Source organism: Giraffa tippelskirchi, chromosome 9 (genome assembly GCF_054371585.1).
Source record: "Giraffa tippelskirchi isolate mGirTip1 chromosome 9, T2T-mGirTip1v1.2.pri, whole genome shotgun sequence".
Lineage (NCBI taxonomy): Eukaryota > Metazoa > Chordata > Mammalia > Artiodactyla > Giraffidae > Giraffa > Giraffa tippelskirchi.
The window spans coordinates 19,826,424-19,898,512 of NC_137283.1; the positions used below are offsets into that span (position 1 = coordinate 19,826,424).

General features: G+C 40.6%; 1 long non-coding RNA gene across 1 annotated transcript; it reads right to left on the minus strand.

Annotated features, from left to right (window-relative positions):
* Nucleotides 1–4,294: 4,294 nt before the first annotated feature.
* Nucleotides 4,295–60,471, minus strand: LOC145520767 (uncharacterized). The gene is made up of 3 exons (XR_014064802.1): nt 60,406–60,471; nt 34,332–34,379; nt 4,295–5,681 (listed from the first exon to the last, which is right to left on the minus strand). It is a non-coding gene; the product is annotated as an uncharacterized LOC145520767 (long non-coding RNA).
* Between the last annotated feature and the right edge of the window lie 11,618 nt (nt 60,472–72,089).

The window sequence follows — 72,089 nt, forward strand, 5'->3', positions numbered from 1 at the left end:
GGCTCTTTACTTCTTCTTCACTTTCTGCCATAAGGGTGGTGTCATCTGCGTATCTGAGGTTATTGATATTTCTCCTGGCAATCTTGATTCCAACTTGTGCTTCATCCAGCCCAGTGTTTCTGATAATGTTTAAGCTCTGTGTTTAAGCTAAATAAGCAGGGTGACAATACACTGCCTTGATGTACTCCTTTCCCTATTTGGAACCAGTCCATTGTTCCATCTACAGTTCTAACTGTTGCTTCTTGATCTGCATACAGATTTCTTGGGAGGCAGGTAAGGTGATTTGGTATTCCCATCTCTTGAAAAATTTTCCAGTTTTTTGTGATCCACACAGTCAAAGGCTTTGGCGTAGTCAATAAAGCAGAAGTAGATGTTTTTTTCTGGAACTCTCTTGCTTTTTTGATGATCCAACAGATGTTGGCAATTTGATCTCTGGTTCCTCTGCCTTTTCTAAATTCAACTTGAACATCTAGAAGTTCATGGTTCATGTACTGTTGAAGCCTGGCTTGGAGAATTTTGAGCATTACTTTGCTAGCCTGTGAGTTGAGTGCAATTGTGCAGTAGTTTGAACATTCTTTGGGATTGCCTTTTTTTGGGATTGGAATGAAAACTGACCTTTTCCAGTCCTGTGGCCACTGCTGAGTTTTCCAAATTTGCTAACATATTGAGTGCAACACTTTCACAGCATCATCTTTTAGGATTTGAACTAGCTCAACTGGAATTCCATCACCTCCACTAGCTTTGTTCGTAGTGATGCTTCCTAAGGCCCACTTGACTTCACATTCCAGGAAATCTGGCTCTAGGCAGGTGATCACACCATTGTCATTATCTGGGTCATGAAGATCTTTTTTGTACAGTTCTTCTGTGTATTCTTGCCACCTCTTCTTAATACCTTCTGCTTCTGTTAGGTCCATACCATTTCTGTCCTTTATTGTGCCCATCTTTGCATGAAATGTTCCGTTAGTATCTCTAATTTTCTCGAAGAGATCTCTAGGCTTTCCCATTCTATTGTTTTCCTGTATTTTTTTTTTTTTTTTTTGCATTGTTCACTTAAGAAGGTTTTCGTATCTCTCCTTGCTATTCTCTGGAACTCTGCTTTCAGATAGGTATATCTTTCCATTCCTCCTTTGCCTTTCACTTCTCTTTTTTCAGCTATTTGTATGACCTCCTCAGACAATCAATTTGCCTTTTTGTATTTCTTTTTCTTGGGGATGGTCTTGATCACAGCCTCCTGTACAATGTCACAAACCTCTGTCCATAGTTCTTCAGGCACTCTCTCTATCAGATCTAATCCGTTGAATCTATTTGTCACTCTCACTGTATAGCTGTAAGGGATTTGATTTAGGTCATACCTGAATGTCTAGTGGCTTTGCCTACTTTCTTCAACGTAAGTCTGATTGTGACAATAAGGAGTTCATGATCTGAGCCACAGTCAGCTCCCAGTCTTATTTTTGCTGATTATATATAGAGCTTCTCCATCTTTGGCTGCAAAGAATATAATCAATCTGATTTTGGTATTGACCATCTGGTGATGTCATATGTAGAGTCTTCTCTTGTGTTATTGGAAGAGGGTTTTTGCTATGACCAGTGAGTTCTCTTGGCAAAACTGTGTTAGCCTTTGCCCTGTTGCATTTTGTACTTCAAGGCCAAATTTTCCTATTACTTCAGGTATCTCTTGACTTCCTACTTTTGCATTCCAGTCCCCTATGATGAAAAGGACATCTTGGGGAGTTAATTCTAGTAGGTCTTGTAGGTCTTCATAGAACCGTTCAGCTTCTTCAGCATTACTGGTTGGGGCATAGACTCGGAATTCTGTGATACTGAATGTATACAGCTTAGATTTTCACAGAGAAGCATCTTTATTGTGGAGAGGCCCAAAGACTCATAGCCACATATATATGACTGTATATGTGTTTATATATATACATATATATATATATATATATATATATACACATATATATATATATATACACACATACACATCTCTACCCCAAGCTGCTATATTCTCAATACATAACAGTAAGAAAAATCAAGTTGGGACCATATTTGAAGTATAGAAGTTTAGAGTGGGAAAGAACTTTACATCTTATTTTTTGGTGTTGTTGTCATTTAGTTGCCAAGTCATGCCCGACTCTTATGCAGCCCCATGGACTGTAGTCTCTCAGGCTCTTCTGACCATGGGATTTCCCAGGCAACAGTACTGGCGTGGGTTGCCATTTCCTTCTCCAGGGACTCTTCCTGACCCAGAAGTTGAACCATCGTATCCTGCATTGCAGGTGGATTCTTTACCACTGAGTCACCTGGGAAGCCCCTTTATTATTTTTACATTCGTAAAATCACTAATTCTAATTCATAAAATTAGAAATCACTAATTCTCCCGTGTTATTTCTCTGGTCCCTCTTCTAATTACTTCCCCTGTCATTTGACCCTCTGCGCATGTCTACCTTAGACAGAAGGTGTAGACAGCAGGTGGGGAACTACCGTGAAAGGCCAGGCTGAGGGATGGAGACACAGGCCGGTGGGAACTGGAAGTGTTGAGGATGCTGGCAGGAATGTATCAGCTGTGGAGCAGGGAGATTATTCTGAAAACATGCAAGGTACGCTTTAAAAAACATTAAAAAAAAAAAAAGAAGATTAAAGCAGCTAGGGTTGGAGGGGATGGTAAGCAACAAAAACTGACTAGGAGCAATGCAATTTTTTTAAAAATGGAAAGGGGATAAATCACTGGAAGGATATTTGGTAGGTCAAAGAATCCAAGAGAAAGTTGAAAGATCAAGCTTTGGAAAGTCCATGATCCAGAGCAACTGAGGAAATTCAGGTAAGTGAGAATTCATAGGTATTTTCTTCGAGGACAGGTCAGTGGGAAGAATCAGGATCAGTTACGTTCCTTCTTTGAGTCACTTTTCAGGGATTCAACTCTCACGAAGGCTTCTTGTACCTGTCAACACCATGGCCAGGAGAGGGAATCCATCCTGATTTGTAGTCCCTTCAAGACTTAACTGTTTTCCTCTCAGCTTTATAAAGAAGATTGGATACTGCCCTTTAAGTTAAAAAGGAGGGCTTCCCTGGTGGTCCAGTGGTTAAGAATCTGCCTTGTAATGCAGGGGACACCAGTTCGATCCCTGGGCCAGGAAAATTCCACATGCTGAGAGGCAACAAACCCCATGCACCACAACTACTGAGCCAGCCCTCCAGAACCTGTGAGCCTCAACTACTGAAGCCCGAGCGCCCTGGAGCACGTGCCCCACAACAAAGAGGCGCCACCGCAATAAGGAGCCCCTAGTCAACTAGAAAGTAGCTCCCATTCCCTGCAACTGGAGAAAGCCCACATAGCAATGAAGACCCAAGGCAACCAAAAATAAAAATAAATTAAAAAAAAATTTTTAAGCTAAAAATGATACCAGGCAGACAAGCACAATGGCTGTCGATATGCAGTCCAGCAAGGCAGCTACTGTCCTAACTCAGCCCTAAAAGAATGAGAAATGGTAGGGTACAGACCAAGCTCAGGGTTACTGTCGAGTCTATTTCCTATTGTCTAAAGTTAAGACCAGCTTTGATGCACCTTTGGATGGAAGGACTGTCCTCCGCACTGGGGACAGGCAGGTACCGTACTTGCTCCTTAATTCCCACCTCGGATGTGTAGATGACACGTGAACTGTTGAGTCAAACACATCCAGGTCCACATGTCAGGTGCCAAGGGGTAGGATGTTGCGTGCTGGCAGTTGCCATGTTGCCTCTCTTCCTTATCTCCTCCAAGGGGTGGGACGTGACACTGTTGCGTGTTCCATCTTGTTAGGAATGAGCCTGTCCAGTAACAAGAAAGCAGACACTGCAGAGTTGTCCCTCGATCCTGTTTTCTCCAGGAACTTTGTAGTGCAGACCTGGGAAAATGCCAAAATTACCATTTCCTGGTATTTGTGGAAGAGTGATCATCAGTGGATGAGAAAAGAGACAAAAGGTCTCAAACACAGGCAGCAACACTTCCATAGTCTTAGAACCACAGATCCCCAAAGACCTCAAACACATTTGCCAACCGTGCCATCGCTGTGTCTTTGCAGCCCTTGGGAAAGTGATTTCAAAAGATCAGGAGAGAAAGCTGAAACTTTGCCTCAGAGAGACTATTATAAAAGAGAATTTCACAGCAAAGCTTCCTTAGTACCTAAAATGACGCTTATTATAAAAAAGAATAAATAAAAAGTGTTCGTGTGCAAGGAGAATAAAAAGAAACAACAGGGTTTAGGTAAACCTTTTATTTTTTTTTCTTCCAGAGAAAGAGAGACACCATGTGGAATTCAGGGAGAGTCAACTTAGCTCTGTTGCCTTTAATATGCTATGAAGGAAAAAGATTTTTGCTTGAGGATCCGGTAGCAAAATAAATCACAGAGCTAGATAACAAGAAAGCTAAAGTGACCAGTTCAGATGAATAAAAGTCTAGAGCTTTGTGCTATAGAACAAAAATTCCTCAAGGACTGTTCTCCCTTACAATGTGGCAAAATGGGAATGTTGCAGGCATATGCAATTTGAAAGCAAAAAAATGACAAAGGTCATTGTTCTGGGTGAGACCCACGATCCTGCTCTTAACATTGAGATGTTCCTACCAATCAACCTGGAAACAGAAACATTCCTCCTGGAGGGACTATCCTGGTGGTCCAGTGGTTAAAAATCCACTTTGCGATTCAGGCGACATGGGTTTGATCCCTGGCCAGAGAGTTAAGATCCCACATGCTGCAGGGTAACAAAGCCCTGGAGCTCTACAGCCTACAGACCACAACTAGAGAAAGGCCTGCGTGCCACAACTAAGACCCGATGCAGGCAAATAAACAAATAAGTAAATATTAAACACACACACACATTAAAACCCAAAGATTCCTCCTGGAAAGCAATTCTGATGCATCAGCTCTCCTTGTCTCCCTGCCTCGGGACTGGATGGTAGGACTATCAAGGGACGCAGCAAAGTAAATCTACTCCCAGTCACCTCCCACAGAACAAGTATTGTGATTTGATTTGAATGGGCTCTGCAAAGAAGAGAACCTAGTTTGAATCTGATCTCACCAGACTTGTAAGAAGATGCTCAGGAGAAAGCAGTTTGGTCTGCAGCTCCCTCTACTGCGCCTGGGAAAGAGCTGCAATGGGGGTGGGGGTTGGGGAGGGGAGCTCAGAGCCCCAAAGTGGAGCTGGGGTGGGCGGGGAAGGGAAACAGATTGTCTTCATCACAGAGTACTGCTGAAAATGAGCCACATGCTTCCAATGGAACCCATTTTTGTACCTCAACTGCAGCTATCAGAGGCACTGAATGCTTTGTGATTTAAACACTGCCCCCAAAGACTTGCAAATAAGGAAATGTGCATATTCACTCCGTGTTCCCTGCCTCTATTTTCCCAGAGCATTCACAGATAGGCTGGTCAGTTTCTCCTTTGCTCCCTGCTTGAGACTTGCTTTCGTGACCTAGACGCCAGTTTGTAAATATAAGCATGATTGTGTGCGCTCAGTCGTGTTAGAGTCTTTGCGACCCCATGGACTTTTGCCTTCCAGGCTCCTCTGTCCACAGGATTCTCCAGGCAGGAATACTGGAGTAGGTTGCCATGCCCTTTTCCAGGGGATCTTCCCGACCCAGGGATCAAACCCAGGTCTCCCGCACTGCAGGCAGATTCTTTACCTTCTGAGCCACCAGGAAAGCCCTAGAGATAAATGTGGTGTCACAGAAATTAGATATCTGATTTAGACAGCCCAATGACTCCTAAAACCAATTTAAACAAAGGAAACTGAAGTGGATCAGAGCTGATATGGCTGTGCTAAAGTCGAAATGCAATGCAACAAAGAAATGCAAAACAGCAAGAAATGCAATGCAAGTCTCCTTCCTGACTCTAATACAGTTTCCATTACAAAGTATGACACACCATTCCATACTCAGATACAGAAAGGCATTTTCTAAGGCAAAAATTAGACAAAACCCCTAGATGTCTTTAACTGTGCTTGCTGCATGTGAAAAACTGTGCCAATTTATTTATTTTTTTTTAGCTTTCTCAGATGGATAAGAATTTATAGATCTTACATATCTAAAGAGGCTCACTCTTTCAGTGATTCTTCTAGAAAGTCGGTAGAGTTGCTCTAATTCACCAACATTTTGGAAATTTCACTCCAGATAGAGTAGGGTCTGGTAAAGAATTCTACCCCGATGGTTCAAGATTTTAGGATGAGATTATAAGGATGATTATAGGAAAAGATTTAGGGATGAGATAACTTAGGTGAGGGCAGGTCTCAGCACGATGAGGTTCCCAGGACTAGAGACATTTCCAGTGCTGATTCAGAGAAGCCATCGGGTAACAGTACGGGGTGGGGGTGGGGGAGTGGGGGGTGGGGAAGAGGTGTTCCTCAAGGCCAGGGAGACTCCATACCAGAGAGACACTGCAGCCTTGGAAGGTCTTGTCCCCTGACAGAGATGTCCTGCAAAACCACACACCCCAGCCTCTCTCTTCCTGCCCTCTATCTAGTCTTCTGCCAGCACCTCACACTGGAAGCCAACTGGCAAGGAAGCTCTAAAAATGCATTAAAAAGTGAGTTGATTATCTACTTTTCCTACCATCCAAAATTACTGCTGCTTCCAAAAACTATACCCACTCAAATTTGTAGAGATCAAATATCCATGAGTTTAGCTGTTCTGGTTTTAATTCTTCATGTACATTAAGCCATATTGTGCATAAACTGAAAATATTCTGTTGACTTGTGGTTGCAGTTCCAAGTAAATGATCCATTTCTCTAGTTCTAAATGCATTCACTGTAAGTACTGTATATAAGGTGCATGTATAATAATTCATAAGTGCTCTTCTACTTGGGTTTTTACCACAGATCATTGTTCTTAACATTCAAAAAACTAAGATCATTGCATCCGGTCCCATCGCTTTATGGAAAATGGATGAGGAAACAATGGAAACAGTGACAGACTTTATTTTCTTGGGCTCCAAAATAACTGCGGATGGTGACTGCAGCCATGAAGTTAAAAGATGCTTGCTCCTTGGAAGGAAAGCTATGACAAACCTAGACAGCATATTAAAAAGCAGAGACATTACTTTGCCAACAAAAGTCCATATGATCAAAGCTATGGTTTTTCCAGTAGTCATGTATGGATATGAGAGTAGGACCATAAAGAAGTCTGAGCACCAAAGAACTGATGCTTTTGAAGTGTGGTGTTGGAGAAGACTCTTGAGAGTCCCTTGGACTGCAAGGAGATCAAACCAGTCCATCCTAAAGGAAATCAGTCCTGAGTGTTCATTGGAAGGACTGATGCTGAAGCTGAAACTCCATCACTTTGGCCACCTGATGCGAAGAGCCGACTCACTAGAAAAGACCCTGATGCTGGGGAAGATAGAAGGCAGGAGGAGAAGGGGACGACAGAGGATAAGGTGGTTGGATGGCATCACTGACTCGATGGACGTGAGTTTGAGCAAGCTCCAGGAGATGGTAAAGGACAGGGAAGTGTGGCATGCTGCTGTCCATGGGGTTTCAGAGTCCGACATGACTGAGTAACTGAATAACAACAACAAATTGTTCTTAAATAAATCATTTCAAGCGAAATGAATTAGCACAGCCTGGTCTCCAGGGCCCTTTCCAACCTATCCAGGGATCAGCTCTGGCAAGTCATCGCTGCTGGTCTGTCTGGTATCTGGGAATTACACCGTATCACCAGTTTGCAGTGCTGAAGAAGTCCACCATGTTGGGTAAAGCCCTTCCAGGTGTTCATCATCACAGACAAGGCATGTTCTTGCCACATCCATGTGTGATGGAGCAAGCAGCAATGGCATACCAAGGAGTCAGGGCCTCATTCTAGCTCAACTGGATCTTAGTCAAGGCACTTAAATTCTCAAGGCCTCAGACTCCTCATCTCAAAAGCAAGCAAACTGGAAAGACTTGTGAATTTCAAACTTTGTTGTTGCACTAGAAGCATGTTTTTATATAAAATATTATAGGGACACTTTTGCACTGTTGGTGGGAATGCAAACTGATACAGCCACTATGGACTATAGTATGGAGGTTCCTTAAAAAACTAAAAATAGAGCTACCATATTACCCAGCAATCCCACCACCGGGCAAATACAAATACCCTGAGAAAACCATAATTCAAAGTAACCTGTGTACTCCAGTGTTCACTGTAGCACTATTCACAATAGTCAGGACATGGAAGCAACCTAAATGTCTATAGACAGAGGAATGGATCAAGAAGATGAGGTCCATATCTACCATAGAGTAATACTCAGACATAAAAGAGAACAAAACTGGGTCATTTGTGGTGATGTGGATGGATCTTCACTCTGTCATACAGAGTAAAGTAAGTCAGACAGAGAAAAACAAATATCATATACTAATGCATATATGTAGAATCTAGAAAAATGGTACAGATGAACCTATTTGCAAGGCAGGAATACAGACACAGATGTAGAAAATGGATATGTGGACAGGGGGAGGAAGGAGAGAGTGGGATAAACGGGGAGATTAGGATTAACATATATACACTACCATGTGTCAAGTAGATAGCTAGTGGGACTCTGCTGTATAGCACAGGGAGCTCAGCTCAGTGCTCTGTGATGACCTAGAGGGGGAGCATAGGGGTGGGAGGGGGGCTCAAGAGGGAGGGAATATGTGTATCATATAGCTGATTCATGTTGTTATATAGCAGAAACCGACACAACATTGTAAAGCTATTATCCTCCAATTAAAAAAATAATAATAAATATTACAGGACAGCCTATTTACAAAAGAAATAGAGGTAGCATTACTCTGGGTTGAAGAAGGCTGAAGGGGCCTGGAATAGTCCTCACCTCCCCATACACACCTCACTCAAAATCTCCAAGGAACACAACAGAAAATTCCCAAAAGGGGATGACCACTGAAGGCCCATTTCTAGTCCAATTTCTTCAAATATTAGTTTCCCCCAATTTTATGGGATATAAGAGGGGAAATGCTTCATTTTGTTCTCATAAATGCATAAAATGCAGCAGCAAACTTTTATAGACTACTGTGCCAATGGTATAACAAGTTCATTGTCCCGTAGTGGCTGCTACATAATTGTGTTCATTCCCTTTGTGTATTTTAGTAACGAGAGTATAATTGTCAGTGCTTATAATACATATAATCTCATTACTGTCACTCCCATTAGTATGCTTTCACCTCAGCCTATCCATGGTATGTTCCACTTTCTCGCTCATTGAAAGACATAAAGAAATCTCCTTTCCTGCATCCAGATTTCAGTTTAATTCCTGGCAGTTGCCATGGCTAATCACTGAGACAATGCTGTCTCCTTGTTTTCAATATGTTTAATCTACCATTTTGACACAATGCCAAGAAGTCAGCATCGTACTGGCGTGGAATTTCCATGACCACATCCTTGCCTTCCTACTAGAATTGTTCAGACTTGTATTTGGAGTAGAAGCTAATTTAGACATGCAGATGACTGAATTCCTGACGGTGACTGTGTTTGGAGAACTGCAAGATTAGACACAAGTATGTCATGCCTCCATTTTCTCATCTGTCAGCGGACAGATCTGACCTCGGTTATCCTCCTGCATGCCTTCCATTTTTAATAGTTCTTATTATCTTTAAAAGATTCACATCAAGAAAACTTATCATAAACTCTTTAACTTAATTATTTTTTTAAAATAATGTGTGCACAGAATTTTAAAAATCAGACAGTGTGTGGTTTAGTCACTAAGTCATGTCCAACCCTTTTGTGACCCCACGGACTATAGCCCACCAGGCTCCTCTGTCCATGGGATTCTCTAGGCAAGAATACTCGAGTGGGTTGCCATTTCCTTCTCCAGGGGATCTTCCCAACCCAGGGGTTGAACCTGTGTCTCCTGCATTGCAGGTGGATTCTTTGCCACTTGAGCCATTGGGGAAGCCCCATCAGACAGTATAGACTTATACGAAGTACCCCTCCTCAGATGCAGTGAATTTAGATTTCCTTAGTTCTTCTGAAACTTTTACATCTTATTTCTATTTGTCAATAAATGAATACTTGACATCTATGCATTTTAGGCATCATCTCTGGATGTCCTTCCTGCTTGGTAGTGAAACAAGAGCTCTCTTCTGTCACCCTTCTGCTTATCCTTCCCCCAATTCCAATTATTGTGATATTTCAACTTTCATTGAACCGGGAGGCTGCTACCCATGTAATAGTGCTCTCAGTTTTCCCTTCCTGATATTAGCATCTTACTTTCTCAAGTCCATTTAGTCAATTACTTCTTTCCAGTCAGTCTGCCTTCCACTTTCCAAAATATCATGGATTTACAATTTATTTTTAAAATATCTTTATGATAGCTTTTACTGTATTTTATGGAGTAAAATTAGATATGTATGTTCAATTTGCCATCTTCACATGGAAATTCTCTAAATTTCCTTGTTTGTTCATACTACCATAACACACATCAGTCATTGCATGTGGTTGATGTACCTCTTAAGTGCCTCTCAAATCCATCCTCTCTTCCCAATACCTCAACTGACTCTATAGTTCAGTTTTTTGCCCCTAGAAAGTTAAAACACTTCAGTGGTATGAGAACATGGGGAGCTTCCAAGGTGGCTCCATGATAAAGAATCTGCCTGCCATCACAGGAGACCCTGGTTCGATCCCTGCATTCGGATGATCTCCTGGAGGAAGAAATGGCAACCTACTTCAGTATTCTTCCCAAAATTCCCTGGACAGAGGAGACTGGTGTGTGGGCTATGGCCCATGAGGTCACAAAGAGCTGGACATAACTGAGTGACTGAGCACACACAAAAGCTTAGAGACCTGAACTGTGTATTAGTTTCACCCAAATAGAAGTGAAATAAGCCACCATCCCCTGTCTGGGATAGGTAGGGTGTAAGAGCACCCTGGGTGTCATTCACAGGGAGTAAATCACATCAAAAGTGAACTAGATCTAGCATTCACAAGACAATCAATAAACTGTATGTGTGTGTATGTGTATTTATACATAAATAATGGTCTCAAAGACTATTTTTTATGTTTCCCAATTAAATATCTGAAGGAAACTCACTACTTCCTGTGCCATTTATAAATATATAAATTTATATTTATAAATATCCAAATGCATTATATAATTTTTAAGTATATATATTTATTAAATACATTAATATACTTATAAATGGCACAGGGAGTAGCAAGTTTCTCATACCTAGAGATATTTAATTGGGAAAGATAAACAATAGTCTTTCACATGGCATCTTTTTACTATATGGAGGGCTGAATTAAAGAGGCCTTAAATATCTATGATTTTTAAGATCTCTTGCGACCCCATGCTTCTACTAGAATAACTATTCAAAGGTTAGGTTCTTCTAATATTTTGTCATCTTAATTTGATTCTGTTCATTCTGAAAGAAGAAAACCATTTCCAAAGATAGATTTAGACTATCTAAGAGTCTTTCATTTGCAAGATCAGGAGAGGTAAGGACAAGTTCCTGAAATAGGTATTTAAGACAAGAGAAATGCTTGATGGTAAAGAAAAGAGAAAAGAAGTGCTATAAGAGGAAACAGCTGGAATAATGATCAAGGGAGTCCAAGAGATTAAAGCAGGTGGATGGGAAGGGAACGCGATGGGGAGAATGACATCAGCTGGGAACCTTGGGTAGATTGTTTACTCAAAGACGTTACAAAAAATGGAGAAGATGAAATTGAATAACAAATAGGAGAACATCAACATAGACTATTCAGTGCAATAGTAACTACGCCAAACTGTGCTTAAGAAATGTCATTCTAAATTACCTGAAAATTGTATGGAACATGTGACAAAAGAAAAAGAGTTCAGCGTGAGTTCTGTGCACTAATATGTTTGCGTTTTAATGAAGGACTATTTGAGAGGCACTGAGGTGGAAAGCCAAAATCTTGAGAGTAATTGTAGACTCCATTCTCCTATATCAACCTGCAAATTTGTTCTCTTGTTCTTCTCTTTTACTTGCTAAATATCTCTCCTGAATTAATTCCTTTCTTTCTAAACCCACCACCAATACTGTGATCCTTTTGAAATTCATTTCCAGTCTGAATGAGCCAAATAAACTCCTTACAGCTCTTCCTAAACTTATCTTCATAATTTATTTAAGATTGTTTAATGTCCCTCAACTATAAACACTCCTTGAGGACAGAAACTTTCTCTTCATCACTGTTGTCCTCCCATTATCAAGAGTCAGTCTCTGGGATGTGGCAAGTATGCAATAATTATTTTTTTGATTGAGACCAACTTAAATGTTCTTCCTTCCTCTCTTTCACCTAACTAATCCTTCTATTTTTCTATCAAAGCATCATGTTCATCTCATTCTCAGAACTTAACTGCATTTGTGATTTTTATTCTTTTGTGTAGACTTTTATTTGAAAGCAATTTCATAAGGACATAAAAGCAGCAAAATAACTGAAACATCTCCCATATAACCCTCGCAGACTGTTCACTTGTTAAAGCTCTCCACACCTGCTTATAATTTTCTCTATGCATATATGCATATTATTTTTTCTTGTTATAAGCCGTTTAAGTTGCAAACATAATATCACTTTCCCCCTAAATACTTGTGAGCTTCCTACCAAGATATGTTCTTCTCTAACACAGTTAAAAGTTAGTTGCGATGTTGACGTTAACGTAATACCATTGTTGTTCAGTCGCTAAGTCCTGTCTGACTCTTTACAACCCCATGGACTGTAGCCCAACAGGCGCCTTTGTCCATGAGATTTCCCAGGCAAGAATACTGGAGTGGGTTGCCATTTCCTTCTCCAATAATATCATTATCTATAAACTATTCATACATCACCAATCCATTTTCCCCAAAATTTCCTCTCCTGAAAAAAAAAAATTCTGCTTCAAGGTCCAACACAGGAACACACATTGTACTTAGTTGTTACGTGTCTTTGTCTCCTTTGATTTGGAATAATCCCTCAATTTGTCTTTGTCTATTGTGACCTTGATTTTTTTTAACCAACAAGGACCTGCTGTACAGCACAGGGAACTCTGCTGAATATTATGTGGCAGCCTGGATGAGAGGAGAGTTTGAAGAATAATGGATACATGTATATATACGACTGAGTCCCCTTGCTATTCATCTGAAACTATCTGTGTGAAACTATCACTGTGAATTGGCTACACCCCAATAAAAAATAAAATGTTAAGAAAAGAATAAAAAAAGTTATTTTGTAAAATAACCCTTGGTTTGAGTTTGTCTGATGTTCCTTATGGTCACATTTCAGTTACTTAATTTGCTGAAATATCAAAGAACTGATGTTTTTCCATCTTTAATGTACTGTATCAGGAGACATATGATATTGACTTCTTCAATTATTAGTGACACTAACTTTGATCATTTGGTTAAGATGGTAGAGATGCAATTGGTAATTTATTTCTGTGATTAATCTGCTAATATATGTGTCGCCCACTAGACTGTGCCCGGTGAGTCACAGACAATAACTGTTTGTGCTTACCACTCCATAGTCAAAGCTATGGTTTTTCCAATAGTCATGTATGGGTGTGAGAGTTGGACCATAAAGAAAACTGAAGTGAAATGAAGTGAAGTCGCTCAGTCTTGTCCGACTCTTTGCGACCCCATGGACTGTAGCCTACCAGGCTCCTCCGTCCATGGGATTCTCCAGGCAAGAACACTGGAGTGGGTTGCCATTTCCTTCTCCAGGGATCTTCCCCACCCAGGGATCAAACCTGGGTCTCCCACATTGTAGGCAGATGCTTTTACTGTCTGAGCCACCAGGGAAGCCTGAGCACTGAAGAACTGATGCTTTTGAACTGTGGTGTTGGAGAAGACTCTTTAGAGAATTCGTTAGATTGCAAGGAAATCAAACCAGTCCATTCTAAAGGAAATCAGTCCTGAATATTCACTGAAGGGGCAGATACTGAAGCTAAACTCCCAATACTTTGGCCACCTAATTAGAAGAACTGACTCACTGGAAAAGACCCTGATGTAAGATTGAAGGCAGGAGAAGGGGACGACAGAGGATAAGATGGTTGGGTTGTGTCATGGACTCGATGGACATGAGTTTGAGCAAGCTCCAGGAGTTGGTGATGGACAGGGAAGCCTGGCATGCTGCAGTCCATGGGGTCGCAAAGAGTCAGACACAACTGAGAGACTGAACTGACTTTATGCCATAACTGAGAATAGTATCCTCTCATATTAACAATTTAACACTCAGAAAATAAAAAGGAAAATTAGCAAGTTTGCCAGAAGGTGGATATTGGATATATGAGAGAAAAGGAAGTGCTATTTGCCTAAATGATGTGAAAACTTAAGTCCACGAAGATCCTGCACACAATTGCTTAGAAAACCTTATTCACAATCACCACAAACTGTAAATAAGCAAGATGTCCTTAAACAGGTGAATGGATAAACAAACTCGGGTACATTGATACAATGTAATATTATTAAGCAATAAAAAGGAATGAGCTATCAAGCCATGAAAAGAAGATCAATCTTAAATGCATAAGTGAAACAAGGCAGTCCATAAAGGCTGTATGATTTCCACACATGACATTCCCAAAAAGGCAAAGCTATGGAGAAAATATAAAGACTAACGGTTGCCAAGATGTTGGATGGAGGACAGGAAGGGTTAAATAGGTTAAGTACAGGTGATCTTTTAGAGCAATAAGGATTTGATACTCTAATTGTATATACATGACATCTTGCATTTGTCAACACCTATAGAATTTCACAACACAAAGCACGACTTTTAATATCTGCCAATTTTTAAATGTCATTTAGGAGATGGGGGGACTCCTAAGGTGGAATGCAAATGTGAAAAGCAAACTAATAGTATTCCAAATATACGAAACAACTTTGATGAAAGACGTGGAAGAAAAAGTGATGGCCTAATTAACTTTAAAAATGAGTAAGCTCTGTAAAACTTAAATGCACAAGAAACTCTTCAGAAGCGCTGTACTCTAGATATAAATTGATAGCACAAGTGGGTATGAGGTTACAATTCTGAAACTTCTATATATGTAAATTGGAATTAAACTATTAAGTAAATGCGTGGCAGATGGTGGGAGACAGGCTTATCGCTACCGGGGTGGGGATTTAAAGATAAGTACGGGAAGAGACAAGAATGATTCATGTGGTAATAGATTAGAATTGGAGATAGCAGTATGAATTCGTATTTAGCTTCATATAGATAGAGATGGTTACAAGAAGATATATAGATATAGATATAGATAGATATAGATATAAGCACATGGGGCTTCTCAGAGGTTAACACACCTGCCTGCAATGTGGGAGACCCAGGTTCGATCCCTGGGTCGGGACGATCCCCTTGAGAAGGAAATGGCAACCCACTCCAGTATTCTCGCCTGGAGAATCCCATGGACAGAGGAGCCTGGTAGGCTACATCCCACGGGGTCACAAAGAGTTGGACATGACTGAGCGACTGATCAAATAAATATATGTGTGTGTAGATGGATACACACACGTATATATTTCCTAGAGCCTACAAGTAACGTCAGACCAGTAGCAATAATATATAGAACTGAGATGTCTACTTCAAAGTGTTCTCCACTTGATGGAACCACGGATTCATGAAGAAACATTTGATGCCCGGGCCACCACCACAAAGGTAAAAAAATGGATACATGTTGAAAGGATAGAGAAGCCAGCCTGAATAAACTCAAGCTACCTAACCAGGGAAAATTTGATACTAAAAAAAAAAAAAAAAAAAAGTAGTAACTAAACAAAAAATTTCATTACAGAATAATGCCAGTTTAGAAATAAATAAGGGAAGAAAGAGGAGAAAAGTCATCATTTTACAACCACCAGTGTTATAAAACTTTGAGGTAGGAACTGTCAGTGGATAAGCATCCACCGGGTGGAAGATGGGGGTGGAGGAAGTTTCTGTACATTATCACCTATACGGACCAACGATCACCTCACACAAGTTTACAAAAATGACTATCAAGTCTCAACTCATCACAGATGCTGAGAGAATGAAAGTGTCATCTACTCTATCTGATCAGTACAAACGAGACAAATCTTTCCTGTAACAATTTTTCATATGGAGCCTTCACAACTGCTTTTGATAAAATGAAAAGCATTTAATCAAAAGTTACTATGCACGTCAAAATATTTAAAAAAGTAAAATTGTGGGAAGTTACATAATGTGATAGAAAATTAAACCAAGGGAATGCAGTTTTAAAAATAAAATTCCAGACTTAAAAAAATATATGTCGAAAATTATTATTTCGACAACCTAGTGGCAGATTCAGATGTTGAAGAGGAAATTATCTACAGAATGTAGAAATGTTAGTAGAATATATATAAGTGGAAGAAAGAGAAACACGATATGGAAAATACAGATAATGCAAGAGGAATCAGTGACAGGGAGAAAATGACAAACATGTTTAAGTGGAGAGGAGACAGAAAAGAGGACAGAAGTAAAATCTGAAGATATAACTGGCTGGCTATGAATTTTCCAAAACCTATAAGAGATAAAAAGCCTACAAACTCAAGATATTCTAGAAAACCCAAGCAAGTAAAATAAAAATAAAAACAAATATAACCACATCACAGTTAAACTACTGAAAATCTGTAACAAGGAGAAAATCTTAAAAACAGGAAATAGAACACACTACCTTCAAAGGATGCACTAGAATATCTGAGAGTTTACTTCTCAAAAGAAACAGAAGCGTCGAGGAGATTACTAAGGGAATATTCAATGTGCTAAAAGATAATAAATTCCAACCTGAAGTTCTAGACCTGACTACATATACCTCAACAATTTTTAAATACATTTTCAAAAAATAAGAATAAAGAATTCACGATCACACCTTCATTAAATTAATACTAAAATTAGTTCCTCAGATTAAATGGGTCCAGATAAAAACACATAGTTCCAGGAAACACAAAATAGCAGGAAAAAAAAAGCAAAACAAATGGGTGAACATTCATGAAAATTGATTACACAAACAATAATGGTAATGTTTTGTGGAATTTCTATATATATATATAATTTAATTGCATGTCCTCCATAATCCAAAACTTTAGAGTTGGCAAGCCTCAGAAAATAAAGAATTGAGATTTGTCAGAATCTCTCCTCTAAGCACAGTGAAATTAAGCTAGAAATCAATAAGAAAAATATAACTAGAAAATCTCCAATTGCTTGGCAATTAAGCAATATGCTTCTAAATTAACCCATGGATTAAAGAAATCAAAATGAAAACTGGAAAATGCTTTTTGCTGAATGATAATAAAATATAAAAACATCAACCTAAATTAATAGCTTTAAATTAATTCTAAATCATCTAAATTAATAGCTTTAAATGCATATATTAGAATAGAAAAATCCACACAACCCCCCACCCAAAGAATAAGTCAAGCTTTAATCTCAAGAAGCTAGAGAGGAATAAAGCAAATGAAAAATATCCCACTGATTGTCTTAATCCGTTTCTGCTACTACAACAAAATACCAAGACTGTTTAGCTTATAAACAACATAAATTTCTTTGTCACAGTTCTGGAGGCTGAAAAGTCCAAGATCATGGTGCCTTCAGGTTTGGTGTCTGGTAAGAGGTTCTCAGTTCATAGAGAGCAGTCTTTTCACTGTGTTTTTACCTGGTGAAGGGACAAGGGAGCTCTGCCTTCTTTTATGCGGGCACCTAATCACCTCCCAAAGGCTTCTAACTTCTAACACCATCACCTTCGGGATTAGGCTCTCAACATATAAATTTGAGAGTACACAACTTTCCCATGACACTAACTATTATTTACAAAGATAAAAGTTTCCTTCATGATGGAAACACTTGGCAGATAATAGCTGAAGCAAATGACAAAACTAGAATCACTATTAATAGGAAAAACCGATACTGTATGACCCTAATGTGATCAGAGGAAAATGTACATCACCAATTTCAATTCTTGCCGAAATGTTTGATTTGAATCTCTAAATGAGAAAACAGTTCCAGACTGTAGGGGATTCAGCTACAAAGCTAGATTGAATTCTTTAAAATATCTAAGGCATGAAAATATTTCTTTCAGGTGAGTGGAATGCTCTATGTCAGGGTCAAAAACTTCTGTAGAAGCCCAAGTAGTAGTAAATATTTCAGGCTTTGCCACATGATCTCTGTCATGGCTACTCAGTTTTGCTCTTGTAGCCCTAGAAGTATTCATGTACAATACATAAACGTATAAATGTAGCCGTATCATTACCACTTTATTGACAGACACTGAAATTTGATTTTCAGTAATTCACAGAGTATTATTTCAATTTTTTTCCTGCCATGTAAAATTGTAAATTCCATTCTTTCCTTGCATATCACAGACAACCAATAGTAAAACAGATGAGGACTATGGGCTGTAGTTTGCTAACCTGTATTCCTGAGTAATGGAGACTGAAGAATCATGAAAATCAAATGGAATGTATAATTTTTAGCTGAATCTTGAGTTTTTTTAAAAAAAGCAATAAGGTGTATTTTTGAAACAGTTGGAGAAATTTATAAATGGACAATAGGTAATACACAAAATAAGTATATTATTTATCAGTATTAGATATGTTGGGTCTAAAAATGATATTGTGGTTATGGAGGAGAATATCCTTCTTTTAGTTAAGAGCACGTTGCAGATTCAAGAGTGAAATGATTTGGAGGACTTGCCTGGTGATCCAGTAGCTAAGACTCTATGCTCCCAATGCAGGAGGCCCAGGTTTGATCCTTTGTTGGGGAACTAAATCCCACACACTGCAACCAAGAGTTAGCAAGCCACAACTAAAGATCCTCTGTGCCATAACTAAGAGCTGGTGCAGCTAAATAAATAAATTTAAAACAAAAAAGCAAAGTTACATGATGTTTATCATTTACTTTCAAAGGAACTAGGGAAATAAAAGAGATAAATAAGTGTATGTTTATGTGTGTATATATATATGGAAGAGAGATGATGGAAGGCAGTTAGGAATGGAGATTAAGTAAATAAGGCAAAATATTAATAATTGAGAGCTTTAGGCAAAGGGAAGGGTGTTTATTGTGCTATGGTTTCACAATGACTGCGGGTTTGAAATTTTCATAATAAAAAACTAGGGAAAAATAAAATAAAGATATCATATCCAGACCCCACCCCAGAATCCCAGATCAACAGGTTTATTTTGAGACTGCAAGCCATGGTGTTTTCAACAGTTTCTAGTATGCAGCATGGGTTGAGAACCACTAAAACAAGAGAAAGAGAAGGCCTATTAAGGTCAGAGAGATTCAAGTTTTGTCTGTCATCCACCTTCTGCAACTTCTTTCAAGTTATTTATTTCACTAAGCCTTAGTTTCCATGTCTATAAAATATGAACAATACTACCAATAGCACAGAGTTGTTATTATTGTGAAGCTAGATAGTTACCGTAGAGTGCAAGACATTGCTTCATTATTTTGGCCATGCCTTGTGGCATGTGGGATCTTAGTTCCCTGACCGGGGATCAAACCCCCTGACCACCCCTCACAGTGGAAGTGTGGAGTCCTAACCACTGGATTGCCAGGGAAGTCTCAAGATACTGCTTTTTCTGACACTGCACCTACTTAACTGAGTAGCTGCTGAGAAGATAGGACATGAAACAGGAGTGCGCAATGGACCGAGAGCAATGCAATGACCAAGGATGAAACACAACTTGTGTTGCAACAAGAAGGAAAGACCTGGCAACTCAGAATGGCAACAACTTCTGTTGTCAGCACACTGCAGCAGCAGTCAGAACTGTGGGTAACAAAAGTGTAGGACCATTGCATTTTTTTTTTTTTTGCCTTATCCACGTAGCCTATGTACTATCAATTTCCAATTTCTTTTCTTTAATTTGTAGTTTCAAACCTTACTCATTCTGACATATGCTCTAGTTTAATCCTGATAAAATTAAAATGTTTAACACTTAAAACTAAAAACATTCCATGTATCTAAACACATCTCAGAAACTCTAGCAAAGAATGTGTAATATCTTGGGAAACATGATTATTCGTATCCTGTCAAGAAACTTAAAGGGCTTCCCTGGTAGCTCAGATGGTAAATAATCCACTTGCAATGCAGGAGACCCCAGTTCGATTCCTGGGTTGGGGAGATCCTCTAGAGAAGGGAGAGGCTACCCACTCCAGTGTTCTTGGGCTTAGATGGTAAAGAATCCACCTGTAATGCAGGAGACCTGAGTTCTATCCCTGGTTGGGAAGATCCCCTGGAGGAGGGCATAGCAACCAACTCTAGTATTTTTGCCTGGAGAATCCTCATGGACAGAGAAGCCTAGCAGGCTACAGTCCATAGGGTTGCAAAGAGTTGGGCATGATTCAACAACTAAGCACAAGAAACTAAAAAATAAATACATAAAGCAAAAAGCAATCTCTTAATGGTGTGAATAAAAAAAAAAAAACACGTTTGAAAATGACAAATGTCACATTCCTTCAAAATTGCCAAGAGCAGAGTTAAAGGGTATAGAGGGACGGACAGCATGCAGAGCTGGCCAGCATTTATTAAGTGATCACAATGTATCTGGCTCTACGTTAATTTCATAAACAAAACATATTCTTACTGTTTTTAAACATTTTTTTAACTTTAACTGCACAAATACTATTTCATTTAATGCTCATGGCATCCCTAAGAAGTAATTATCTTTATATTATCTTTATATCAAAGGTAGATGAGATCCCTGAGGCCACATAGATGGTACTCAGTAGGATGTGATGTGTTTGTTCATGTGATTTCAGGGCTTAAGATATTAGTCACCATGATGTGCTACTTCGCTAAGTAGGAAATGATAAGTCCTTTTGATTCTGTTCATTCACAATGAGTTAATCTTCTGGGCAGCAGTCAGTCTCTTAAACTACATTCTTGAATTGTCATCATTTAGATCATAGATTACTCTTTTATAAGTGATAGATGCATGCTCCATAGGAGATCAGGAGACATGCACCCCACATGCATGATGATTAATCTGCAGGAAAACACCTCACTCCTATAGTTTTGGAGAAGTCAATCAGCTTACACCAGAGATTAGATACTCCATCTTCAGGTTTATACAAATGGAGAAACAACATAAGCTTTGATAATATTATTTACCCATATACTCATTCATTGATCTACTTTTACATATCCATGTATTTTTTTCATTCATCCATCTAGTCATTCATTCATATATTTATCAATTTATTCATATATTTATCGATTTATTCATCAGTCCATTAATTTCTCCAATAACTTATTCAATATTCCAGTCAAACAAATATTTATTGAGTCCTTATTATGTGCCAGGTAACTTCCTAGAAGCTGTGCTACAGAATTAAACAAAACAGAACATCTCTGCCTTCAAGGAGCATAGCTCTACAGGGAAAGACAATAAAAAACAATAAAAAGCATGTAAAATATATAGCAAAATAATCTGTAGTTAGTATTAAGAAGAAAAAAAGAAATAAACAGGATGTGGAATAGCCAGTGGTGGGTAGAGTGAAGGTGGTAAAAGTTTAGATAGATGGCTAGAGAAGCCATAACTGAAAACGTGATTTCTAAGGTGACTTTTAAAATCAACGACTTAACAGGAACAAAGAAAGCAAGTGAAAAATATTCAGACACATGTGTGTTTATATACATATATATGCCTATGAACATACACACATACACATACGTATATACGTATGAATATACATATATGCAAGTAAGTATATATGTACTGTGTGTATACATATATATGTCACTGCATTCCCCCCTTCACTGAGAAGGTTGGGGATATACATATACACAAAATATACATATATGCATAAATACATACACATATATATCTATTTCTGCTGAATTAAATAGTGCTTAGTGACACTGTTGATTTTATTCTGGGATAGGCACAGGATCAGCAAGAGTTTATGAAGTCACAATGACCACCCTTAAAGTAGCACTGACTTCTGGCAGTGGAGGTCCAGGTAAAGTTTTTGGGTACAGGATTTGGGTCAGAGAGTGACATGATCTAACTCATCTCTTAAAAATTTTACTTTTACTTCAAGTATGTGGATACCCTCAGATGCAAAGAATTAGGGTCTTCCACACCATCCCCATCTCTTCCTGGAATCTCATATTAGCTAGAGACACTGACCTCTATACTTATGATACACATAACCCTGAGCAAGATGTATTTCAAAGCCCTGTGTGCTGCTGCATAGACATGTCTGGTTAAGAAACTGAAAAATAATTGAACCAGCTCAAATCCCTAGCACCCAATTGTCACCTGGATTAAATTCTCTGCCTTTCCCAGTGACACGATTCCTGCATCTAATTTCCATTTGCTCTGTTCTGTTAGCTAGGAACCATGCTTGAAACCAACAATGGGCATCTCTGGCTTTGAAAACTAGCTGTCATTGAGAAAAGTGGAGTTAATTACTTACATGAAGTGACTGAATAACCAAGGGAATGGTGCTAATACATTGGCTTTATAGTAAAAGGGTTTTGTTGGTCCCTTGATGAGACACTGTATAATACACAAAAGGCAAATTTGGAGCTTAGAAATGTCAAAATATCAGCCCACCAAAGGAGTTCTGACATCTTAATGAGCTATTTCAGGAAGCTCACTGCTCTAGCAGTACGATGGACTACATTTTTATTCAATGTTTAGTTCTCGGAGCTCCAAAAAAAGAGGGATTTGACTAGACTGCCATCCTTTTTGTACCTGAAAACAAAACAAAAACCTTACATGTTTTCATGTGGCTTACCTCTATTTTTCCTCTTATTCTCCAGCTAGGCAACAGTAACAATGCTTTTTGTAGAACCATATCACGGCTACTCACCAAGCCAGGAAAGCAGTGAAATTACCCATTATCTTTGATAAGTATGGTCAGTGAGGGACAGAGAGCCATTTTCAGTACCTCCTTCTCCTAGTCCTCATCTCCTGGAATTAGCTATCCATAAAAATCAGTCCTTGGAGAAACTAACAGTATGAAGCTTCCCTGGATTTTAGGAGAAAAGGGAATTCCTTTCAAGTGGCCCACAGTAGACAGAATAATAACCCTCTTCACCTCCTCATCGACCCCAAGATTTTCACGTCCCAATCCTCAGAACCTGAGAATATGTTGTGCATATTCAAAAAGGGCCTTTGTAACTGAAACTAAGGTTATAGATTTTGGATTCAGGAGATTGGCCAAATTATCCAGATGGATCTAATCACATGGGCCCTTTAAAGAAAAAGACAAAGGCAGAAAAGTCAGTGAGAGAACTGATACAAGAGGCAGGAGAGACTGGAAATGTACGAGGGACTTAGCCTGCTTGGGCTCTGGGGTTGGAGGAAGGGTCCATGAGCCAATGCATCAGGGAAGCCTCTAAAAATTGAGATCAACCCAATTGATCTCAATTGACAGGGGCTGACAAGGGCTTCCCAGGTGGCATTAGTGGTAAAGAACCCGCCTGCCAATGCAGGAGTCATAAGAGATGCAGGTTGGATCCCTGGGTTGGGAAGATTCCCTGGAGGATGGCATGGCAACCCACTCCAGTATTCTTGGCTGAAGAATCCCATGGACAGAGGAGCCTGGCGAGCAAAGAGGCAAACACGACAGCAGTGACTTAGCGTGCATGCACAGCTGACAGCACAGAAACGGAGACCTCAGTTCCAGAACAACAAGGAACCCAACTTGGACAACAATTTGAATGAGCAGAAAATGACTTCTGCCCTACAGCCTCAGAAACAAAAGCTCCTGGGGACCTTTTAACCCAGTGATGCCTGTGTTGGACTTCTGACCTATAGAACTGTAATGTAAGAAACCTGGGGTGGGGAAAGAAATCTGTGTTGCTTTATTTTTTTATGTTATTTTTATTTTTATTTTTTTACTTTACAATATTGTATTGGTTTTCCATACATTGACATGAATCTGCCATATGTTGCTTCAAGTCGCTAACTTTGTAGTAATATGTTATGGAAGAAAGAGAAAACTAATCAACCCTTGTTTATAAGAGCAGATCCTTAGATAGAAGTCACTCTGTGAGGTTAATAAAAGTATCAGTGAAAAAGCAAGCATGTGCCATGGGGTTACACCCTCTAGCCACTTCTTTTTGCCCATTTGTTATGTCATTATACAAGCATGGGGGTTAGAGGAAGGGAGGAGAGAGGGGAGAGACAGAGAGAAAGATGAGACAGAGACAGAAAGAAAGAACAATTTCTACAAGTGTCAGGATCTTGGGACACCAGCATTCCACTCAATGAGCATGAACCTCAGTGTGAGCCTAAAGCTGATGTTCTCCAGTGAGTCTCAGATCCTATACTGTCCAGTGGCTCACTTGTGTCTGACTCTTTGCAACCCCATGGACTGCAGCATGCCAGGCTTCCCTGTCTTTTGCCGTCTCCCGGAGCTTGCTCTAGGTAACTCTCATAATATGAGCATCTTGTTACACTGAGGACCAAGTATGACCCTTGCATTTAATGAAACATTTTTGAGGGAAACAATAGCCCTCAAGTACAAGCCATCAGCTGGCCGCCAGTTACAAAATATCATTCATTTCAATACCTCTCGAAAACCTGGCTGTGTTCCACTATGATTGCTTACATTGCTCTCTAACCGGGCACCTAACAATTAAGGGGTAATTGTTGAACACATTTTTGCCTTACAGCCTAACCTCTAACAAAAGGATTCTAATCTAGTATAAAGGATGAGGTGGAAAAATACCTCATATTCACATTAAGTCCTCAACAATGAACTTGAGTTTGAACAAAAATTCAATTATTCCTGCTGGTCAGAGTTAAATAGAGATACAGCTTAGAGTTTCACCAGCTTCCAAGGGTGAATCTTAACCCAGAGATCTCCTTTCAAACAGACTCACAGCAAACTCTGACCCTCCAGGCCAGGAGGCTGCCTGTAAATTGCTCTTCCCCAGGGCTCTGTAACACTTCCCATTCTTACCCCTTCCTCTGTTCAACCCTCTCAGACATATTTTCCTAACACCTGACTGCACAAGTTCCATACACGGTCTCAGTAAGGTGTGAACTAATAACAACTTAAAATGACTATTTAGTAGAAAAATTTCAAGGAACCCAGGGCTCTAAAATGCAAAGGAGTGTTCCTTTCCAACTGAGAAATACAGCCGCTCTGACTCACAGGAGAAGATAGTTTAGAACACTCTACAAATCTATCACATAATCATGATGCTTTAAGTTACAAAATCACATTGGTCATGGAAAAGTTCTCAAAGATAGTGAAAAGGTATTTTGATCCAACCCCTTTAATTTGCAACTGGGGAAACCCAGGCTAGAAGATGTTTAGATGCATCAGCAATAATGGAGTTAGTGGTTTTTCCTTCAGCTCTCCTATGATTCGTTGGCTTTCCTTCATTCATCATTCATTCACCCAACAAATACTGAATGAGCACCTGCTAAACACAGGTTTAGTCACTGGGGATTTAGTTACAACAAAGTATAGTGTTGTGAAAATATTTAGGACTAGAAATCAGTCTTCTGGTTCTCCTATGTTCTTTTTAACATACCTATAATTACCTATTTCTCTACTGAGCTGTGTATATATCTAACTATAGTTTTTCCAACATTCTCTTTCTGGTTGGGGTCGGGTGGGGGGGGTCAGGTAGCAATTAAGATCATCCCATCTAGAAGTTTTTGTACTAGTCTAGTTTTTATAACCTGATATAAATAGCCAAGGGCTTCCCTGGTGACTCAGATGGTAAAGAATCTGCCTGCAATGCAGGAGACACAGGTTTAATTCCTGTGTCAGGAATATCCCCTGGAAAAAGGAATGGCTACCCGTTCTAGTATTCTTGCCTGAAGAATTTCATGGACAGAGGAGACTGATGGGCTAAAGTCTATGGGGTTGCAAAGAGTTAGACATGACTTAGCAACTAACACCTAAACAGCCAAAGAATACACATTATGTCAAAGCAGCAAACAAAAATCAACAAAATAGTACTGTAAGCAGTTTTTTGCAGGAAACCCCTTTCATTTTACCAATTTAGCAAAGCTACATTGCAACTAACTTTTAAATCAGGTATAGCCCATGCTCTATCTGGCCCTAGCACTTCTTTCAAATCTTTTGATCACACAATACCTTGTTGTTGGTTATTTCTGAAGATGAAGGAAGTAGAAATGAAGAATAAGTAATTAACGAATGACCAGCTGTCCTTTCCTTCAGGAATCTCATGAACAAACTGTGTGAACAAGATATCATCTAAAGATCATAAGAAGTAAACAAGCCTGCACACACTGGGGGATGGTGAAGACTGACCCCCCCCCATCTCAATGATCAATTGATATTCCTTCTGTTTTTTCACTTTACAAACTTTCATGGCCCAATAGAATCTTTGGACTTGGTTTCTGTGGACATGGAGTCCACCACCTTCCCAGATTGCCAGAATTCTGATTAAAAGCACCTTTCCTTTCGACCAACATCTGCCTCGCTCTCGTTTTGATTTTTGAGTGGCAAGCAGCCCTGGATATGAGTTAGGTAACATTGTGGTGTACTTACCACATAAGAGCATCAATCTAAGAGCTCATAGTCACACAACAAACTATAAGACAGAGTCCCTTTTATCAGGAAGTTAAAGTCTACTTAGGGGTGTAAAGTGAGTATCTTGAGATGGAACACAGGAAGATAGTTCAGAGAAGGTTTCCCAGAGAGGGTCTATGACCTAGATCTTCAAAATGGTTAGAATACAGTTGCTAGGAATAGATATGTAAGGAATTTCTTTTTTTCCCCTTAAATCTTCAGAAAAAAAATTTTCTGACTGCACTTTACAGCTTGTGGGGTCTTAGTTCCCCAACTGGGTATCAAACCTGGGCTCTCAGCAGTGAGAGCGTGGAGTCCTAACCACTGGATCACCAGGGATTCGTGTGTGCAGGAATTTCGGTGGGGAAGAGTAGTATGAGAAAAATTAATGGGGAAGTAGAAAAGCCTAAGATGCTATCTGGGAATAACAAATAGATGGATTTGGCTCTGTAAGGGACAGAGCTATGTTATGGGGTATGGGGAGGAAGGGGGATAAAAGTATTCAAATATGAGTAGGAAATCTTTCCTATCTTAAAAGTGTTAGCTAGAAAGCAAACTCTTGAATCCTGCCTCCTTCTCTTGGATTCCTGCTGCCCTCTTCACATCTTGTCTACAGGTGAGCTCTTCCCCATGAACAAAATTTTCTCCCTCAACTTGAATTCCTTTGCCTCAACCATAAGGGCTACTTTAAGCCATACGAACAATACAAACTTCCTGTAGAGCTAATGAATACCACTTACATGAACATGATTTCAGATGTGTGCAAATACTTTATGTTTAACTGTTGGAATTCACAGGATCCCTTTTCATTATTTTTTCTCAACCAAAGGAAGTCTGACTAGAGCGGCAGCATAGGGATACTGAGAGACCCTCCTAAATAGGGGGGTCATCATTGCTCTATCACCACAACTGGTGGCTGTTGCTTTCATGATCTACCAAGGAGTCATTGCAGTCTCTCGGGATTTAGAAATAGTTACATTTGTCTTCCCCCTTGGAAAAAAACCCCACATTCAATTTCTTCAAAAATTACTGAACAAAGTTCCTCAGATCCTGAGGATCAGTGGTCCTCAAGTAAAAAAAGTCAACACATGGGCAGCCCATACCTGTGAATGTATGTACTTAAACCTGACTAACACTGAAGTCTAGAATGATATTGAGCCTTGCATTATGTGCATGAATAATCTTATTGCTGTATCCCACCAGCAGAAGATGCTGTAGCTGAAAGTCTACCGCAAGCGCTAAAAGTTTGCTGTAAAACATAGCATCTTATATCTTTATCAATAACTGATCACCCCAAATGATACTCATAAAGTTAATCTTCTAGATCTCACTTTCCATACCTTTATTAGTAGAATAATGGTAGGTCTTTATGAGACAAAAACATATAAGCCCCTCAGGTTTCCATGAGACTGAGCACCAAAGATATTAACCATGAAACTGAGCGTAAGAGGGTTTAAGATAGTTTATGTTCGCTCCATCTGGTCAATGTGAAAAAATGACTAGTTCCAAAAAAAAGATTATCTTTTTTTCAGAAAGATAATCACACTAAGCGATTGGGAACAGCTCTTTCAGTAATGTCTCATTTGGTTCAATTTCTCTAGGTAAGCCTGAGGCAGGAGGGAGATGGGACCCCCAGGGTAAAGGCAAGAGGAGATTCATTCCCTGTGGACTGATACACTGAGACAAGAATAGCAGGGCAATTAAGTGGGAGGCGGGACCCTACCCAGACCATATATTCCTCATTTTCGAAGTCAGGAGACCTCCCAACCGCACAGGTAGAGAAAGGCTCCTTGGAGATCAAAGGGGAGTGATGCCAAGGGATGCTCTACCCACAGGCCTCTTGGCTAGAATTCATCTTGGCTAAGAGAAGTGCAGGCACACATAGGGGGACCCCGAGATATACAAAATACAGCCTTAGAACCAGGTAAAGCAAGATGATTGGTCAAAGGAGACTTGGAAGAAATGCCACATAAAAGGAATTCAAACTGTCAAGAGGGTGCGACTCAGGGACTCTTTCTCTGAGTCTGCCAGTATGTCTCCACATGTATTGAACTCTTTTCCTCCTAATAAACACTTCACTTGCTTCACTATTTGCTGTCTTTGTGGAAATTCTTCTCTGCAGCCAAAAAGCCAGGGCCTCGTTACTACCCTTGTCTAAAGACCAGGATTCTGTGCTTCTACCACCAGGATCCAACCTCAGTCTCTGGCCAGGGAGTGAAGCCCTGCTTCAAGCTGCTGTAAGCCAGTCCCACCCAAGATCAAGCCTAGTTCAGGAATCATACTGACCAGAAGGGAATAGCAAATCCTAATTCCCAAGGGAAGAGGTTTCTACAAATTTAGATTTCCTCCCTGGCTTGGATGGGAAGTCTTCTATTCAGGCTCTTCACAGGTTAAGCAGCTTCCTAGATGTGCACAGGACTCTGTGCTCAGGAGGATCACACACTGAGCTTAATATTCTACTGGCCCTGTCTTGAAATTGTGAATAACTTTTTAACAGGAGGCACTGATTTCATTTTGCACTGAGCCCCACAAATTCTGTAGCCAGTTCTACTCATAGAAACATTATATTGGAATGCTTTTGGCTGCAAATAAGATGTTCAAGCTGGATTTAGAAAAGGCAGAAGAACCAGAGATCAAATTGCCAACACTTGTTGGGTCATAGGAAAAATAAGAGGATTCCAGAAAAACATCTACGTCTGCTTCATTGACTATGCCAAAGCCTTTGACTATGTGGATCACAATAAACTGTGGGAATTCTTAAAGAGATAGAAATACCTGACAACCCTACCTGCCTCTTGAGAAATCTGTATGCAGGTCAAGAGGCAACAGTTAGAACTAGACATGGAACAACAGACTGGTTCCAAATAGGAAAAGGAGTATCAAGGCTGGATACTGTCACCCTGCTTATTTAACTTATATGCAGAGTACATCATGTGAAATGCTGGACTGGATGAAGCACAAGCTGGAATCAAGATGCCAGGAGAAATATCAATAACCTCAGATATGCAGATGATACCACCCTTATGGCAGAAAGCAAAGAGGAACTAAAAAGCCTCTTGATAAAAGTGGAAGATGAGAGTGAAAAAGCTGGCTTAAAATTCAACATTCAAAAAATGAAGATCATGGCACCTAGTCCCATCACTTCATGGCAAATAGATGGGGAAACAATGGAAACAGTGAGAGACTTTATTTTCTTGGGCTCCAAAATCACTGCAGACAGTGACTGCAGCCATGAAGTTAAAAGACACTTGCTCCTTGGAAGAAAAGCTATGAGAAACCTAGACAGCATATTTAAAAGCAGAGACATTACCCAACAAAGGTCCATATAGTCAAAGCTACAGTTTTTCCAGTAGTCATGTATGGATGTGAGAGTTGGACCATAAAAAAAGTTGAGCACTGAAGAACTGATGCTTTTGAACTGTGGTGTTGGAGAAGACTCTTGAGAGTTCCTTGGACTGCAAAGAGATCAAACCAGTCAATCCTAAAGGATTTCAGTCCTGAATATTCATTGGAAGGACTGATGCTGAAGTTCCAATACTTTGTTCACCTGATGCGAAGAATTGACTCATTGGAAAAGACCCTGATGCTGGGATGATCCCCTGGAGAAGAGAATGGCTACCCACTCCAGTATTGTGGCCTGGATAATTCCACGGACTGTACAGACCACAGGGTCGCAAAGAGTCAGACATGACTGTGTGCAAGGTCTGATGCTGGGGAAGATTGAAGGCAGGAGGAGAAGGGGACAATGAGATGGTTGGATGGCATCACCGACTCAGTGGACATGAGTTTGAGTAAGCTCTGGGAGCTGGTGACAGACAGGGAAGCCTCGCGTGCGGCAGTCCATGGGGTTGCAAAGAGTCAGACATGACTGAGCAACTGAACTGAACTGAAACCCAACCAAAATCAGCTGAATCCACGAGAAAAACTTCTCTCAAATTATAAGAAATCACAATATAGGTTAGCCCAGGACTTCAATAACTCAGTGATATCACCAACCAGGCGCGAAAACTGTTACAGAAGCTTTTACGTCCCTATGTCCTATTTTCAGACATTCAGTAAGAATCTCACGTGAACATCGCTCTCCCAAGTGTTAGATGCTACAGGCATGCCCAACCAGACATGCAGTCAAATCGGATAACACAGTTTTTTATGATGTTGGTGACGGGATATAGAACAAACCAAGCTCTCGATCTTGAGTACAATTACAAGGTTGGTAGCCATCTGGACTAGCTAGATTCCTCACCTTGTTCATACAACAGTGAAGGAAACTATATAATCTTTCTAGTGAACTATATGCACCAATCATCAATGAAAATTATGTCCAAAATTTCCTCTATTAGCTAGAAACCCTTCTTGTATTCATTTTGGTAACAATATTTGAAATCATTTCACAGTTCCCACAAATACCATGGATTTCTTTTAGAGAATGTCAAATGTTGTTTGTTATTTTTGCTGTTTAGTCACTCAGTTGTGTCTGACTCTTTGCCACCGCGTGGACTGCAGCCTGCCAGGCTCCCTGTCCCTGGAATTTCCAGGCAAGAACACTGGAGTGGGGTGCCATTTTCTGCTCCAGGGGATCTTCCCAACCCAGGGATTGAACCCGGGTCTCCTGCATCTCCTTCACTGGCAGGTGGATTCTTTACCAATGAGCCACCTGGGAAGCCCTAATACATTAATATAATCCACACAACATAACCCAATCCTTTCAAAAGTAAGGAAAAGCCATTCAGCTTTTTTCATATATCATTATCCAATATTTGAATACCTTTACCTTACCTAGCCAGTAACTGACAAGACTCACTCAGAAACCAGAGCAAAGGTCAGATTCTCCAAAGGATCTATCCAATGAGAGGTAAACAAAATGAAAGTTCAAGAAGGAAAGAGGTGGGCTAGCAATGGTTATAGGAATTGTAACCCATAGTAACCACTATATCCTGATCTTGTCCCTTATGGAAAATTATCTTACCAAAGTGAAAGTGAAAGTGAAGTCGCTCGGTCGTGTCCGACTCTTAGCGACCCCATGGACTGCAGCCCACCAGGCTCCTCCGTCCATGGGATTTTCCAGGCAAGAGTACTGGAGTGGGCTGCCATTGCCAAAGTTAATTCAATTCAAAATACTCTTGCTCTACACAAACATGCCTGAATCAGACTAAGTCCATATGCCTCCAAAGGTCAATTATCTCACACATCATAGCAGGGGGAACGTGTAAAGATGCTCTGAGCAGAAGATAGGGAAGACGGGTTCAAGAGAGACCAGCTTGGGTGCCAGTCTTCACACTTCAGGTAATTAAACTGAAGCCAAGTGGCAGCAGGTTTGAGAGTGGGATTCCTGACTCTGCTTAGTAGTCAAGCCCTGAACAACTCCTATGAGTCTCAGATTATCAGTTTTCTTACCTGCAAAGCAGATGTCACCAAAGGAGCTGCCAGCACAAGATGCTTGTGACCACAGAATGAACATACCATTCTAACGACTGTGTCTGACACCCTGGCAAACATTCAGTTAATGTGCCTCTACTTACCTAAACGAGGATAGTTCTGAAAACAGCCATTAGCACTGGGTGGAGAAAACCTCAGTGCAAAGATATGCTTGTGATAGCTTGTAATGGATGATCTGAAGTTAGAACTGGCTGTCATCTCAGCAAAAATGCTCATGTGGAGACCACACCGAAGTTATCCTGGAAGGGGAGTGAGTGTGTGAGTGTGTGAGTGTGTGTGTGTGTGAGTGTGTGAGTGTGTGTGTGTGTGAGTGTGTGTGTGAGTGTGATGTGCTCCTGTGTGGGTATATGGGTGGGAAGGGAAAGTGAAGAGTGGGTGGTGACCAGCCATTCTTGTTAATCCTTGAGAACAATATAGTGAATTGCAAACTAAACTAACAGTCAGTCATTTTCAAATTGTTTCCAACACAGCAGTACAGATTAATGGGCTGAAAACTGCCCACTTCAAATACTTGACTTATATGCAGAAAATACTAGCTTAGTATCTGAAATTGGAATTTCTCCATAAACAGAGTACTAAAAGAGCTCAACAAATTATATATTAGTCTTTTTCCCCATCATCTTGGCATTTGTTCCTTTAATGCCTTAGACTTCAAAGTCTGCAAAGGCCAAAGCTTTTTTTCCATTCAAAAATCTACTAAATTGAGGTCTATCCCTGAAAAAACAAAGCAACCTTAATTATAATTTTTCAAACAAGGCTACAATAATTCTCTATTTATCTCAACAAGAAAAATGCTCAGAAGACAATCAATAAATCATGTTTTCCTCTTAGCAAATTCTAGACAACTCACTAATGTTTTCCAATAAACTATTTGGAAGACAGTTTGTGACTCAGGCAAATCAGACAATCTTCTAATATAATTTCAGACAAGACTGAACTCCAAATCGCATACTTAGAAAACGTCTGGGGTCAGTGCAGTTGAACGTTGGTAGAACACTACAAAAATAAGTCCTCTGGGACAAAGCAGTTGGCTCCACAACAGTTCAACAAGCCACACAAAATTGAAATTAAACAGCTTATGACTCTTTATTGAATCACTTTTGCCTTTCGTTCCCTGTCCAATATAAGGAGAACCAATCATCTGATTTGCCAGTATGGCCAAACAAAATCAAGAATGAATGATCAAAGATTATAGACATACATCAGTGTTTACACACACATATAAATATACATTTGGCCAAAAATCTGTTCAGGTTTTCCCATACCATCTTAGGGAAAATGTCAAATGAACGTTTTGGCTGACCCAACATAAACACATTTCTAAAAACATAAAAATGGGATTTTTTTTTCTGAAATATTAACTGGTGGCACTTTTTCATCTTGTGTTATCTTGTGCCCAGGAGCCCTTGCCTCATCCAGCTAGACCAGGTCAGCCTCATTCCTCCTTACTTCAAGGAAGAGAAGGAAGCACAAGCAGAGACATATCTCTTTCTAGCTTTGCTTTTCAAGAGTTTAGGTCCTGCAGGGAAAGAGCCAAGTCCTAGTGGTGATTATGGATTTGGGAACACATGTAATAAGTCAGATCAAGGCTCCCAGATAAATGATCATTCTCTAGGTAGAGGGGCTGAGAGAGCTAGTATAAGGAAGGGAAGAGAGCTAACAACCAAGGGGGTCTGTGACATCCAGCCTGATGGGACAACAGCGAGATACTGCCAGTGTGTACAAGTGGATATTTCACATATATTATAACAAAACATTGAGTTGGCCCAAAATTTTGGGTTTCCATATGATGTTACAGAAAATCCAAATGATCTTTTTGGCCACCTCAATAATTTACCACATTTAGGTTCGTCTAGTCAAAGCTATGATTTTTCCAGTAGTCATGTATGGATGTGAGAGTTGGACCATAAAGAAAGCTGAGAGCAAAAGAATTGATGCTTTTGAACCGTGGTGTTGGAGAAGACTCTTGAGAGTCCCTTAGACTGCAAGGAGATCAAACCAGTCCATCCTAAAGGAAATCAGTCCTGAATACTCATTGGAAGGACTGATGCTGAAGCTGAAACTCCAATCCTTTGGCCACCTGATGTGAAGAACTGGTTCATTGGAAGAGACCCTGATTCTGGGAAAAATTGAAGGTGGGAGGAGAAGGGGACGACAGAGGATGAGATGGTTGGATGGCATCACTGACTCGATGGACATGAGTTTGAGCAAGCTCCAGGAATTGGTGATGGACAGGGAAGCCTGGCGTGCTACAGTCCATGGGGTTGCAAAGAGTTGGACACAACTGAGTGACTAAACTGAACTGAATGAAAACCTGTACCTAAACCTATACCTAAGCATAAAAAACCCACTTTGGAGAATATGTGACTTGAAAGGCAATTGTTTTAAAACTTTATATTGGTGTAGAGTTGATTGACACTGTTGTGTTATTTTCGCGTATAGCACAGTGATTCAGTTATATACATACATTTTCTATAGCCTTCAAACTGGATGGAATGTCACTGGATATGAAGGACTGGGAGAGAGAGAAAAGAAAATGGTGACTTAGACATCAAAGGGTTCCCAAGATAGTTTCTGCCTTGTCTCCCAAGAATGAGTCCCATCCGTCTTTGACCAGTCCAGCTAAAGATGACAACTTAGTGAACAGGTGCGGAGAAGGCAATGGCACCCCACTCCAGTACTCTTGGCTGGAAAATCCCATGGATGGAGGAGCCTGGTAGGCTGCAGTCCATGGGGTCGAAAAGAGTCGGACACGACTGAGCGACTTCACTTTCACTTTTCACTTTCGTGCATTGGAGAAGGAAATGGCAACTCACTCCAGTGTTCTTGCCTGGAGAATTCCAGGGACAGGGGAGCCTGGTGGGCTGCCATCTACGGGGTCGCACAGAGTTGGACACGACTGAAGCAACTTAGCAGCAGCAGCAGTGAATAGGTGTTTCCTTAGTTAGACAGTTTGACTGACAGGTGAATAAATTAATGAATCAGTTCTTTTCAGTACCTCCTTCTGTTTTTTTTATATTTGGGAGACTCTACGATACAATGGTTATATGTCTGAAATTCTGGGTTAGTTCTGAGTTTAAATTGATCACCTCCTGCTAATTAACTATGTGAAAAGTGAAGTGAAAGTGTTAGTTGCTCAGTCATGTCTCATTCTTTGAAGCTCCAAAGACTGTAGCCTGCCAGACTCTTCTGTCCATGGGATTCACAGGCAAGAATACTGCAGTGGGTTGCCATTCCCTTCTCCAGGGGATCTTCCTGACCCAGGGGTCAAACCCAGGTCTCTCACATTGTAGGCAGATTCTTTACTGTCTGAGCCACCAGGAAAACCCCAATTAACTATGTGATCTTATGTAATTAGTTAATTATTCAGATTCCTACTCTATAAAATGGCAACACAACTTTTGCTGTGAGGATTATATGAAAGAATATCTTAGTGCACTGTGCCAGGCACACAAGTGTTTGTTAATAACTGGTAATTTATTAATCAACTTTGGTAACTATAATTATTATTCTTTTCAAGTTAGAGTAGAATCAACACAATTGCAAATTAGTTAAGTCAGAGCATAAGACCCAGATAAAAAAGTGGAAGTTGAATAGCCCAAATCACTAGCCCCTGACCTAAAAGTTAAATTCAGCTCCAAATTCAATTTTTGCAGCCTCATTTGTTCTGGGCAACGCGGCAAGAAGAGAAGATAAATAAATCCTGAGATCTGTCCTCAGGAGTTCACACTGCCGTGGGAAGGTGAGACACCCACAGAGAACACTGAAATAGCTTTGTGTGTGTCTGCACCTAAGGGAATGCAATTAAAATAATAATAAGTGACCTGAGAGGTGAGAGGAAGACTGCACCAGGGTGACCTAATGTACTTGGAGAAGACAGAGAAGATGGTAGAATATATTGCAGACATTCTCCACATGCAGACAGAACAGGGGTAAGACTGACCTTAGCAAATTTCTGGGACACTAACTAAGAAACTGGGTGAAAATGCACATTCCACCCATACCCTCATAACATTAACAATGACCACATCAGCAGGATGGCTATCAACTTCCAGCCCCTGTGGTTTTTAGCCTGGGAAATTTTCTGGCCATCAGTGCAGGCAAAAGTGCTGGAAGATTAATTCTCACCTGCAAGAAGCTCTCAGTATATCCTAGCTGATGAATCGGTAACCCAACTCCTTTGCACCTCTGCTTCCCAAGATGGCCCCAGTAGGATTGAGTTTCAGTTGCCCACAGTGCTAAGTGTGCTGGAAAATAAAACGTCTTCTATTGGCTTCCTCTCTGGCTCTGTCCTCCTTTTGCACTTTCCTACCATTGTTACTCAGGATCATTTCCCCAAGAGGCTACTTGAACTTGAGCTCTTGCATCAAGTTAAACCAAATCTGGGAGAATAAAGGCATTCTGCTCAATTCAGCAAAGATTTCTTAAGCACTTTCTTTGTGCCTGCACTAAGCTGCCCACTGTGGATTCCCAAGATAGATTAAAGGCACTCCCTGACGGTACATCCGTTGGATCATAGAAAAAGCAAGCGAGTTCCAGAAGAATATCTACTTCTGCTTTATTGACTATGCCAAAACTTTTGACAGTGTGGATCACAACAAACTGTGGAAAATTCTTCAAGAGATGGAAATCCAGGCCACCTGACCTGCCTCCTGAGAAATCTGTATGCAGGTCAAGAAGGAACAGTTAGAACTGGACATGGAACAACAGACTGGTTCCAAATCAGGCAAGGAGCACGTCAAGGCTGTATATTGTCATCCTGCTTATTTAACTTATATGCAAAGTACATCATGTGAAGTGCTGGGCTAGATGAAGCACAAGCTGGAATCAAGATTGCCAGGAGAAATACCAATAACCTCAGATATGCAGATGACACCACCTTTATGACAGAAAGCGAAGAAGAACTGAAGAGCCTCTTGATGAAAGTGAAAGAGGAGAGTGAAAAAGTTGGCTTAAAACTCAACATTCAGAAAACTAAGATCATGGCATCCAGTCTCATCACTTCATGGCAAATAGATGGGGAAACAATGTAAACAGTGAGATACTTGATTTGGGGGGGCTCAAAAATCACTGAGGTTGGTGACTGCAACCATGAAATTAAAAGATGCTTGCTCTTTGGAAGAAAAGTTATGACCAACCTAGACAGCATATTAAAAAGCAGAAACATTACTTTGCCGACAAAGGTCATCTAGTCAAAGGTATGATTTTTCCAGTAGTCATGTATGGATGTGAGAGTCGGATTATAAAGAAAGCTGAGCACTGAAGAATTGATACTTTTGAACTGTGGTGTTGGAGGAGACTCTTGAGAGTCCCTTGGACTGCAAAGAGATCCAAGCAGTCCATCCTAAAGGAAATAAGTCTTGAATATTCATTAGAAGGACTGATGCTAAAGCTGAAACTCCAATACTTGGGCCTCCTGATGGCGAAGAACTGACTCATTGGAAAAGACCCTGATGCTGGGAAAGACTGAAGGCAGGAGAAGGGGATGACAGAGGATGAGATGGTTGGATGGCATCACCGACTCGATGGACATGAGTTTGAGCAAGCTCTAGGAGTTGGTGAAGGACAGGGAAGCCTGGTGTGCCACAGTCCATGGGGTCGCAAAGAGTCGGACACGATTGAGCGACTGAACTGAACTGACTGTATGAAGTTTACACTCTGGTTGGAAATAGGAAGTGAAAGGGAAGTGAGCTGTGTTGCCATCAACTAGGTCATAAACTACTTGGGGAGGAGGATCGTATTTGACTTGTCATTAGAGTTCCCTCAGTAATTGGCACAATTCCCAGCACATGACAAGGGCTCAACTATAATATTTATTGAATTAAAATGTGTGTTAATAACAATACAACATCTTTAGAATATTCTATAAGCCATCACATGTGCTTTACAAAAATAATGCCATTGAATCCTCCCTGAATTCCTACAACAGGAATCAGGATGGCTATTGAACAGATGAAGAAACTGAGGCTCAGCGAAGCTGTAGCATCAGGTGTTAGCTCACCAAGCTAGGATTTGACTTTCCTCAAAAGCTATACCATCCTGCTATCCCTACCTCACATACGGTCACATAAGCAGGTTATAATGAGGGAGAAATACAAGGAGAGACATCTGCCTTTATGTTACCAGCAGCTGGGCCTGTGATGCAACAAAAATGTGGCTACTAATTTCCTTCAAACATTTCCTGGACTTAACAGTCAGAATATGGGCTTTGTTGCTCGTAATCCTAACTTTCCTCGGAGAGATGCAGCTCTAAGGAAAGGAAGGACTCATTCCTCAACCTGATGATAGAAAATCAGAACCCCAGCCATTGTGTTGTATGTGCACTTCAATAATCTCAATTCAAAGCTGACAAAGAGGTTCTAGAGAGGTCACACACGTTGGCCAAGCTCGCAATTATTCTTTTTCTACCAGTCACCTCTAACAAGCTAAGACAGGCAACTCCTTCAGGCGAGAAAGGCACAGGCCTGCACGTTGGCCTTCAGTGGCTAAAAAGGAGGCAAGAAGATAGAGAATCCAGCCTCATGCATTACCCTGGGCAGTACATCTTAACCTAGCTAGAGGGAAGGATCAACTGTATTCTCTTCAATTCCCAATGCTCTTAGACCAATACAGCTATAAAATAGTGTGTTGGCTAAAAAGTTCATTTGGGTTTTCTGTAACATCTTATGGGAAAACCCAAATGAACTTTTTGGCCAATCCTATACAATAAATATGAACTACTAGATGCTTTTCAGCAACATCAAATAGCTCTAACCATTTCTAAATGTACTCTCAGTTTCTATACTGGGGACTTCACTGGTGGCACAGTAGATAAGAATCTGCCCACCAATGCAGGGGACACAAGTTCAATCCCTGGTCCGGGAAGATTCCACAAGCCACAAGGGCAACTAAGCCCATGGACCATAACTACTAGAACCCGGGAGCCACAAACCCCTGCAATGAGAAACCCACACACCACAGCTAGTGAGCAGCCCCCACTAGCTTCAACTAGAGAGAGCCAACACGCAGCAGCAAAGACCCAGCACAACCAGAAATACATAGAAATGTCAAGGGAAGCAAGTAAAACATAATTTTTAAAAAATTCTATGCTGATCTTGTCATGGGCCAGTAACAGTTTGTGGTTTGGGATCTGACCACACGTACTTTGAGCAGCACATCACAAGCCACAGGAAAGACAGAAGGGGTGCACATTAATAGCATTCAGGGTTGACCCAAGCTCAGTTTTGCAAGAAGTGGCTTGGTGTCTCTCCCTTGTCCTTCAAGTCCAATCCCTCTGTCATCAGTGCTTCCCTGTACCTCCTTTGACGCCTCGACCACCTCACCTGGGCCCATAAGCTGTTTGCTGCACACCCAGACCTTCTTCCCCAAAGTCTCCTACACCTGGAATTCCCCTGACAATCCCACAATCAAACTGTTCCTGTAGCTTATCTAAGCTAGGCAAAGCTATTCGCTACTGGTCTAGGACACAAGGCAATCCTGGATGAACATTTAATATCCTGCAAACTATACAATAGTTTCCCAAGTGGAGTACTTACATCCTGCAGTGTGTATAGAATGATGCACCATGAAATAACAGCAAGCAAATGTAGCTTCTGTTTATATTGATCTTTTTTCTTTTCAAATGTCTACTTTAAGGTATCACTTACAATGTACTTTGGGCTTCCCTGGTGGTTCAGAAGGTAAAGAAACTGCCTGCAATGCAGGAGACCCAGGTTTGATCCTTGGGTTGGGAAGATCACCTGGAGAAGGAAATGGCAACCCATTCCAGTATTCTTGCCTGGAGAATCCCACGGACAGAAGAGCCCGGCAGGTTACAGTCCACGGGGTTGCAGAAAGTTGGACATGGATGAGTGACTAACACTATAATGCACTTACTATAGCACTATAGTACATATGATAAGCAAAAGAAAACATACAAACATTTATGTATGTATATATATATATATATATATATACATACATACATATATACATATATATATATATGAATGCATATATATAAGTAAGGGGGTGCCAGCTCTTTTTTTCCAGATAACAGAGCTTAGTGAAGAAGTCTTTTTAACATACATAAGTTTCATTAGAATACCTTGTTTCAAATGTAAATCCCAAGGTCTGATTTACTGGGTCTGTGGTGGGACCCTGGAATATGGATTTTTAAGAATCACCCCCCAATTCAAGTGATTTTGATGTGATTGTCCCAGAATCAGCCTGAAACATCCCCCACACAGAAAAAGGGAGGGCATTTTGTTAGAAGAAACTGATACAATTTTTGTGCAATTTTAGTTAATGGTAATTCATGAGTAAGAGCAGAGAGCTGGTATTCTTTTAACAGTGACATTTTAAAGTAATTAATTCCCACACTTGAAAACAAGGTCACTGTCTGTAAAACTCGGTGCTTGTTAAGATTCCAAAAGTAGAAATTAAAGGAGAGAAAGTCATTTATTCTGGAAAACGCAAACATAAAAGAGAACATGCTGTTCTTTTCAGATGAGTCCAAATGAGTGTCATGTTGACCCGTGGAGAAACTGTTCAAACATGATACAAGTAAAGAATGCGAAGCATGTTTTGACAGACGTGGAGCTCAGTTGACAGAAAACCAGGCCAGTCTTGACAGTACCAGGACTTGGAGAAGGGATTTCTTTTCCAGAATGGGCCATGTGTTTGGAAGCCTCAACGCTGGCAATGAAAAGTAGAGGAAACCTATGTGGAATCTAGAAAAATGGTACAGATGAACCTATCTGCAGGGCAGGAATAGAGACACAGACATAGAACAGATGTGTAGACATGGAGGAGGGAGGCAGGGGGCATGAATTGGGAGAGTAGCATGACATATATACAATACCATGTGTAAAATAGAGAGCTAATAGGAAGGTGTAGTATAGCACAGGGAGCTCAGCTCGGTGCTCTGTGATGACCCAGAAGGTTTGGATGGGTGGTGGAAGGAAAGTCCAAGAGGGAGGTGATATATGTATACCTATAGTTGATTTGTAACGTCATACAGGAGAAACTAATACAACATTGTAAGGCAATTATCTTTCAATAAAAATTGTAGAGGAAATCTAGCTAATGGAACTGGTGTGGCATCCTGAGGTATGGCAGGGGAGCGATCCAGCTGGGGTTCATAAAAAGAAGGTCTAGGAAGCAGTAACAGAGAGGCTGATCAAGGAAAAATGCTCCTGCAACAGAGCAGGGATCCCATCACCGGGCAGAGTTGTCAGGACACATGTGGAGCCCTGGTGGCACAGTTGGAGATAAAGCAGCTTCTCCACACTGAGTATATGAAATCCAGGGAGATTATCAAACCAAGGGCTCTAGGACAGCAAAGAAAGTCTATAGATAGAGACTAACTACAAACCAGGCATCATCTCATCTCAGTTGCCTCATTTGGAAAATCCAGTCAGGACAAAAGGAAAGTTGACTCAATGCAAATGAACCAGGAGCCCCTGGAATGCCTTTTATGAAGAGCTGAGTCCTACATCCCATGACGGCCTTGGTTTCTCTATGGGGGTCAATGCCATTGTTTTATCAGACTGGATAAATACATGTGTGTGTGTCTAATAAATTAACGGGTGGATAGATAGAAGATAGATACACAGATATTCAGATATTACCAAGGGGAAGATCCTACTCCTGGATCAAGTAAAGTACAAATCTCAGGGCAACCCCAAAACTGTTTTGTCAGAAAAAAATAAACTTCTGAAAACTTTTTGCAGAATGAGTTGAAATTCTTAATGACAAATCATCAGAAGGCTTGGGATTCTGGATTGCACTAAAGTAATTCTTTCATACATGTAGTAAGTGAGCAAGGTACAGAGCCAAGAGATAGAGAAATTTTCATATGGATCTCACATTTAAAAGGGAAGAGATGACACAACCGATGAAGAGTCGCAGTGGTAGACAAACATAGGTTTAGGGTGGTGATTTCTATTTGTTCTGAATTTTCTCCTCCATTAAGTCAATAGTAACATACTGTCACCTTGCCCCCCTGGGTTATTCCAAGGTGATGCTCCTAAAGGCATCCTGAAGCAAAGTCCCCTCATTGACTCTTTACCTCAAAAAGACACAAGAATAAAGGAATGATTCATTATTGGACAAATCTAAAACTTTCAAGTTTCTGAAAAGATAACCAAATCCATAAATGATGTATGATTTTTGAAAAGAAAGCTTCATGCTCCCTTTCTTGTACATTCACCCAACAAATGGTTATGTGAGATGGGCAATGTGTCAAGACATGGGTGACAAGGCCAGGCCCGGCCCACATGGACACAAAGTGAAAGGAGATATGTGAATCATTGACAAATGAGAAATTCAGCCATAGATGCAAATCCCTTGAGGATAAATCCGTGGGACTTTTCCTAAAGGGCAAAGCTGTCACATTATGATTTGATATAATTGACTGAGCCTCCCCATCACAGGGGAGGCAACATGTTTAAGTTAAAATAAAAAGTTATGATGACACACAGATAATAAGAAGGTACATTGATCAATACGTCTTGAGTCACCTGCTTGTTCATTTATTTCCTGAAAATTTATTAATAGTACCTATTAGATGCCAATCACTGAATGACACGCTAGGGTGGGTTTGGAACAGAACAGTCATTGTTGGGGGGAAAGAACCCCAAAGATTCAGTAAACCATCCCATAAATAATTAAATGACTACCATGATGTCAAACTCCATGTGGGAACGTGAAGGGGGTGCTAACAGAACAGAGCAGGGGCGATGGCACCCCACTCCAGTACTCTTGCCTGGAAAATCCCATGGACGGAGGAGCCTGGTAGGCTACAGTCCATGGCGTCGCGAAGAGTCGGACACGACTGAGCGACTTCACTTTCACTTTTCACTTTCATGCACTGGAGAAGGAAATGGCAACCCACTCCAGTGTTCTTGCCTGGAGAATCCCAGGGATGGCGGAGCCTGGTGGGTTGCCATCTCTGGGGTCGCACAGAGTCGGACACGACTGAAGTGACTTAGGAGCAGCTTAGCAGAACTAGAAGGATGAGGAAGAAAACGAGGATGGAGACGAGAAGACGGATCACGCGCAGAGACCCTATAAGGGAAAGAGTTTGAAGAGGGAGAAGGTCCCGAAGGTGACTCCTAGTCAGTGAATCACAGTCCTCAAGATGAGGACACTCATTAGGCAACACTACAGAGAAAAATAGAAGCTGGAGTATAAGCCTTGCAGAGAGGGCTAATGACTTGAAACTTGTCAGGAGAGCAAAGGAGAGCTAACAGAGGGCTTAAGTAATTTCAAAATACTATTTAAATATTTCTAGCTGGTCCCCAGTAAAAGTTCACTTAAAAAAAAAAAAAAGAGCAAAAGGGAACATTTGAGATGTTCTAATTTGTGCAAATTATTAAATAAAACTATACTGTGAGAGTAATTACATTTTCTACTTTACTTATGGAAAAATACATTAGAAATGAAATTAGATGCTTTGTCATTTGCGTTCTATCACCCTGCTCCAATGACTCCTACAAATGCAGGGTTGGAGGGTCAACTCAACTGTTTGAACAGCCCTGTTGGCAGAAGAGACTTCAAGCTCATGTGTATCATATTTGTGCCTTTGGAAGACATGGACCAGAGTGTTTCTGAAAGTGAACAAATAGCTAGATAAATAGCAGTTACATCTTTCTCCAGGTTAAAAAAAAACAAAAGTGGAAAAGTGTCTCCTTGCAAATTTTACTCAGCAAAGGCAAAACAATGCTATTTATATGCATACCATTTTCATCCTAACAATTAGGTTTTTCTAATAGAGAATAAATAGATTTTGGAAGAGTAAACACTGTGGTCTATCAGGCAAACTTTTCCCCCTTCAGATGGGTACATATTTCAGTCCTAGCAAATATACTTTAAAAGTTTGAAGTTGTCGGTATTGGGAATGGACCTCCTTTACTTACATTAATGGGACAAAACATGCACTCATTTTTGATAGAGACCATTTAAACCTTTTTAGTTGGCCAAAGAGAGAAAATAATTTTATTTTCCATTAGGCTTGTTTGTGAGGAAATAGCAAACTCTTGGCCTCAGAACTGCTTTTCATTTCTACCCCAAAACATTACCTTTGCCAAACTGTTTTACAATAATTGCAGTTTTTCAAGTAGTTTTTCAACAACACTCAAAAATCCATTTTCCTATGAGCATTCATAGTACGAGAGCTGAAAAACAATGTTTAAGTTTGGAATGGATCTAAATACAAACAAACCCACGGAGTCGAAATAGCATTAATTTTCGCTAATTCCCAGAAGGCAGACAGCCATCTTTATGAAATTCCTAAATGCACAATTTCTAAGTTTTCTGGGTTAGGATCCTCATACAATAATAAACATGCTCTCCAATGTCCACTATTACATAATTAGAAAGCACCTTCTCCCAGCCTCACAACTCCCATGTAATGCTTAGCTGAAGCTGTTGATACCTAGCTCCCATCTCCTTGGGTCTTAACCTTCTCCAACTTGTTATTCAGTTGCTAAGTCATGCCCAACTCTTTGTGACCCCGTGGACTGCAGCACACCAGGCTTCCCTGTCCTTTACTATCTCCTGGAGTTTCCTCAAACTCATGTCCATTGAATTGGGGATGCCATCCAACCATCTCATCCTCTGTCATCCCCTTCTCCTTTTGCCTTCAATCTTTCTCAGCATCAGAGTCTTTTCCCGTGAGTCAGCCATCACATCAGGTGGTCAAAATATTGGAACTTCAGCATCAGTCCTTCCAGTGCAACTTATGGACAGCCTCTAAATCCATGTGGCCATAACTCTAAGCCTGAAGATTCTCCTGACTGTAGAAGGATGCTCATCCCTCACATGGGACAGACAGAAGATCTGAGAAGTTCATGATTCCAGGAAAAGACCTTCAACCTATGATCCATGAGAGTTGATGATGTCCTTTCCTTTCACATGGAGCTTTGAGACATGATCTACACAGCAAACCACCATCTCATTAACCTCGAACTAGCTTCTTTCCCATACCTGCCACTATTTTCCCCACCCACTCCTGGTACTACCTGGGTCACCTTACAATTAAACTATTTATGATCATACTATTGTTTCCAGTCCTGAGGTTTTAGGGAATCCACCCAAGGAATAGTCATTTTCCAAACAGTTCCAAAGTGTCATTTTTACTCCCAAACTATCCTTAATGTCTGTGCAAAATAATAATAATAATGGCCTTTAACTTTTCACAAATGATGACATCAAAGGCAGTAAATGACAAAATCCTGGATGCCAAAAATGCGTGCCTAGTCCTGGGGGTAAAAATGGGGAACAAGGTACCCAGCCACTGTTTTCATTGAGATTACCGTCTCAACTCCATACGGATAAATCTCAGATTTCTACTCTAAGGGTTTCAGAAATGAGGAAATGTCGTGCATTTTCATCTGTTAAAATTCCCCTTTAAAATTCCATGAGATTCTAAATCACTGGTGACTACCCTTGTTTGCTATCACAAACTGATAGAAATCTAATGACATTCTTTCAGAAAAAGCCACATATGCAGGTGCTTATAGCGTGGTGCATGAGACTTCAAAGATCTCCCAGTCTCTGAAAACCCTATGCATGAATTTCTTGAGAGTTTCTAGACCCAGGGAAAAACCCATGTTTTAGACCAGGGCTACCCAATGGAACTACAACATAGACACATATATAATCTTAAATTTCTAGCACTCACCTTCTGTTAATAAAGAAGCCAAAGAGAAACAAATGAAATTAAGCCTAATATTGTGTTTTATTGACTCCAAACTATCCAAACTACTAACTACTATGATTTAAATATGCAATCAATATAAAATTATAAATAAACTACTTTTACATTATTCTTTCATTCTGAGTTTTCAAGTTCCAGTGGGTATTTGACACTTATGGCATATATCAATTCAGACCAGCTACATTTCAAGTGCTCAGTGACCATATATGCCTAGTGGACACAAATTCTCTAAATATTAAGTATTCTCTACATAATACTTCTTTAAAACAAGAAGACTGTGGACAACAATCCCTTAGAAGAAATGTAACAGCCCTGATAATTTTTTTTTATTTTATTTTATGTTGGAGTATGGCCAATTAAGCTTCCCTGGTGGCTCAATGGTGAAGAATCCTCCTGCCAATACAAGATATGCAGGTTCAACTATTGGGTCAGGAAGATCACCTGGGGAAGGAAATGTCAACCCACACCAGTATTCTTGTCAAGAAAATCTCATGGACAGAGGAGCCTAGCTGGATGCAATCCATGAGGTTGCAAAGAGTCGGACATGACTTAGTAACCTAAGCACTGCCACCACTTAGCCAGTTAACAATGTTTTGACGGTTTCAGGTGACAGCACAGAGACTCAGCCATACGTATACCTGTCCCCATGCTCCCCCAAACTCCCCTCCCATCCAGGCTGCCAATAACATTGAGCTTAGTTCCTTGTGCTATACAGTAGGTCCTTGTTGGCTATCCATTTTAAATATAGGGGGTGTATATGTCAATCCCAAACTCCATAACTATCCTTTCTCCCCCTCTGTCCTTATGAGAGTCATAAATTCATTTTCTGAGTCTGTGAGTCAAGACAATTTTTGACTTGAAGTTAGGAAGTACGCCACAATGAGAAGATTGCTCCAAGGGCAGTGGGGCATTATAAGGAGAAAAGAGGAAGGTCCGGGAAGCAGGCTTCTGTTACTTCTTTTATTGTAATTTAACTTTTATTTTATACTGGAGTACAATTGATTTACAATGCTATGGTAGTTTCAGGTGTACAGCAAGCTGTTCAGTTATGTATATGTGTGTGTGTATATATATGTGTGTGTGTATATATATATATATATATATTCTTTTTCAGATTCTTTTCCCATATAGGTTATTTCAGAGTATTGGGTAGAGTTCCCTGTGCTATACAGTAGGTCCTTGCTGATTAACTCTTTTATATACAGTAGTGTGTATAAAGAAAGAAAATTGTTCAGTTGTGTCCAATTCTTTGAGACCCCATGGACTGTAGCTTACCAGGCTCCTCCGTCCATGGGATTTTCCAGGCAAGAGTACTGGAGTGGGGTGCCATTTCCTTCTCCAGAGGATCTTCCCGACACAGGGATCGAACCCAGGTCTCCTGCATTGTAGGCAGACACTTTACTGTCTGAGCCACCAGGGAAGTGTGAATGTTAATCCCAAGCTCCTAATTTATCCCTTCGCTACCACACTTCCCTTTTGGTAACCGTAAGTTTGTTTTCTATGTCTGTGAGTCTGTTTCTGTGTTATAAATAAGTTCATTTGTATCATTTTTTAAAGACTCCACATATAAGTGATATCATATGATATTGGTCTTTTTCTGTCTGACTTACTTCACTTAGTATGGTACAATAATCTCTAGGTTCATCCATGCTACTGCAAATGCTTTATTTCATTCCTTCTCAAGACTGAGTAATATGCTACTGTATATCGGTACCACATCTTTATCTGTTCCTCCATCCATGAATATTTATGTTGCTTCCATATTTTGGCTGTTGTAAATAGTGCTCCAGGAAATATTGGAGTGCACATAACTTTTTGAATTATGGTTTTCTCTGGATATCTTCCCAGGATTGGCAATACTGGATCAGATGGTTGTTCAATTTTTCTTTTTTTCTAAGGAGCCTCCATACTGTTCTCCATAGTGGTTCTACCAATTTATATTCCCACCAACCATGCTGGAGGGTTACCCTTTCTACATTCTCTCTAGCATTTATTGTTTATAGACTTTTTGACGATGGCCATTCTTTTTTCCCACTGTTGTTCAGTCACTCAGTACTGTCCAACTTTTTGCTACCCCATGGGCTGCAGCCCCCCAGGCTTCCCTGTCCTTCACCATCTCCCAGAGCTTGCTCAAACTCATGTCCATTGAGTCAGTGAGGCCATCCAACCATCTCATCCTTTGTTGTCCCCTTCTCCTGCCTTCAATAATTCCCAAAATCAGGGTCGTTTCAAATGAGGCAGGTCTTCACATCAGGAGGCCTAAGTATTGGAGCTTCAGCTTCAGCATCAGTCCTTCCAATGAATATTCAAAACTGATTTCCTTTAGGATTGACTGATTTGATCTCTTTGAAGTCCAAGGGACTCTCAAGAGTCTTCTCCAACACCACAGTTTAAAAGCATCAATTCTTTGGTTCTCAACTTTTTTTATGGTCCAACTCTCACATCCATACATTACTACTGGAAAAACCATAGTTTTGACCATATGGACCTTTGTCAGCAAACTAACGTCTCTGCTTTTTAATATGCTGTCTAGGTTGGTCATAGCTTTTCTTCCAAGGAGCAAGTGTCTTTTAATTTCATTGCTGCAGTCACCATCCTTAGTGATTTGGAGCCCAAGAAAATAGTCTGTTACTGTTTCCATTGTTTCCCCCTCTATTTGCCATGAAATGATGCGACTGGATGCCATGATCCTCATCTTTTGAATGTTGAGTTTTAAGCTGAGGTTTTCACTCCCCTTTCACGCTCTTCAATTCCTCTTAGCTTTCTGCCTTAAGGGTGGTGTCATCTGCATATCTGAGGTTATTGATATTTCTCCCTGCAATCTCGATTCCAGTTTGTGCTTCTCTCAGCCCAGCATTTTGCATGATGTACTCTGTGTTTAACTTAAATAAGCAGGGTGACAATACACAGCCTTGATGAATTCCTCTACCAATTTTGAATCAGTCAGTTGTTCTATGTCCAGTTCTAACTGTTGCTTCTTGACCTGCATACAGGTTTCACAGAAGGCAGGTATGGTAGTCTGGTATTCCCGTCTCTTAAGAATTTTCCACAATTTGTGCTCACAATCAAAGCATAGTCAGTGAAGCAGAAGTAGATGTTTTTCCTGAATTCTCTAGCTTTTTCTATGATCAAGTGGATGTTGGCAATTTGATCTCTGGTTTCTCTGCTTTTTCTAAACCCAGCTTAAACACCTGGAAGTTCTCAGTTCACGTACTGTTGAAGCCTAGCTTGGAGAATTTTGAGTATTACTTTCCTAGCACGTGCAATGAGTGCAGTTGTGCAGAAGTCTGAACATTCTTTAGCACTGCCTTTCTTTGGTATTGGAATGAAAGCTGACCTTTTCCAATCCTGTGGCCATTGCTGAGTTTTCCAAATTTGCTGGCATATTCAGTGGAGCACCTTCACAGCATCATCTTTTAGGATTTGAAATAGCTCAACTGGAATTCCATCACCTCCACTAGCTTTGTTTGTAGTGATGCTTCCTAAGGCCCAGTTGACTTCACACTGCAGGATGTCTGCCTCTAGGTGAGTGATCACACCATGATGGTTATCTGGATCATGAAGATCTTTCTTGTATAGTTCTTCTGCGTATTCTTGCCACCTCTTTTTAATATCTTCTGCTTCTGTTAGGTTCATACCATTTCTGTCCTTCATTGTGCTCATCTTTGCCTGAAATGTTCCCTTGGTATCTCTAATTTTCTTGAAGAGATCTCGAGTCTTTCCCATTTTATTGTTTTATTTTATTTCTTTGCATTGTTCTCTTAAGAAGGCTTTCTTACCTCTCCTTGCTGTTCTTTGGAACTCTGCATTCAGATGGGGATATCTTTCCTTCTCTCCTTTGCCCTCACTTCTCTTTTCTCAGCTATTTGTAAGGCCTCCTCAGACAACCATTTTGCCTTTTTGCATTTGTTTGTGTAGAGTTGTCTCTTGTGTTGTTGGAAGAGCATGTTTGCTATGACCAGTGCATTCTCTGACAAAACTGTTAGCCTTTGCCCTGCTTCATTGTGTACTCCAATGCCAAACATGCCTATTATTCCAGGTCTCTCTTGACTTCCTACTTTTGCATTCCAGTCCTCTATAATGAAAAGGACATCTTTTTTTGGTGTTAGTTCTAGAAGGTCTTATAGGTCTTAGTAGAACCATTCAATTTCAGCTTCTTCAGCATTAATAGTTGGAGCATAGACTTGGATTACTGTGATAGTGAATGGTTTGCCTTGGAAATGAACAGAGATCATTCTTTTTTTGAGATCACATCCAAATAATGCATTGCAGACTCTTTTGTTTACAGTAAGAGCCTGTGTGTGTTTCCATGTCAATTTTGAAAGGCTTGAAGGAGTCCTAGAAGATGCAAGCATAGACTACTTTTGTGAGCACTTACTACATGTGAGATACTGAATTAGGCACTTCATATATTTTAGTTTGGGCTTCCCAGGTAGCTCAGTGGCAAAGAATTCACCTACCCGTGCAGGAGACTCTAGTTCGATCCCGGAGTCGGGAAGATCCCCTGGAGAAGAAAATGGTAATCCTCTCTAGTATTCCTACCTGGGAAATCCTATGGACAGAGGAGCCTGGCAGGCTGCAGCCCATGGCCTAGTAAAAGAGTTGCACAGGATTTAGTGACTAAACAACAACAGCAATTATTTTAGTTCAAAGTCCTTCTACAGCTCTACAGGATATTGTTGTTATCCTTACTTTAAAAAGAGTTAGGTGAGGAGCTTTTGCTCTAGGACACACAGCCATGAGTGACAGAGCTGATATTTGAAGTGAGATATGCTAGAGTCCAAAGCCTGGGCTTTTTTCATGTCCTGTATCATCAAAGCAATGGTTTTTCCAGTTGTCATGTACAGATGTGGGAGTTCAACCATTAAGAAGGCTGAGCACTGAAGAACTGATGCTTTCTAATTGGGGCACTGGAGAAGACTCTTGAGAGTCCCTTGGACTGGAAGGAGATCAAACCAGGCAAACCTAAAGGAGAGCAACCCTGAATATTCATTGGAAGGACTGATGCTGTGAAGCTGAAGCTCCAATACTTTGGCCACCTGATGCTAAGAGCCAACATATTAGAAAAGACCCTGATGCTGGGAAAGACTGAGGAGAGGAAAAGAAGGGGATGACAGAGGGTGAGATAGTTGGATGGCATCAATGGTTCAATTAGCTTGTCTTTCCCCTTCCTGCCATAAAATCCTCCTAGCAAGCTCTCCTCAACAAGGATGTAAAAATTCATTCATGCTTTCATGCTAAGAGTTGACAAGTTTAGAACAGGAATTGCAAGCATTCTTCTATTCAAATATCAACTGTGACTATCATCTTATTTCCAGTGTGGAGAAAGGCTCTGAGACTGCTTCTGGACTCAGTAGCAAGGAATGTTATGATGAAGTAGTCATGTTGTCCATTAGTATACAGGTGGGTGGCTAGTGGATGAGCTACACATTTCCTGTTAAAGAGGACTCATAGTTTATAAAACGTGTCTTAAATAACTCAAAGAATGTAGTCCTTACTGAAGAAATTTCAGGCATATACACTTAGTAATTAATGATCTATACTTAAATTTCTATATTATATGTTTTAAGAAATTTATAGACTATGCAAATGAATCCACCTGTCAAGGAGGAGATACAGGTTCGATTCTTGGATCAGGAAGATCAACTGGAGAAGCAAATGGCAACCCACTCCAGTATTCTTGCCTGGGAAATCCCATGGATAGGGGAGCCTGGTGGGCTTCAGTCCATGAGGTCGAAAAGAGTCAGACATGACTGAGCAACTTAACACTGCAAATGTTCAGTTCAATTCAGTCACTCAGTCGTGTCCGACTCTTTGCGACCCCATGAATTGCAGCACGCCAGGCCTCCCTGTCCATCACCAACTCCCGGAGTCTACCCAAACCCATGTCCATCGAGTCGGTGATGCCATCCAACCATCTCATCCTCTGTCGCCCCCTTCTCCTCCCGCCCCCAATCCTACCCAGCATTAGGGTCTTTTCCAATGAGTCAACCCTTCGCATGAGGTGGCCGAAGTATTGGAGTTTCAGCCTCAACATTAGACCTTCCAATGAACACCCAGGATTGATCTCTTTTAGGATGGATTGATTGGATCTCCTTGCAGTCCAAGGGACTCTCAAGAGTCTTCTTCAACACCACAGTTCAAAAGCATCAATTCTTTGGCGCTCAGCTTTCTTCACAGTCCAACTCTCACATCCATACATGACCACTGGAAAAACCATAGCCTTGACCAGACAGACCTTTGTTGGCAAAGTAATGTCTCTGCTTTTCAATATGCTATCTAGGTTGGCCATAACCTTCCTTCCAAGGAGTAAGCGTCTTTTAATTTCATGGCTGCAGTCACCATCAGCAGTGATTCTGGAGCCCAAAAAAGTAAAGTCTGACACTGTTTCCCCATCTATTTCCCATGAAGTGATGGGACCAGATGCCATGATCTTCGTTTTCTGAACGTTGAGCTTTAAGCCAACTTTTTCACTCTCCTCTTTCACCTTCATCAAGAGGCTCTTTAGTTCTTCACTTTCTGCCATCAGGGTGGTGTCATCCACATATCTGAGGTTATTGATATTTCTCCTGGCAATCTCGATTCCAGCTTGTGTTTCTTCCAGCCCAGCATTTCTCATGATGTACTCTGCATATAAGTTAAATAAGCAGGGTGACAATATACAGCCTTGATGTACTCCTTTTCCTATTTGGAACCAGTCTGTTGTTCCATGTCCAGTTCTAACTGCTGCTTCCTGACCTGCATACAGGTTTCTCAAGAGACAGGTCAGATGGTCTGGTATTCCCATCTCCTTCAGAATTTTCCACAGTTTATTGTGATCCACATAGTCAAAGGCTTTGGCATAGTCAATAAAGCAGAAATAGATGTTTTTTTGGAACTCTCTTGCTTTTTCGATGATCCAGCGGATATTGGCAATTTGATCTCTGGTTCCTCTGCCTTTCCTAAAACCAGCTTGAACATCTGGAAGTTCACAGTTCACGTATTGCTGAAGCCTGGCTTGGAGAATTTTGAGCATTACTTTACTAGCGTGTGAGATGAGTGCAATTGTTCGGCAAATGTTAAGACACATCAATGTGGATATAGATGTAGGTGTAGATGTAGACAAAGACAGGCATATGGATGGAGATAGTTTCTCCAGAAGGATGCCAAGCTGGTTTATGACACAGATGAGAACATAACTGGGGGAGAAAAAAGAAGCTAAAGAAAGTTCTATGTCCAAGTTTTCATGCTAGCAAGGATCAGCATTACCACTGGAAGCTAGCCTCTGATCACTGCCTTTGGGAAATTATCAAATTCTTTCATTTGATTCTCATGACAACTTTATAAAGTAGGTTGGATATTAGAGAGAAAACTTTGCCCAGTAGCCAGATAAAGACCCTGTGGCATGGGAAAGTGATGAATAATCCTAAGAGTGTTCATGACCTCTTTCCACTAGGTTCCAACAACACCTTTATTGTAGTGGCTCTTACAGAGTAGCAGATACTGACTGCATATGGGGAGTTATCCTTTCCACCTTGCTTTTTAAGTATTTGGAGTTAGAAACCCTACAAATGGCCTTTTGGTCTCAAGAGCATAATTAGCTACTTAATTGGTTCTAATCATGGTAATTAAATTCACTCATTTTCTCCCTTTCATGTGAAAGGGGATATTTCAATGCACCCTTCTCCCCTGCCCTACACAGATTATCAATAAATGAGTTTTCTTTCTCACCCTATTTTTAGCCCCTTCCTAAGGTTGTACCAATCCAAAAAGGTAGAAAGAAAGACTTTGAGGTTAAAGGACTAGAAATATTTGCTTCCTGCAGAGCTAACTACAGACCATTCAGTACAACAGAAAAACAAGCGGAACCCAGATATCAGCTGGGTTCACCCAGGCCTCTACAATTAAAATCGGTTAGTGCTCCACATAATAAATAATGCAACATCTGTCTACCGTCCAGAATGCTCAGGGAATTTGACAGGTGGTGTGCTTCTTTCTTTGAATCACCTGTGGTTTCATGTTTCTGATTCTAATGAATTAGTTCACTTTATAAGTCTAATTTTGTAGTAATTTTACTCCAAGATTCTCCATAATGGATACCACCTCCTGTCTTTGCTCCCCTCAATTTCACTTGCCCAGGGCTGTAACAGACATAGGGTGGTTGTGGGGGTGAGGAAGCAAGAGGAAGAAGAAAAGATTTACAAATAGGCAACTGAATGAGAAGGACTTCCCTGGTGGCCCCGTGGTTTAGAATCTTTGGAATCTTTGTCCAGTGAAAAGGACACTGGTTCAATCCCTGGTCCAGGAACCAAGATTCACATGCCACAGAGCAACTACGTCCATGTGCTACAACTACTGAAGCCCGTGCATCCTGGAGTTCCATAACAAGAGAAGCCACCACAGAATAAGCCTGCGCACTCCAACTAGAGAGAAGGTCCTGCTCACTGCAACTAGAGAAAGCCCACGTTCAGCAATGAAGAATCTGTGCACATCAACAAAGACCCAGCATAGCCAAAAATATATGAATAAATAAACCAAAGAACTAAATGAGGGCCACCCCACTTTGGAGTCATATGGGACAAAACTTCAGCAGGAAGTTTGTTTGAGCCTCTGCGTTGTTTGGTTCCACCTCTCTTTTCTCCTCTTGACTCACCTGATAAAGAGTTACTGCAATGCGGGAGACCTGGGTTTGATCCCTGGGTTGGGCAGATCCCCTGGAGAAGGAAAGGGCTAGCCACTCCAGTATTCTTGCCTGGAGAATTCCACGGACTGTATAGTCCATGGGGTCACAAAGAGTCAGACATGACTGAGCGATTTTCACTCTTTTCTCCATCTTCCTGATTTTTTTTTCTCTTTCTGAGTGCCCCATCATGCAAGTTCCCGTAAATCTATTATGTGAGATAAGAACTACTTCTTTACTTCAAGATCTCCTTAACAGAACTCATGCTAGACTTTCAAGGTCCCACCACAACAGCTTATCACTGTATCATTTATCAGTCTCTAAAAACTGAAGCTCTCTCCTGGTGTCAACTGCTTACATAACAGAAAACCATATTTATTTGCACATTGTCTTGGATCAGGTTCCCCAGAAGCAGATCCTTAATAAATATTGGTGTGCAAGTAATTCATTAAGAAGGAGTTTCCAGGGGAGACTGGTAAGCCTGACAGGGAAGAAGCGGCAGCCAAACAAAAGTGAGATCTCATCCAAAATCTGTGACAGGTTATGTTCAGCCCAATTCCACAGGGAACTCTGGACTATAGGCTGTGCCTCAGACTTGTCCTCACCAGGGAGCACCCATGAGTCATTGGCTAAGAGCTCTCCAGGCACGTCCTGGGCATTTGTGAGAATACAGTGACTACAGCAGCCCAGGGGAAGCCTTCCAAACATATGCTGTGGGTATTGATTGATAGAATCAAAATCATGCAGGAAAACACCGCACAAAAATGTTAAAAAAGGCATCAGATGGGATCTAAATGGAGCATCAACATTGCCCAAGGCACCCTGCTTCAGAAGGGACATTTAAGCAGCTTGAATATTTTTGGCATATTTTTCCTCCATGTTTTCAACACACACACCCAGGTGCCGAAGTATCCAGACCTGTCCTGTTTCCCGCCCCCAACACTTCGTCCTCTAGAAAAATCTACCCGTCCAATGTCATGTAACCTCAGTAACTTGATATGTGGCTTCCCAGGTGGCTCAGTGGTAAAGAATCTGCCTCCCAATGCAGGAGATGTGGGTTTGATCCCTGGTCCTGGAAGACTCTCTGAAGAAGGAAATGGCAACCCACTCCAGTATTCTTACCTGGAAAACCCCATGGACAGAGGAGGGTTACAGTTAAGGGGGTTGCAAGAGAGTCAGAGGTAACTTAGCAACTAAACAACAACAACAGAAATTGTATTCTAAGTAAATAATCATCAAAATGTGTCAAATGACAGACAACACAGTGCAAAACAGGAGAAATAGTTTTGAGTAGGTGGACTTCTCTAATGGTTTCTTTGAAACAATCAAGTCCTTTTCCCCCATAGCTAATACCTTAGTAGAGGCAGAAAAATTAGTGACAGCCATTTATCAGGGCTCACTAAATGCCAAGCAAGCGTGATGCTAAGACAAGAGTATCTCAATTAATCGTCACAACAACCCTATGAGTATTGCTAGCCCCATGTTATTGATATTGAAGGAGGCTGTGGCTTAGAAAGTTGAAAGAACTTGCCAAACAGTAAGAACTGAAAAGTTGCAGACTTGGTGTTGGAACCTTGACAAGTATGATAGGAGAGCTCTTCTTCTCCACAATGCTACCTCATCCCTGACGGAGAGCTCACACGACTCTCAAAGCCACAGAACAAATCAATAGCCTGATAGAAGGGGTAATGAAAGAAGCAGGAGATTGTCACTGTAAGGTGTTCTTGGAAACTGTAATGGACAACTCAGATTTCAGCTTTTTAATTAAAAATAACTATGCGTCTGTGTTGTGCAAGGCCTGCTTTCTCTCTCCCTGTTTCCCACTCTTTCTTACACACACACTCACACACCCCTACTCTTCACCCTCATCTCATAGAAATACCAGATAAACTAGAATAGGAAAGCCAGGTTCAAAACAAGCTTTCTAAGAACATTTCTTTGGCCCATAGTCTGAGTCGAACACGAGAAATTGAAGAAAATGAGACAGCAATATTTAAATTCTCCATCGTTTGTTAAATTCTGAATCAAAGGAGAATTTACTCTATCTTTACAACTTACAAAAAACTATGTGAGCCCTTGTACATTATCAGTATTTGTCCATTCTAGAGATCGCCATACTGAGTGAAGTAAGTCAAACGGAAATACCGTATGATAGAACTTTTATGCGGAATCTGAAATTATACAAATGAACTTATTTATAAAGCAGAAATAGACTCACAGATTTAGAGAATGAACTTATGGTTTCCAGGGAGAAAGGATGAGGGGGAAGAGATAGTTAGGGAGTTTGGAATGGACATGTACACACTGCTGTATTTAAAATGGATACGTAACAAGGACCTACTTTATAGCACAAGGAACTCTGCTCAATGTTATGTGTCAGCCTGGATGGAAGGGGAGTTCAGGGGAGAATGAACACATGCATATATGTATGACTGAGTCCCTTTGCAGCTATCCCCCCCAAACTACCACAACATTGTCAATCAGCTATACTCCAACACAAAAGTTTCAAAAAAAAACCAAATAAGAAAAAAGAAAAAAAAAACCTATTTGTCCTCTATGTAAAATTTCAGCAATAAGATTTCATAAAAATAATAAGTTCATAAAATATTATAAAACACAGAAGAATGTATATATAATGTTTGTGGTTGCAGGACAACTGCGAGCTGCAAAAGGACATGTAGAAAATGAAAAATGATGTCCAGTGCCCTCTTAAATGACAGCGCTATGACAAATGTTTCATAAAACTCACATCAGTTTTAAAGAAAATGATGATTAGCTGACCTTTTACCTCAAACAGTACTAGTTTTAAGAATGTTTAAAACATTTCAAAGGGAATGCTACAATATATTTGATTTTATGGCCTCTAACTCTTTTCACGAAAACCTTTCATTTTGATGAATGGCAAAAGGAGAAAACATAGAAGACGATTCAGGGTATTTTAATGACACCCCTATCCCCATGAACTATGAGCCCCTGTTGTCACTGTTACGTGTTTTGGAGGTGGTTGCTCATCTATTCAAGAGTCTTACGGGGAAAGAGAGACAAAGAATAACTGTGAAATAAGACTCAGCTTCTCCATGAGCAAAATCTTTCCATTTCTTAGGTCAAATCAGGTCCCTGATAGTATTATTTGCTTTCTAGAAGGAAAAGATAACCCAGTTTTCAAAACACCAAGAGGGATAGACGTGGTACTGTTCCTTAATCTTAGATACAACCTGAAAACTACAAAGTTCTAAACGGGTGTGTGTGTGTTAGGGAATGAGGAACAGGGAGTACAGAGGAGAGGTTTAGGCCTTCTTGTATTTTAACAAACATAAGCTTGGACATTTTCAGAAACTGTGTTCATCTGTGTTTTAAGTACTCTGAGCGCATAACAAATTTCTCTCCAGTCTCACTATGTGACACAGCAAACACTCACTCTACTCATGAGTTCTGCCGACTAGGAGGTTGGACCCTGATCCAGATGTGTGGGGCTTTGAAGCTATGAGGCAGAATCAGCAAATTTTTATGTAGTGAGCCAGCTAGTGTTTTCAGCTTTGGAAGCTGTAAATACTGTCTCCATCAGGACTCTTCAGTCTTGCTGGTCCAGAGCAGAAGCAGCAATTAAGAGTGCATCAATGAATGCATGAGGCTGTGGCCCCATCAAAGTTTATTTACACAAACAGGTAGCTGCTGAATTTGGCTCTTGGGACCCCTGAAGGCTCCTGCCTTGCCTGTCAGGGGGTTGACAAGAGCTGCCAACCAGGGAGATCTCAATCCTTCTGTATGTGGATCAGTACCTGCAGTTTTCTCCATTTGGGTAATTTGGGTTTCCTCTCAGCATGGATGCTGAAATCCAAGGACATGAATCCTGAGAGGAAGAAAGTGAGAAGGAGGGGTAGGAGGGAGAAGGAGATAGACCAGGAGAGAGAAGGAGGCACCACACGGAAGCCATGTGTCAACATCACGAGGCATGGTTTCCAGCCCACGCTATTAGTTTAGGCAGTCACCACGTCCAACCTAGTTTCAAGGAGAAGGGAAGGAACAGATCCTCCTCTTGATGGAATGTGATGTGTTTTGAGAAGGGTATGTGAGACTGGAAATGTTTGGCCATTTTCAGAAAATATGCTCTTCCACTGCCTTATTCACTTCCCTCATAGATCAGCCCATAAAGAATCTTCCTGCGATGCAGGAGACCCAGGGTCTATTCCTGAGTTTGGAAGATTCCTTGGAAAAGGCAATGGCAACCCACTCCAGTATTCTTGCCTGGAGAATCCTATGGACAGAGGAGCCTGGCAGGCTACAGTCCATAGGGTCACAAGAGTTGGACATGACTTAGTAACTAATTGCCAGGAGAAATATCAATAAACTCAGATATGTAGATGACACCACCCTTAAGGCAGAAAGCTAAGAGGAGAGCCTCTTGATGAAGGTGAAAGAGGACAGGGGAAAAGTTGGCTTAAAACTCAACATTCAAAAAACGAAGATCATGGCATCCAGTCCCATCATTTCATGGCAAATATATGGAGAAACAATGGAAACAGTGAGAGACTTTATTTTCTTGGGCTCCAAATCACTGCAGATGGTGACCGCAGCCATGAAATTAAAAGACACTTGCTCCTTGGAAGAAAAGCTATGAGAAACCTAGACAGCATATTTAAAAGCAGAGAAATTACTTTTACAACAAAGATTCGTATAGTGTAAGCTATGGATTTTCCAGCAGTCATGTATGGATGTGAGAGCTGGACCATAAAGAAAGCTCAGCACCAAAGAATTGATGCTTTTGAACTGTGGTGTTGGAGAAGACTCTTGAGAGTCCCTTGGATGGCAAGGAGATCAAATCAATCAATCCTAAAGGAAATCAGTCCTAAATATTCATTGGAAGGACTGATACTGAAACTGAAACTCCAATACTTTGTCCACCTGATGCAAGAACTGACTCATTAGAAAAGACTCTGATTCTGGGAAAGATTGAAGGCAGGAGGAGAAGGGATGACAGAGGATGAGATGGTTGGATGGCCTCACCAACTCAACAGATATGAGTTTGAGCAAACTCCAGGAGATGGTGAAGGACAGGAAAGCCTGGAATGCTGCAGCACATAGGGTCACAGAAAGTTGTACACAACTGAGTGACTGAACAACAGCAACTCTCTCATTCAATTTTCACGAGATACCTGCCAAATCCTGTATTGGACAACTGGTAAATGAAAGTCAGTATGTATTGATCCCATTGATGAGACCACAACAGGGTAAAAAGTGTTTTGAGTTGGCCAAAAGTCTCATTCAAATAACACGGAAAGACCCAAATGAACTTTTTGGCCAACCCAATACCTTTGCAGAGAAAGAGCTCCATAAAGATAATATTATACTAAATGATGATTATACTAAATGCCTGAAATATGATCCAAAAACAAAACATGAGGGGAATACCTAAAAACTTCTCCCAATATATCCTTACAGTTTCCTCTGAGTCTAGGGCAGGAGACAGCAATCTACAGCGCATAGGCCAAATCTGCTCTGTTGTCCTTTTTATTTTTAACGAAGATTCATTGGTACACAGGGGCTTCCCAGGTGGTGCTAATGGTAAAGAATCCACCTGCCAATGCAGGAGATGTAAGAGACATGCGTTCGATCCCTGGGTCAGGAAGATCCCGTGGAGAAGGGCATAGAAACCCACTCCAGTATTCTTGCCTCGACAGTCCCATGGACAGAGGAACCTGGTGGGCTATGGTACATGGGGTCACAAAGAGGCGAACATGATGGAAGCGACTTAGCGCAGCATCGGTACCCAGACATCCTCCTTCACTGATACATGATCTATGGCAGCTATTTGGCCCATTACAGAGAAAAGGTTTGCCAACCATTAACACAGAGAAGAAGTTTGCCAGGAGGTAGAGGGGAAGGAAGGCAGGAAAAGCAAGTACAAAGGAATGTCTTGAAAAAGTCTGGACTCCACTCATATGGCATTTCCTGGACTTGCTAACCACATCAGCCAAGAGCTGCACAATTTCTACTTCTTCAGCACAACATTCAGGCATTTTATTCATACCAGGTACGATGAACATTTATCTTTTGGGGGGATACATTACATTGCTGTGTGCAGAAGGATTCAGAGATTCAGAGGAACTAACAAAGAAATGTTTAATAATATCTGCCAGAGATAGAGAAATACAGGGAAAAAAATCACTGCTAGATACTTGCCGTCTTGGATGCACATCTTCTAAAAGGCTAGTTGACCTCAGGCAAGAAACAAATTATACTCCCTCCTAGTCATTCCCCTTGTTTCTTGATATCCCCCTACCCTGGCCAATAATAGCCTGAGTTCTGGAATCAGAATACACATTTAAATTCTAGTTCTACTGTGCACCACAGCATTGCTTCGGGCAGTTTACCAAGTATCTCGACAGATGAATGGATAAAGATGCGGCATACACGCACACACACATATACACACAACGGAATCCTACTCAACCATAAAGAGAATGAAATAATGCCATCTGTAGTGACATGGATGGGCCTAGAGATTACTGGACAAAGTAAGCCAGAAAGAGAAAGACAAATACCATCTGATATTGTTTATATGTGAAATCTTCCAAAAAAGGATACAACAGAACTTATTTAGCAAACAGAAAGAGACCCAGAGAAGTGGAAGGCAAATTTATGGTTACAAGAGGTGAAAGAGAAGAGGAAGAATAATTAGGAATTTGAGATTAACTGATATACATTGCTATATACAAAATAGGGCTTCCCTCATAGCTCAGCTGGTAAAGAATCCACCTGCAGTGAAGGAGACCTGGGTTCAATCCCTGGGTTGGGAAGATCCCCTGGAGAAGGGAAAGTCCACACACTCCAGTATTCTGTATATATATATATATATATATATATATATATATATATATATAAAGTAGATAACCAACCATGACCTACTGTATAGCACTGGGAACGATATTCAATATTTTATAGTCTATAGGGGAAAAGACGGAGAAGGCAATGGCACCCCACTCCAGTACTCTTGCCTGGAAAATCCGATGGATGGAGGAGCCTGGTAGGCTGCAGTCCATGGGGTCGCGTAAAGTCGGACACGACTGAGCGACTTCACTTTCACTTTTCCCTTTCATGCACTGGAGAAGGAAATGGCAACCCACTCCAGTGTTCTTGCCTGGAGAATCCCAGGGACAGGGGAGCCTGGTGGGCTGCCGTCTATGGGGTCGCACAGAGTCGGGCACGACTGAAGCGACTTAGCAGCAGCAGCAGCATAGGGGAAAAGAATCTGGAAAAGAGATAAATATGTGTGTGTGTGTGTGTGTGTGTAAATGAATCACTTTGCTGTACGTCTGAAACTAACACATTATAAAACAACTATATCCAATTTAAAAAGAAATAAATGCTACAATTAATAAATATATGTATGCCTCCATTTTTTCCTAATTGGGAATGTGCTTACTCAATCAGTCATGTCTGACTCTTTGTCACCCCATGGACTGTAGCCTGCCAGGCTCCTGTGTCCATGGAATTCTCCAGGCAAGAATACTGAATCGGGTTGGCATGCCCTCCTTCAGGGGGTCTTCCCAACCCAGGGAGGGAACCCAGGTCTCCTGCATCGCAGGCTGACTCTTTACCATCTGAGCCACATAGCAGCATATTCTTTGTGTATGAAGTATTCTAGTTGTACTGCCTGGCTTTGCACACACGAATTAAATGCAGTTTTTTTCCCCTCTGTACTCCATCACTTGCTCCCTATCAACCACACAAAACTGAAGTAGACGAATCCTTTTTCTTCCCATCAGGAAATTCCTCCGGCAATCTGGTTATTAACTCAATGAATTTCTCCCTCACTCCTTTACTAAAACATGAACACATTCTCTCTCTCTACTGTTTTAGCAGTTATCAGTTTACAGCCTGCTCTGTCCACTCAGGTTAGGAATGGTGGTAATATCTCTGCTATCTGAAAACACAAAGTGTTCCAGTACCAACTCAGGCACCTGCCTTTTCTCGGACCCCACCTCCTACCACCACCCACCTTGACGCTTCGCTCCACGCCAGCCGCCCTCCCTCGGTCCCTCCATCTTCCGCTTGACACTCTGCTCCGTCCTCTCCGTGGGGTTTACCTCCCTGACTTCCAAACTCACCCTTCAGGTCTCAGTGGCAATGCCTCTTCTTCAAAGCTGCCTTCCTTGACCTTCTTTGCCAAACTCAGTAAGATCACCTCTTGACTTCCCTCATAGAACTTGTGCTTGTTCTTTATTTTACTGAACAAAATGTAATCTTGTCTTGTATTTCTGTGTTTTATTAATGTGTGTGTCTCTCTCACTTGACCAGCAGTAGATAGACTTCAGCCTGCACCTAAATTTGGCATAAACCTGGCTCTTGTACAGCACAGGAGCTAATACTGTCAAATCTGAGCAGTTCTGTAAGTACCCATACAATGTCCTTGATTTTCCTCCTGAACTACAAAATCTAACATATTCACTCTCTGGTCCTTCACAGAAAAAAGGTGGTTGACCCTGCACTAGACCCTACACCCTTTTAAATTCCTATCTCAGGCACCTGGAACAGTGCCTATCACAGAATAAGAATAGATAAAATAGATAAATGAATAAATAACAAATACTGGATAACTGAAAAGCTCTCATTTTGAGCATATTCTATGTGCAGAGCATAATTTGTTGACAGAATGTTGATTATATGAAGAACAGTTTTAAACTGCAGCATTGCTAACTGGTACCATCTTTAAAGGAACAAACCATGCTGATTCATTACAAAATATAAATCTGTAAATTGGGGGTAGGGGGCAGGCAGGAATTAGTTCTATGTCTCTTGGCATCTGGTTTTTAAATCTTTGCTTCTGACTGCAATGCCTTGTCCCTACATCCATCCAAGTTCTACTTATTCTTCAAGACCAACTTCAGCCCCCATTTTTCCCAAATCCTTCTAATCAGGACTATGAATAACGTATTAGTCTGTTCAGATCTTTTAAGACCATGGTCTTCAAAGTAGAATCTCAGGATCATCATGATCATTATGTGGGACATTGTCGGAAGTATAGAAGCTAGGGTCTCCATCCCAACCTGACCAAATTAGAAATTCTGGGGTGGGGGAAGGTGGGAGCAGTAGGTGGGTCAGCAATCTACAATACAACAAGCTCTTCAAGTGACTCTACTTTCAGCTAATGGCTTTCAATCTTGAAAGTGAAAGTCACTCAGTCATGTCCAACTCTTTGCTACCCCGTGGACTATACAGTCCATGGAATTCTCTAGGCCAGTATACTGGAGTGGGTAGCCTTTCCCTTCTCCAGAGGATCTTCCCAACCCAGGGAGCCAATCCTGGTCTGCTCCATATAACCACGTTGAACACTTTGAAAAAGTATCTATGCACAAGTCCCATCCCAGAAAAGAATCTGATTTAATAGGATTAGGCCAACTATTATTATTATTACAGTTATTGTTGTATAAATAAATAAATAGATAGATCCTACCCATCCACCCACAGGTCATTCTGATGAACAAACAGATTTGAGAACTGTTCTTACATGTTCACAGCACAGGTCACTGAACAACACTTTACTGGAATAACCAATAGTTCAACAGCCTTCCAAGAGAATAATATTTGTTACAGACATATTACTAAATGAAATAAACAAAGAAAGAGAAATACTGCCCAGAATACCAAATCATAAAAGAGAAAAGAAAAAGTGTTAAAGATGTAAACAATAGCAACAACAAGCAAAATAGACCAACTAGAATAACCCTTCAATTTTGCATCATCATCTATCCTTTTCAAACTAGAATTCACCTGATTTCAATTTGTCTAAAACGTTGTGCATGCACAACTCACCAGGGAGGAGGAAAGGAGTGTTATTCAGTTTAGGTAAATGGTCGCTTCGATAACTTAAGGGAAAGCAATGTCATATCCATAATATATATCTGCCATTTTTATAAAACCATTTTGTCCCACCTGGTGTCCCAGCTACTTGCTCAAAATCCTAAAGTGTTAGTTTTATAAGCATCCTCTCTGCTGGGATGGAAATTTTTGCTTTTGAGCCTACAGCATTACTTCAGAAATCTCTTGGGAGACTAAGCAATATACCTTTCAGAAAAATCATCATTTTAATAACTCATTATGATGGACACACCGTAAAGAAAACAAATCTGACAGGAGTTCTTTGACCCTGACAAATGTCCTCTTTTTCCTAGATGAGATTAAATCAAATGGTATTCTTAAGTTCCTCTAATATTTGAGGGGAAGGGTAAGAAGGGAGGACAGAGAGAGTATTACCTTTCAAAGAAATAATAAGTGGCAAAAATGAATGAGCTTTGGCTTACTGCAGACACAGAATAGAGTTCTCTCTGCCAAGTGATAGACCCTCATCATCACCTGAAGGTCAACCTTCAGACTAACACTCCTGTGTAGAAATGGATTAATACAACTCATAGAAAAATTGAGACCCAGCTGGAATGCCCTCTCAAGGTACAGAATATGACCAATTTGCTGAGTTCAGCTCCTCCGTAGCACTTTACCATCTGGCAATAAACTGTCATTGAAAGAGTCAACTGCCTTTGTTCATGATGTTGCTTCCTTTAAAAAACACCATTTTTTGCTCCCGGCCCTGATCTCTTCTGATCGGTTGCTCTTCCCCAAGAACCGTTACTCAACCACTTGAGACAGTGTTTCTCAAACTACCTACAGTGATTGACCAGATTTTTTGATTCTTTATTTTTTTTAATTTTCAGTTCACCACAGAGCAATACTTTTGTAATGCCCAATTAAAATTAACTACCAGAAAATTATATTTAAAGGGGCATATAAAATGCATGTTCACTTTTTAAAAATTATATCAACAAACATAAAATTACTCTGTTCAATTGCTGCAAGTTTCTTCATGTTTATTCTCAATATCTGTGCTTATCTCTGTGCAGACTAGCCAAATTCGGTTTGTAGACCAGGACTGATTCATCAAATGCATCTTGAGTGGATCTGTTCTGGATAACACAGATAGTTTCTTCTTCTCTACAACCTACAACAAACATTTGGCAACTTTCTACACAGTTGTTGGATCGCCTGAATATCATAAAATAGATAACTTTATAGTATAAAATAGGTAACTAATGTGAATATATACTGCAGAACATAGAGAACTCTACTTAATATTAGCTCTGCGGTGACCTGAATGGGAAAGAAGTCCAAAAGAGAGGGGATGTATGTATGTGTATGGCTGATTCATTTTGCTTTACAGTAGGAACTAACACAATATTGTAAAGCAACGATACTCCAGTGAAAATTAATTTTAAAAAACTATATAGGGAAACTTCTTGAAAACAAAGCCCATGTCACTGAAGTTTTAGTCAAAGCATGCCTAATCTGGGGTCAACTTTAACAATCCAAAGGTGGCTCACTGGTAAAGAATCTGCTTGCCAATGTCAGAGACACGGGTTTGATCCCTGGTCCAGGAAGATCCCACATGCCGTGGAGCAACTAATCCCATGTGCCACAGCTATCAAGCCTTTGCTCTGCAACAAGAGAAGCCACCACACTGAGAAGCCTGTGTACCACAGCTAGAGAGTAGCCCCCGCTCCCCTCAACTAGAGAAAAGCCCATGCAGCAAAGAAGACCCAGCACAGGAAAAATTATAAGATAAATAAAATTATGAAAACAAAACATTTTTCTCCATAATGAATTTACCAGACTCATAAGCATGTAGATCCCAGGGTAGGTCAAGGGGAAAGATTTATCCTCCAATTCAATAAATATTTTCTCTAATGCTATCCAAAGCAAGTCGTGAAACCCAAGTGCCAATGCTAATGCCTAGTATATATAGTACAGTATGGTATTATATATACATAGTACCATATGCATATGCGTCCCTGGTGGCTCAGACAGTAGAAACGTCTGCCTAAAATGCGGAAGACCTGGGTTCGATCCCTGGGTCGGGAAGATCCCTGAAGCAGGAAATGGCAACCCACTCCAGTACTCTTGCCTGGAAAATTCCATGGATGGAGGAGCCTGATAGGCTACAGTCCATGGGGTTACAAAAAGTCGGACACGACTAAGCGACTTCTTCACTTCATATATACATATAGTATAATACAAATATCCTTACCAAAATGCCACTTTTCTGAACAGTTACCATTCACAAAGTAGTAGCTACTAGGAGCATGCAAAGATGATGAAACATTCTCTATTTTTAAGGAGGTAATGAAATTTGTATTAATCGAGGTTCCTAAGAGAAATTGAACAAATAGGATAAGTGTGTGTATATGTGTGTGTATATATATATATGAATATGTGTATATATATGTCTATGTCTATGTGTGTGTCTATAAAGAGAGACAGAGAGAGAAAAAGAAAGAGATTGAGATTTATTTTAAGGTATTGGCTCATGTGATTGAGCAGGCTGGCAAGTCCAAAATCTACAGGGTGGACTGATAGGCTGGAGCCTCAGGGAAGAACAATGATACAGCTCAAATCTGAAGGCTGTTTGCTCGAATTTCCTTCTGCACAAGGGAAGGTCAGATTTTTGTTCTATTCAGGTTCTCAACTGATTGGACAAAGCCGACACAAATGACAGAGGGCAATATGCCTTACTCCAAATCCGCTTGTTAAAATGATCCTCTCATCTAAAAACACCCTACAGAAACTTTCAGAATATTTGACCAAATATCTGAGCACTGGGGCCCAATCAAGTTGACACATGAGGTTGACCATCACAATATCCTAATTAGAGCCATAATTCATGTACACAGAAGACAGTAAAGGAGAGGAGAAAGAGTTAAGGGCCAATGAATGGAACAAACTCTATGACTTCCTCCCACTGCTCTTAGGATACAGAACTAATTCTTAACATGGCCTTTAAAGTTTTGCATCATCTGGGGCCCAGTTCCCTGTCATGTCATGTCTAACATCACTCTATCCCTTCCATTCAGAGCTCCAGCTGTTGCCTACATTCAAGGTCTCAATCATTTCATGTCCTCTCCAGTCATGGGGCTTAAATCCTGCGTCCCCACTTCCCCACATCCTTTCACTTCTCACCTCCTACTCACCTTACACTCCCAGCTCAAACTGTATTTCCTCAAAGAATCTTCTTTGACCCTGAGCCCAAGGCTTCAGTCTATTTCAGGATAGTTTATTTTACCTTCTCATTAACTATGATCTTCTTTGTTGTACTATACCAACTTACAATTATAGATTTATTACTGCAATTAGTCAATGACTTCCAGCCTCCCTCCACTAGATTGCAAGCTCCATGGGAACTAGGATTCTCCTATCATTGTAGCCTCGGTGCTCAGCTCACCATTTTGTTCCCAGAAAACCAGGCACCCAATAAGTATGTGTTGAGTGAATTAATGAATAAACTCCAGAAACAAAATACAAAACGTTTCACAGATTTTCATAGCTATTCAGAATGAAAGAAAAGGGAAGGAGAAAGTGAGAAATGTTAGAAAAACTTGGAATGAGTTTCCTCAAAAAATTAAAAATAGGACTACCACATAATCCAGCAATTCTACTTCTGGGTAAACATCCAAAGGAGATGAAAAGAGGATACCAAAAATGTATCTAAACTCCCATGTCTATTGCAACATTATTCACAAGAGCCAAGATATGGAAACAACCTAAGTGCTCATCAAAGAATGAATAAAGTATGATGTAGACAGATACAGTTCAACCATGAGAAAGAAAGAAAGCCTACCATTTATGACAACATGGATGGATCTTAATGGCATTAAGCAAACTGATATGTCTAACAGTGAAAGACAGATACCATACCACCTCACTTATAAGGGAATCTAATTGGGTAAATTCCGGGAGTTGGTGATGGACAGGGAGGCCTGGCGTGCTGCAATTCCTGGGGTCGCAAAGAGTCGGACACGACTGAGTGACTGAACTGAACTGAACTGAACTAACCAAACTCACAGAAATAGAGACTAGGGTGGTGGCTACCAGGGACTAAGGAGTGGGAAAATTGAGATGTTAGTCAAAGGGTACAAACGTGCAACCAGAAAATAAGTAAGATCTGGGAATCTAATGCACAACACTGTAATTATAGTCAACAATACTGTATAGACTATAATACTTCAAAGCTGCCAAGAGATTTGGCCTTAGATGGTCTCACCACAGCAAAGAAATGATAATTACCTGACATGATAGAGGTAACTAATGCTATGGTGGTAATCATATTGCAACATATAACCAAATCAACTCAACAAGTTCTACAGCTTCATTATATGTCACTTATATCTCAATAAAAAATAAACAAATAAATATCCAAACTATATCAGTAGGGGTACTTTCTCATTGATCAGTAATATTCTATCATGAAAAGAAGACCAGAGATAAACTAGTTGTTTTCCTACATTATGGTAGAATAAGTCTCCTAGAATGACTTCCTTCCTATCTCTTCCCCTTTCTGACACCAATATTAGATCATAAAATTTCTTCAAAATCACTTGGCTTTGGTTTATTTATACTTATAATTACCTTGTTGGCATTTTGTTAACTTTTAAAGAAATATGAATGCTCATTATTTTTTGAGATTAGAGATATAAATCTGAAAGGTAACTGTGTAATAACACATCCACCCGATAAAACACACAATACAATTTAGTCATATTAATAGCACACTAAAAATATCAGCGATTGCACATGTATGTCAAAAGATGACAAGGATAATTAAGCTCAAAAAGCATTGTTCAGTAATAACACACTGAAAAGCAGAGTAAATGAGGTATCTTTAAATAAACTGCTTTCAGAATAAGGACCTGTTGTTGCAAATTACAATATCAAGGAGGCAGTAAAAGGAACTGAATGCTCTAAAGGTTTGTAAATTAGAGCAAAAATGAGAACTTTAAGTAGCATTCATTACCCTGATTTAGCAGAGGAGATACAGAAAGTCAGTCATAATTACTAAGCTAAGTTGCAGGAAAACACCAGGAGAATCAGACTCCTCAAAGAAGTTACTGCTGCTGGGGAAAACAAATCTCCATCAAAGGCATCCAGAAAGTTTCCTCTGTTTTTGTTTTCCTCAAGTCTACATGGCAGATAATTTTATCTTCTTTTGGAGACTCTTCTGCATTCTCATTTTTCTAAATTTGAAAAAAATGTGCAAAAACAACCCAGAAGTAATTTAGGTACCAAAAGGTACAATATATTTAAAGTTGTGAAAAGTTTTGAAGTCAACACTTTTCCAGATAGACAGAGAACACTTGGTATTCACTTTCATTTATCATTTGCTTATTTCATGCATCATTTCTGAGAATGTATCACTTCCGGGATACTGTCCTAGGTCCTAGGAATACAAACATGCCCCAGTCTCCTCCTAATATTTTCCCTCTGGGGCGGGAGATCAGGACACTGCCAATAATTAAAAGAGTCAGCCTTGTTATTTCATCCTTATGTCACTGCCCAGAAAATTAATCAGACACAACCTCTATTAAACATACATTGTACATATTTATTCAGTAAACACTTCTTTGTTACTGATAATGAACTCTGTGTCGAGGATGGGCGTGTTGCATGGGCATAATAAGGATGGAAACAGACTTTGCCTACAAGAAAACCACCAGCACAGCCTACAGATCAAATGTAGAAACCTATAACATTTTTCAAAGTTGTGTCCCCTTCTTGGAGCAGTATTTTTGTGACTCTGCTGAGTATTTGTTTCTCGATGACCATGAATAAAGTATTCCAATTCCTGAATGTGCAGTATATCAGTTAGAACTCCATTTGCCTGAATGCAGCAGCAAGTCCAAATCCTGTGGTTTACCCATTTGAGGTTTATTTTTCTCACAAGGCAAAAAAGAAAATAAGTAGTTAGTTCAAAATGCTGTCAGGCTCCCTTTCCATCTTTCTGTGAATTGTTACCTTCACTAGCGAGATTTCTACAAGAGAAGGTGGTATCCAGAAATATGTTTGACTAAACAAAGGTAAAAATAGAGTAGTCATATCCTAGTTAATATCAACTGGTAAGAAACAGAAAAGAAATATATGAAAGCATAATGTTCATATACAGATATCAGGAATTGAAAAGAGTAGTTCTATGTATAGGAAAATCCCATGGACAGAGGAGCCTGACAGGCTACAGTTCATGGGATCGCAAAGAGTCAGACACGACTGAGCGACTTCACTTCATGTATAGGATAGAGGAAAATGAATCTGGATAATGTTAGTGGAACCCGAAGAAGACAAAATGAATTACTGAGTTATTTCTGTCTGGGTAGGAACTGTAGATTATACAAAACCAATCATGACAATTCAGGTCAAATATTACAAAGCAGCAGTAATGTTAACGCCCCTGGGCACTGCCTCACTGGTAGCATCCTGCCAAGCGCTTTCTGCATTTCTTCATTCATCTTATCACAATTTTATTGTCAGGAGCCCAGCATGAAACAGACGGCACAGTCCAAGGGGCTTTCATAGAGATTCTATTTACAGGCAGCAAGTTTAAAGGAAATGAACAAGGAATAGTGCAAACTTTCACCATCTCTAGTCAGAGAGGTCAAGGGTTGAGTGATATTCCAAGAACCCAGAGGTAGTGGGTCTGAGTATAAAAGAGTGCTAGCCAGCAAGATGTGTTCTTCCTGGGAGGACCACAGCCAGCCTGCTGTGACCCTGCAGGGCATGAGCTGGAGAATTTGTTGTTGTTTTAGTTGCTAAATCACATCAAACTCTTTGTGACCCAATGGAGTAGCCCCCCAGGTTCTTCTGTCCATGGGATTTTCTAGGCAAGAATACTGAAGTGGATTGCCATTTCCTTCTCCAGGGGATCATTCTGACCCAGGGAATGAACCCATGGCTCCTGCATTGGCAGGTGGATTCTTTACCACTGAGCCACCAGGGAAGCCCAAGCTGGACAATACAAGTGCTTTATTTCACTCTCCATCAGCACTTGGATCTCCCAGTAGTTCTCCCCATCATGTGAACCCAGTAGGAAACCAGAGGGCAAGAGGAAGAGTCAGATTCCTGGGCCACAGTGCAAAATGGAGAAGTGAAGAAAATGGGATTAGAGAGACAAAAGACCTCCAGCACAAACCCTACAAGACAGGCATTTTCGTTTTTGCTGGCTTACAGATGTAGAAACAGAGGCTCCAGCATATCAGCTCACTCACCTGAAGAGTGAAGCCGAAACCAGTTCTGACTAGAGCCCCAGCACTCAGCCATCAAATTAAAATGGCCAAATGGTGTCATATGACTGAATTTATCCCTAGTCTTTGATATCTAAGAGATGAGATGTAGGGATGGTCTATATTTTGTACAGTTCACTCCAGAATTAAGAGTGCATTGGGAAACTGCCTCCGAGTTATCTTATCAGCTAGGCTACAGACCAGTGATTCTCAAGATCTGGTACCCAGACTTGCAGCATCAACGTGGCACATGGATATTGGCACATGTCATATACTCGTTGCCAATTCCCAGTCTACTGACTCAGAAACTCTGGGACGAAGTCCTAGCATTTGTATTTCACTTTCTCTCCAAGTGACTGACAAATGCTCAAGTTCTACAGCCACCGCAATCGTTGCTCCACTTTGAAATAGAAGAAAAAGTCAAAACACTTTGAGTAGCACTTCTCTTTACTACCTTAGCATCAGCAACCGTACCCAGGAAGACCCCTCAGCTTAACACACAACAGCGTGCTCCATCCACCTGTCAAAGGAAAAGTCACCAGGCTTTGAATCCAGACAAGCAGGCGACACATACTACTATGGTGCTGGCTGATGCTGTTAACCTGAAGTGGCCTGATTCATGAGAGACTTGGTCACAGATGCTATAGAGAGGAAAATGGGGAGTGAGCCATATGCATCCCTAGTCCTCTTCCCAACAAACTTTGTGTTCTGTCATAGCTCTGGAGCAACCACTCCCTGCTCCCCAAGGATAAACCAGAACACACCAATCCC